At 35.3% G+C, this 72,089-nt stretch overlaps 4 protein-coding genes across 8 annotated transcripts in view; 1 reads left to right on the top strand and 3 right to left on the bottom strand.

Annotated features, from left to right (window-relative positions):
* Positions 1-14,535: 14,535 nt before the first annotated feature.
* LOC112008830 (probable WRKY transcription factor 17) lies at positions 14,536-16,675 on the bottom strand. The gene is made up of 3 exons (XM_024041177.2): positions 15,865-16,675; positions 15,077-15,202; positions 14,536-14,942 (listed from the first exon to the last, which is right to left on the bottom strand). The coding sequence occupies exons 1-3, from the start codon at positions 16,569-16,571 to the stop codon at positions 14,765-14,767; spliced, it is 1,011 nt and encodes a 336-aa protein (XP_023896945.1). The 5' UTR covers positions 16,572-16,675; the 3' UTR covers positions 14,536-14,764.
* Positions 16,676-32,877: 16,202 nt separating this feature from the next.
* LOC112007579 (trans-Golgi network-localized SYP41-interacting protein 1) lies at positions 32,878-47,317 on the top strand. 5 transcript variants are annotated; one of them, XM_065779797.1, is made up of 10 exons: positions 32,878-33,108; positions 33,477-33,593; positions 34,220-34,483; positions 34,636-40,524; positions 43,888-44,773; positions 44,861-45,543; positions 46,158-46,299; positions 46,464-46,545; positions 46,640-46,754; positions 46,956-47,317. In XM_065779797.1, exons 2-9 carry the CDS (start codon positions 33,543-33,545, stop codon positions 46,740-46,742), a joined length of 8,100 nt encoding a protein of 2,699 aa, XP_065635869.1. In that variant the 5' UTR covers positions 32,878-33,108; positions 33,477-33,542; the 3' UTR covers positions 46,743-46,754; positions 46,956-47,317. The 5 variants fall into 5 exon arrangements, with proteins under 5 accessions (XP_065635869.1, XP_065635867.1, XP_065635866.1 ...); XM_065779795.1 differs by having other exon boundaries at positions 34,220-34,492; XM_065779794.1 differs by having other exon boundaries at positions 34,220-34,496; positions 34,625-40,524.
* Positions 47,318-50,120: 2,803 nt separating this feature from the next.
* LOC112007577 (probable sarcosine oxidase) lies at positions 50,121-52,210 on the bottom strand. Its single transcript, XM_024039946.2, has 2 exons — positions 51,988-52,210; positions 50,121-51,567 (listed from the first exon to the last, which is right to left on the bottom strand). Exon 2 carries the CDS (start codon positions 51,389-51,391, stop codon positions 50,174-50,176), a length of 1,218 nt encoding a protein of 405 aa, XP_023895714.1. The 5' UTR covers positions 51,392-51,567; positions 51,988-52,210; the 3' UTR covers positions 50,121-50,173.
* A 19,119-nt stretch (positions 52,211-71,329) lies between these two features.
* The window catches only part of LOC111983198 (protein LAZY 1), a 3,130-nt gene continuing 2,370 nt past the window's right edge, over positions 71,330-72,089 (bottom strand). Inside the window, exon 5 of the mRNA XM_024014858.2 lies at positions 71,330-71,771. Within this exon, the coding sequence (XP_023870626.1) occupies positions 71,752-71,771 (20 nt within the window). The 3' untranslated portion in view covers positions 71,330-71,751. The remainder of the gene's footprint in view (positions 71,772-72,089) is intronic.

Genomic DNA, 72,089 nt, shown 5'->3' with positions numbered 1-72,089 from the left:
GTTAGACAGACAAAAGGATTGGAATTTGAAAGGCCTACTCAGATGCATAAGCCTTCTGGGATTGGTTTCCATTAACACAGGGCAATGATCCGAGTGGCACCTTGTTAAATGAGACACTTTTGCATCTAGATAGAGCAGACACCAACTGGGATTCATGAAGAACCTATCTATTCTCTCTTGGATAAGGCTATTAATCTCCCTTCTGTTAGTCTAGGTGTTTTTTGGTCCATTAAAACCCATATCCACCATGTTACACTTGTCAAGGCATTCCTTGAAGAGCAGCAATCTGTTAATGCTAACTGGCCTACCCCTGGGATGTAGTATAAAGCTTCATGAACCCTTCTCTAATGTGGCTTATACTAATGAGGAGGACAGCTGATTGGCCATAGCCCTTTGCACCCCATCAAGCCGAGCCATGATTCTCTTCTTTTTGTGGAAAATATTCCCGAAGTGATTCTTTTTCCACATGTTGGCTTGAGTGGAAAAGATTTCAGTTGCTTTCCTAAGTTTCCTTGGTTGTCTTCATGCCTAATTCACAACAGTTGAAAAGGAGGGGTCAGACAGACAAAAGGATTGGAATTTGAAAGGCCTACTCAGATGCATAAGCCTTCTGGGATTGGTTTCCATTAACATAGGGCAATGATTCGAGTGGCACCTTGTTAAATGAGACACTTTTGCATCTGGATAGAGCAGATAGTAGCTGGGATTCATGAAGAACCTATCTATTCTCTCTTGGATAAGGCTATTAATCTCCTTTTTGTTAGTCTAGGTGTTTTTTGGTCCATTAAAACCCATATCCACCATGTTACACTTGTCAAGGCATTCCTTGAAAAGCAGCGATCTGTTAATGCTAATCGGCCTACCCCCAAACTTATCTTCTTCAACGAAAGTTTCATTAAAATCCCAAACTATAATCCGGGGTTTATTATGAAGGTCAACGGCTTTAGATAGATTTTCCCACACTGGCTGTCTTTCAGCATATCTAGGACTAGCATATACAGTAGTAAAAATCCAAGATAGGTTAGAAGGGAGTACCTTCACTTCGACGTGTATCTACTGCTCTGTGTTAGCGAGTTGAACCACCTCCACCCTATCTAAATTCCACAAAAGCCAAATACCCCCAGCAAAGCCAATCTTCTTCGTGTGAATAGCACCATCAAAAGGGAGCCGATCAGTTATCTCCTTGGCTCTGTCTCCCCTACTACGGGTTTCCATGACCACCAAAATAGTAGGATTATGGTTCCTAGCTATCTCCTTGACATGACTCTGGAAGTTGGGCTTCAGAGCGCCCTTACAATTCCATACTAAAATATTCATGGTTAGTTGATAAAGCGAGGGTAGGACACGCATCAGAAGTAGGTAATAGCTCCGCTTCCCTCCTCAAATTCCATCCCATCATCACTAGCATTTCCCTGGTCTTCCCCCTCCCTGGGGACAGGTTTAGTATGTGCTCTGACACTCCCATATTCATTTCCTTTGCCATGGCGTGGATGCTGAACTCTAAAGCTGGTTTGAACACTAGTATAATCTTGGTGATATGCTGATTCCCCCTTCAAGAGTTGGATATGTGTTGGACTTCTAACCTCCTTTGTTCCATGAACAGTTGGGGAATCATCCTCCATACACTCTGTTGCTCCTCCTTTGGAGACATGTCATTGGCCAGAAAATGCCATGATGGGTTTCCTTGCACTGGCTGCCGTCAACAAGGGATTCACTCTGCTCTCCGTGATGGTCACTTCCAGGATCTCCACAACCTAGCCGTCGAGGTTGATAGCCCATTTCAATTCGGCTATCAGCTTTGAACTGGAAGAGTTCATTAGATAGACCTCTGTTGCCAATTTTACTTCGAGAAGACCAAGTTTTTGTTGCGTTTAGCAAGTGTTTTCCAGCTCCTCTTGTGTCTGACTTGGTCAATAACTTTAGAGCCCTATTCCTTGCAATATCCTTTTTGCCCTTAATTGATGGGCTGGTTGTATTACTCGGGTATTCGTCTACCTTTTTCTCTGTTTGATGAAGTTGATGTTGTGGCTGTAGTAAGAGTTTTAATTTTCACTGAAACAGTGGGATTTTTTTTTTTCTTCTATTATCCTTGAAGATGATTACGAGAGAATTGTTAATTTTTTAAGGAGTGAGGAACCCTCTTTTGCTTCTTATGGTCATTTGATTGAGAATGTAAAGTTATTAGCATAATACTTTGTTGTTTTTAATGTATCTCATATTAAGAAATATGGTAATTTTGTAGCTCACAATCTTACTAAATATGCTAGACATGTCAGTGATATCGGTGTGGATGAAAAATGTTTCTCCACACCTTAATGTTGTAATCTTAGCCGATATGGCTATTTAGTTTTAGAGCCCATTTGTTTAGGCGTATTGAGAGATAAAAACGTGCGTTTAGCAAATCATGAAAATCTTGATATGTTTGGCTAGGAGAAATTTGTGGGATTGCGTTTTTGAATCTGCAGATTTTCATGTTTTAGGAAAGGCAATTTCCTGTTGTGATTTCGAAATCGTGCGATTTGTAAATCGTGATACCGCTATTTTTTTTTTTTTTTTTTTTGGCTGAAAACTAGAAATACCTTCTGGCTCCATGCTTATCCTCAATCCGCTCCCTTCACCATATATATATCCTTAGTCCTCTGCCCCTAAACTCATCAGTTTCACAAGGATTGACTCTCTTCTTTGTTTTTGCTCTACTCTGTTTATTGTCATTCTTTATCGCAATTCCAGGTAACTATTCTCCATTACCCCTCTTTGAATTTATGATATAGATTTGGGCTTTTGGCATGTTGGTTTACACTATTCGAACTCAAAATATTAGAATTTAGAGATTTTTTGTTGTTGTTGCTGCTGCTGGTAAGAGCTCACTCTGTCTCACAGATAGCCCTGCATGGTTTTATTGTTGTACACTGTGAAATAATGTCTCTATTAAGTAACTTTGATGCCATGGAATTTCTGCCATAACTTTTCATCCTTTTTGAAATGCATGGGATAATGGCCTTGGATTTTGTTTGTCCTTCCTTAATTATATGGCCGTAGTGATATAAGGTATCAAGATTGTGCTAGTCTCTCTTAAAGAACATCTATTTTGTGGAACAAAATATTGTCCTTAAAACTTGACGTGATTTCTAATATTGAGCTTGAGCATTGTAAGTGACTATACAACCAAAATTTCTTTTATGAAGTGCTTGTTTGTCTAATAAGCGTGATTCTTACCGTTGTAGATTTTTCTTTGCTTAAGATTGTGCATCTGTGAGATATATAATTGTCTGCATAATGGAGTATATCCATTAGGAATAACTAGTAGAGTTTGTTCAATATATTTGGCACTTATGTTGCACCACAAGTAATATCTCCAAGAATAGTTTTTCTTTTCTTCCACTACATGATTACATTCAAATCTAGGAATTCTTGTTTGATTCTTTGGTTGAAACTGTTTGATTCTTTGTGGCTGTAGAACTTACCTAGGAAACTTACTCCTACTATGCAATTTTCTCATGGGTTTGGTTGTAGAACTTGCTGTATTTGGCTGAACATTAATATTAACAAACTTATGTTTTTTTTAGATGGGTAAACCATCCCAAAATAGCTCAAATGTTAGAGCTCAATGGCCATCAAGAGTAACAACTATCTTTTGTGAAGCTTGTGTTGATGAGGTATTTAAAGGTAATCGACCTAATACCCACTTTAGTAAAAATGGTTGGACAAATATTATAGCAACTTTTGAAAAGAAAACTGGAAAGGAATATCCTAGGGCGAAGTATAAGCATAAATGGGGATAGTTTGAAGAAAAATTAGGTACTTTGGAACATTGTTATTGATTCCGTTACATTCTGGCTGGAACGGCCGGAATATTTTGTACTGGCAAGAAAACCTGTACCATAATACCCCTCATTCCACTTCAAATTAAATTTCGGCCTATTTCGAAGTGTTTCGGCCATTCTGGCCAATTTCGGCCGAAATACATATTTCGGCTGGTACCAGATTTTGGCTTAAAAAAATAAAAATAAAAATAAAAATAAAAATCTTACCTCCTCCTTCTTCTTCTTCTGGGTTTTAGACCTTTCTTCTTCTTGTTTTTTTTTTCTTTTTTTTTTTCTTCTTGTTATTTTCTTCTTCTTCTGGTGGGTTTTGAACCCATCTTCTTCTTTCTTTTCTTCTGGTGGGTTTTGGTCCTGCCAATCTCCCTTTTGTTTTGTATTTGTGTGCTGTACAGGTAAATGGTGATGTATTTGACTGTTTGTCAGCCTTCTTACTCTTCCTTAAATGTTATGTCCTTTGTTTTAAATTTTTTGTTTGTTTTGCCAGCCCACGTGATACTCTTCTCTCTTGTCACTTGTGTTTTAAAATTTGAATTTTTTCTTTGTTATGTTTTTGTGAGCCCCACAGGACTAACAATAAAAATAGAATGCTTCAGCCTTAACCTTCTTCCACTGTTCCACCTTTGCGTGTAGTCTGCCTTCAGGCCCTTCACTGCCTTGTATTGATTTACTATTGTTTAATAGTTAATACTTTAATTTCTTTTAGTTTTGTGAGGCCTTCACACATGAGTCACTTATTGGGAATGTTGAAAGTTTTAGCCTTTAGCCACTTGTGTTGACTTCTAAGCCATCCCACTCCATGTGGCTAACTTATGTCTCACCATTTTTAATTTTTTTTTCCTCTTTTAATTTTAATTTTATCGTTACTCTTGTTGTAATCTAAAAAATAATTATTAATTTTATTATTATTATTATTATTGAGTGATATTTGGAATTTGGGCTTAATAAGTTTGACATATTAGTTGAAATATGAACTTTATAATTATAAAATTCTTAAAAATTTATATGGGTTTTGATGAATAACCTACAATATATAAAAAATAGCTATAACCCGAAATGGCATACCGAAATAGACCGATATTAGACCGGTACCAAAATATTCTGTTCCAATTGACAAACCGAAATGGGCTCCAAAACGATATTCATAACATTGCTTTAGAATAAGTTGAAGGGAAGTGAAACTGGATTGGGATGGGATGCAGCCAAAGGAACAATAGCTACAACTGATAAGTGGTGGGAGAGGAAACTAATAGTATGTTTTGTATAACCCATTGTACATATTTTGTATTAGTACATAAACCATGCTATTTGAGTTATTAATGAAAATATTCAAAATTGTAGGAGGTTCCTGAAGCTACAAAATTTCGAGAGAAAGGTTTGCAGAATATTGACTTATTAGACGTTATGTTTAAGGACATTGTGGCCACAGGAGATTTAGCATGGGCCCCCACTTCAAGTGTGTTACCTGATGATCTTGAGACACCTAAGGAGGGTTAGTGATACTTCTGCTGACTCATCTTCTCCAAATGATGATGATGACATTCATGAAGATGAGACTCCTAACCTCACACAACCACCTAACCCAACACAAAAGAAAGGAAAAAAAACGAGTTTTACCATCATCCACACAGAACAAAGGGAAGAAAGGAGGAACAGCATTACAGTTGACACAACAACTTAGTCGTATTTGTGATATTGTGGAGTTAAGGAACATAGCTTTTTCAGTGGAGCCAAGTAGTACTATTCGTAATGTCATGGAACGCGTATGCGCCATAAATGGCATTGAGAAGGGTTCCGAACTCTACCTCATGGCAGCACGTATTTTTCAGAAATGAGAGAAGAGAGAGATGTTTGTTGTGATGGAAGAATCATATTTACAACTTCAGTTTCTTCAAGAGGAGGCAAGATTGTTAGGAGGGCACTACTTTGGCATTGAGGGTGTTTTATGTTTTGTCTTATGAATAATGTTTTATGGAAGAGAGATGTTTAATGTTTTATTGTTTTATCCTTTGAATAATGTGGCTATTAGGGAGGTCACTACTTTGGCACTTAGGGTGTTTTATGTTTAATCCTTTGAATAATGTTTTATGGAAGAGAGAGATGTGGTGGCTTTTTCTTTTTTTGGTGATAAGTTGGTCTAGTGCAGAATTTCATGATGTAGGAATTGGTGAACCTCACTGCTAGTTCCAAACAATAAGCATATACTAAAAACTTTTTCAAAAGATAATGTCACCATATAATAATCAGTTACTTCAAAGTTCTAATGACTGTTCAATAACTTTATAGTAGGCCACTTCTATTTTTTATATCTTTCTGCAAAAGTTGTGATCTTCTACTATCTTTTGTTTCTTCACTTCTAATGAATTATTCTAGCCATTTCTGTTCAAAACCAAGCTTTGGTAAGTTGCTTCTCTGTATCCCAACTACTTATATAACTATTTAGAAATCCTAGTTTAGAATAATCTTTTAGAAAAGATAAAATGAACTAAAATTCTTGTGCTATCTTTTGCTCATGGATCTTAACTCTGCTTGGACACTAAAATTTTAGTAGCACAAAGTTTTTAGGTTGTTATAAGTCCATATGGTTTGCAATCCTCGTGACCTGATGTTAACTAGTATTTTTACTACTGTACTCTATCAGGGATCATACAAAATTTTTCCTAGGTAATAAAAACAGTGATCCTTTAACTGACAAATGCTAGCTTTTCTGTTGTTTCTTTGCTTGACATACAAAATTGCTTTGCACTTTAAAAAGTCTGTTAGTATGTTCTTTTTAATTGGCTCTTGCTGATGATTTATTTATGTTTAGTAATTTAGTGGAGAAATTGGATTGAGAGGCTCAAATAGAGGCCCATACAACAAATTCCTACTTTCTTGCATTGATGATGATACTTGCAATTTGTTGTTTGGTTGTGAAATTAGTTGTAATTAGCATGAGTTGACAGGCTGCTTGATGGATGAAAATTAGAAAATGGTCAAAAAATTCCAATTTGAAAAAAGTCATATCAATGTGTGGGCCTTTGGGTACATAAAAATGTGATTAATTTCATCACAAATGGTGTAACCTGTTTCTCCTTTTTGGTCAATGTGCAACCTCTTTTTTTCTAGTGTATCTAGTTAACATATTAATAATTGCAACTTTGTAATATATATATATATATAATAATCCATTCTCCTATTTAGGTTTGCTGGTTGTATCATCCATTCTGCTGTAATTAGTTAACATATTAATAATTGCAACTTTGCAATAATCCATTCTCCTGTCAAATTAGTGTGGATGGACAGTTAACATATTAATGATTATATATATATATATATATAATAATACATTCTTTGGATCCAGTAGGGGTTGTGTTAGGCATTTGTGCTTAAGTTATCTGATTCAAAATAAGTTTCAATAGCAATACAATCCATTTGGTAGTACAATCTAGTCACTGCACACTCAGATGCACCCTTATGCAGGCACACATGCACCCCTCTGCAGCAATATTCGCACCACCTGTGCACACACGCGCGCACACTCCCCTGCACACCCTTACACACACAGTTGTCGCACCTACACACACACACACCCTTGCAGCAATATACGCACCACCTATGCACACTCTTACACTTACTTACAAATATCTACAAATATCAAGCCTACAATTGTCACAATGCCTATTTACAAATATCTACAAATATTCACCCATGCATACCTTTACAAATATCTGCAAATATCCACACTGTCACACTACAGTACTTATCATTTAAACGTTTACTCATTTTCTTTATTGTGATTTATCTAATTTATTGCTATAATATTTTAGGTGATATTCCTATGGATTACAATGATCATATTGGTAACAGTGATGAAGATCATTCTTATGATGTGCAAAACGATGAATATGATGATGAGAAATTATGATGTACAATATACACACCAGCTGTCGCACCTACACATGCACACCCTTACAGCAATATACGCACCACCTATGCACACCCTTACACCTACTTACAAATATCTACAAATATCAAGCCTACAATTGTCACAATGCCTATTTACAAATATCTACAAATATCCACCCATGCATACCTATACAAATATCTGCAAATATTCACACTATCACACTACAGTACCTATCATTTAAATGTTTACTCATTTTTTTTATTGTGATTTATCTAATTTATTGCCATAATATTTTAGGTGATATTCCTATGGATTACAATGATCATATTGATAATAGTAATGAAGATCATTCTTATGATGTGCAAAATGATGAATATGATGATGAGGAATTATATGATCTTGTTGTTGCTGGATGTCATGTTGCAGTGACATGTTATATGAAATATATTGATAAACAACCTTGTAGAGATTCTGAACAAACTGGCTATATGTGGTTGATAGATTGTTTGACGAGTAATGAAACGAAATATTACGAAATGTTTAGAATGAAGCCATATGTTTTCCTTCAATTGTGTAATGTTTTACAACATACATATGAGCTTCAACACACAAGGCATATTAGGCTTGAAGAGTTAGTAGGTATATGTTTAATGATACTTGGACAAGGAGCTTATTATAGGATAGTTCAAGAAAGATTCCAACATTCTGGTGAGACTATACATAGACATTTTCATAGAGTTCTGAAACGCCTTAACATAATGTCAATGGATATCTTTAAGCCTTCTGACCCTACATTTAGTATAGTTCCAAGACATATACAGAAGAATCCATTGTACATGCCACACTTTCAAGTATTCATTTCATACATTCTAATTTGTTTCTAATATTTGTTAGGATTATTTCCTAAGTATCTAAACTTTATATTCTATTTTAGGACTGCATTGGTGCCATTGACGGTACACATATCCAAGTTGTTGTTGGAGACGACAAGAAAGCTTCATATTATAATAGAAAGGGCGTGACATCTTTTAATGTGATTGTAGCATGCAATTTTGATTTACTTTTCACATTTGTTATGGGTGGATGGAGGGTGCAGCACATGACACACGTATTTTCTTAGATGCTATCCGTCAACAATCTGTCAACTTTTCAAAACCACCACCAGGTATATAAAAATGTTATATATTAAATATGTATGAAGGATATTATTTATGTACATCTTAGATTTTTTTTTTTCTTTTACTAGGAAAATATTATTTACTTGATGCTAGATACCCCTTAAGGAAAGGATATTTGCCACCTTATAAGGGACAGAGGTATCATCTTTCAGATTTTCGATAAGTTGGTCAAGGGAATCACATAGAAGAGAGGTTTAAGTATGTTTACTCATCACTTAGAAGTGCAATTGAGCGACTTTTGGAGTGTGGAAGAATAAATGGAAAATTTTGAAGCAAATGCCACCTTATGACATTAAGCACCAAAGAAACATTATAGTTGCTACTTATGTTTTGCATAATTTTATTAGAAAACATAATAGGGAAGATGAGGGATTCAATTGGGATGAACATGGCTTGGACAAACCAAGAAACAATAGTAGTGGAGAAGGTAGTAGCCGATAGGCAAACGTTGAAAATATACAAGATGAGGAGATGAAATTTTTTCGTGACAAAATAGCTCAATCCATTTGCAAGTTGTAAACAATATTTTTATTATTTCTGTTTTGGTGTTTTGGTTTTTAATTTTTCGGATAAGAACTTTTTTATTATTATAATGGATTGTCTAGTATTGATATTGTTGGCAATTAACATTTTTAATATAATTATTTTCCTAATCAGTTTAATATCTTTTTCTTGATGAGTTATTTTAATATTTTAATTTTGAAAAACTTCTCTCCATGAATTTCAACAACGAAAAAATTATTATTGTTGTTATTATTAATGTAATTATTAAGCTTAATTACATATTTTCAATAATAATAAAAACATTGATCACAGGAAAAATGATAATATAACATTCAAAAAATAGTTAAGTCATTTTTTGGAATTTACACTCAAAACAACTATTTTTAAAACAGCTTATCCAAACGCTTAATATAGCTTTAAAAATAGAAAACGCATATTTTCACATTTTAACCAAACTCTTATATGTGGTTTTTAAAATGGAGTTTTCAAAACACTAGTTTTTAAAACGCACATTTTGAAACAACTTATCCAAACAGGCCCTTAATAAAGTTACAATCTTCTCAAAAAAAAAAAAAAAAACTCAATATTTGTTCAAAGATAACTTCATTTGCCAATAAAATTTATTGTATTCTTATACTCAATCAAGAAACAGAGAAAATTAAAATTTTGACAGGGACCTTTTCCTTAACTTGATTGAATTATTCTTTCCAAGGTCATAATAAACTAAACTATCCAAGCAAAATTTGAGAGAGATAATGAATGCTCATCATTAACATTTCCAAAATTTGAGTTTTTTTTTTTTTTTGGGGGGGAAATAATGTTCTAAGTTCTAACCAAGCATGGGTAGGATATACGGATTAAAAAGTTCTCATGATTGAACAAAACTAAAGTCCCTCTATACCCTAAAAAAATAAATCCCTCTTTTATTTTGCTAATCATTTTTAGTTGAAAGACAACTCCTTCATGTAGATAACTTTCTTCTGTTACTATGATTGCAAACCCTTTCCATCAGTTGAACAACATAATTACAAATCATTATTTAAATATTCCCAAGTTGCAGGCTTGTAGTTGACTTTGCACAATTTATAAGTAAATGATCCGAGATATTTACAATTGTTTTTTCCCTCTAAAAAGGAAGAGGGTTCAAATGTAACCGCACAGCAATATAAACTCTATTCAAGGTGGAATCAACTCAATCAAAGATTCTGAAACTGGAGTCCAAATTAGAGAAGAAAAAGAAAGAAAGAAAATATTTAATTAAAGCTTTTATGGTTATATGTATATATGATAATTTATCTTGGGCATACATTTATACTAAAAATTAACCTTGAATACAAGAGAAATTCTTATTCACGCACTCCATGGATTGGGCTTCACGATACTCTATTTTAATATTAAAAGGATTGTAGGGCTTGTTGCACATTACCACTCTTTTAGAGCATTCGCATCAGTCCGTGTAAATTTTCTGTCTATTTTACACGAAAAAACCTACTTTTTCTATTTTACACATCCACTTTTACAAAACATACACATCAGTTTATCTATTCTACACATTTATTCAATAAAATATTCATTATTTTACATTTTTTTATTACTCACTCCATTGCCCCTCTCTCTCTCACAGACCCACGGCCACCATCACCACCATCATCACCACCCAGCCACCATCATCACCACCCAACCAGCATCATCAAAAGGAAAACCCACTCAAGCCAAGCCGATCAAGATCAAAACCCATTGACCCACACCCACAATCAACAAAAAACTAGAAAAAATGGATCAAAACCCACCTCCTCGTGATGGTCGCCGGCCTCAACCAAAGTGCTTCGCAACACTGCCACCTCCTCGCAATGGCCGCCGACCTCAAGCTCAACCAAAAATGGATCAAAACCCACACCCACAATCAACCAAAAAACCAGAAAAAATGGATCAAAACCCACCTCCTCTCGACGGCCGCCGGCCTCAACCAAAGTGCCTCGCAGCACCGCCACCTCCTGGCGATGGCCGCCGTCATCGATCATCGAGACCTCGCCACGCTCTTCGACCATCGATCATCGATCATCGATCATCGCCACCATCGATCATCGCTGCCATCGATCATTGCCGCCATGTTGTGACCCACAGCGCCGATCTCGCCACGCAACTCCGGTGACATGCTTTGAACGAGATAGTGAGAGATGTGAGATAGGTAGAGAAAACTGAGGATGAAAGGATTGTGGAGAGAAAGAGAAGGCAGCGTCTGAGATAGAAAGAGAGAGAGCTGAGTGTCAGTGAGAGAGAGAGAGAGAGAGAGAGAGAGAAAAAAAAAAAAACTATTAAAAAAATAAATAAATGAGCTACAGTACCCGTGTAAATTTACACTTATAAATTATAATAAATAAATAAAAAACACTATTCTAGATATCATTGAGTTCTAAATTCTAATTCAAATGGAAACTAATCCTGATTATGCATTTGGGGTGGACCTTTATGTCTAGGCCCAATAAGAACCTTTAAAAAACTGTCTTGAAAAATGATCTCCAGAATCCTTTTATAGTCTGAGGGCTCAATGGCCTTTACCTACAAAAACTATAATTTAGAGTGTGTCTTTTTTGGATAAGTTTTCTTCCAATTTGAATCCTCAAATTTCTTTCAATTTTTAATTAAAAATCTGAGATATATGACATTTTGATTTAATATAATTTGTGTGAGTTTTTTAAAATTATTGGATATTTTAAATGTCACCTATTTTACATTTGATTGAAAATTAGGTTGAATTGGGGTGGACTTTTATGTCTAGGCCCAATACCTCTTTTTTCAAGTTCCAGTTGGTTGGACAGCCAGCCTAATCATTAAAACGTCTGCAGTATATGAATATATGTAGCCTAAAGCTTTGTCAATGAAGCAGATCAGCATAAAATTTATGGAATTCAAACCAACCAATATAGAAAAAGACATCACCTCTTGTCTCTACAGTCAAATAATTTATCAGATTTTGAAGTTCACATTTCATCATAAGTACAGTAGGTGCAACTCAGGACCAACCTTATTTGTCACTAATCAACCTAAGATTTTAGGGAAGGGGTGGGTAGAACACAATATAGGGTTGAATATAGGTGACAATGTGATACCACTTTTAGTTGTTTAGTTACCTAAAAAAGTATCATGCTCAGACATCACTTCAATCAAATAAGATTATGATTTTCCATTATTTTTGGTGGAACAACACAAAATGGAAATTTTCAAATCTTAATCATTCTTTTTCAAATAGATGACTACAATTTTGTCAAAGTTATCAACATATAAAAATAATAATTTACTTAATCCTCTAGACGTCATCTTATAAATAACATAATTAGTAAGGTTTTAAAATAATCTAGATTAAAAAAAAACTTTTGGTTTATGAAATTTGGGGTAAGTTCTAGCTGTCTCGCTCTAATTTTAAAAGGTTCAATTTCTGTCTCTATTTTCTAGAATGATTTAGCTCATCCTTTTTTTTCTTTTTCTTTTTCTTTTTTTGCTTATGTGGCTAGTACTCATATAAGGTAGCTATTAATATGACATTGAAATTCATTTAGCTAATTTACTTAGACATCTTAATCCCAAAGAGGCAGAGTCCCCTTGCTGGATATTAGGCTACGAAGGCTGAACCCAACAACAACATAATCTCAAAGTCTCCTACAATTTCCGTAGCCGCGACTATGTGTGCCCCCTTTGACACTACCATGGACCCTTCACAAGTCACAATCTTTGGAACTAGAGAAAAATTTGAAAATGAAGGGTGCATGTCTAGAATTTGTGTGTGTGTTTTGAAGACGCATTTGTTTAGTTAATGAAAATGAGGAAGAAAAGTGCATTTATTGTTTTTGAGGGACTTCTTCTATTTTGTGTTTTTTATTATTTGAATTAAAAATTTGTTTGTGTTCTTGATTATTCTTATATTCTTTATTTTTATTTTTTATTTTTATGTTGATTAGTGCAATTTTGAGAGATTTCTATTAGGAAAAAATAACACATAACTGTTGAGAACATTGTAAGGAGACTCCTATTAAGTAATTTACATAATATACTCCATATTACCAGAGTTAAAAGTTTGAGTTTAACTATGTTATATTAACCACTTACCTTTTTGTCAATTATTCATAGACTTCACACACCCAACATTCGAGTCATTGTCTTTCTATGAACTTTCAGGCCTTTATTTGGGTTATGAACAAGTTTTGCGAGGTCTCTCTTGCCTACAAGCTATTCATGAACCAGAGAGAGATATGAAATCCCAACAGCCACCTCGAAAACCCAATCAAATAACTTGCTCGATATAAACACATCAAAGTTCTTCCCCCCAAGTGAATCAGGTCTAATGGGCTAACTAACACCAAATTCGATCCAACCAGAATGACCAAGAATTTTAAACATATCATAATGACATATCCACCCAAGTTTCTAAAAGAACCGTAGTGGATTTTAATTTTTTTTTTTTTTAAGACACACGTCTAAATTCTAGAGGGTGTGTTTATCATTTATGAGATAAAATCTAAGGTAGGTAGATATGCATTGCATGTTTGCAACATGCTGAACGGAGATATTGACTTTGGAGCTTTTTAATTAAACCAAGTCAATAGACCACCAAAAGTCATCCATATAAGAAACACATATGGTTGATTTTTAGCTTGAAACATTAATAAGTGGACCATTTATATTTTATATAATTCAACCACCGCTGATTTTTTTTTTCATCCAATCCTTTTTTATATATATAATTTATTATTATCAAGTGGTTCCTCTCCCCTTTCCCATTTCTTTCTCTCTCTCCTTTGTTGTTTTTTTTTTCCCACAGGTTTTTGGTCAAACTACGCTTCCCCTAATAATAATATCATCACTAATTTCCACCCAAAAAAATATCCTCATTAATTTAAAAATAAAAATATCTCCAATTTTCTATTCAACGAGAAATGAATGGACCACCTCATCTTCCATTTTGGAGTTATGATTATTATGCTCTTCCCACCTACAAAGCATCTTATTTCGCACTTCTTTGACTCTTAACACACACGCACCTTTTCCTTTTTGTCAATAAAGAATCCATAGTGGCGAATCAAGATAAACATGAAATTAAATAATTAAAAAAAATTAATCATAAAAATAAATAATATCACCACCAAACGATATAAAAGGTCTAATGAATTAAACACCTGCTTTAGCAGATTGAGATTCCAATTCCACAACTATTTATATATGTTAAAAATTAAAAATTAAAAATCAAATTTACATTCAAACCCCTCCACTACCTCGATATTACAAAAGTCTACGTCGTTTACCAACTTTCCCTCTTCTCTCTCTTTTTTTTTGTTTTTCCTTTATATAAATTTTAAAATATTTCAATTATCTCTCACTCACGTTGACTCGAATACCAAACCCACCCCAGAGGCCACGTTCTCCTGCATCGCGAGTGGACCCGAGTGACGGTGCTCCGCCTCGTACGTTACAATCAGCATCGTTGGATCATCAGGTGCTCTCTCCACGTGTTTCCTCGCTGGACAACCCCTGACTGTACTACATTTGTAATAACCACTGAAGAAACAAACGAAGTCAACATCAAAATCAACAACGTTTATTAAAAAAAAATCAAAAAATCAAAAAATTGACTTCAAAATCATATACAACAATAAATTGAACGGTCAGTGATGAAGGACTATAATAGTTACCGTGGGTATGGTGACCCCTTGATTGGTTTCTGACCATATTTCCTCCATGAATACTCATCTGGTGGAATATCAGCAATTTTTGAACTAATTGCCGGTACTCTAATTGTTCTCTTAACCCGATTTTTCCTGTAATCAAAACGACAATCAATCACTAATTAATAACGATTAACGAATTTAATCCCAAAAAAATTATTTTATTGTGCGCCGCAGTTGCTAACGTGAGCTAGGGGTGCGTAATGAATTGCTTTAAACTAAGTCAGTGGTCAGAATTAGAATCCAAGGAGTAGTGGACTACTACCGAGAGATAAAGACAAATCTGTTTTGTTTACGAGGTTTGAATTTTTGGACCTAGTCTTTTACTTTTGTTTCCTTTTTCCTAAAATACCCCTGTTAAAAGACAAGACACCCCTACCATGTCAGTGTCGCGCGTGCTGTACCCAATAATAGATTAACTGTTTCCGAACCAACTCGTTGACTCCCAAATCGGAAATTTCTTCACGTCAATTCAGTGAGTCAACTCGTCCGATTCATTCCAATCATCTATAAAATTAATAATGAAAAATCTTCGATTTTTTTTTTATATGTTCAAAATTTTGATTCATTCACAAACCTAAGGAAACACAGTTTTCGAATTAAAGGTTTTTTTTTAATATAGGTGTTAGTTTGTTCTGAGTTAACTCAGGTCTCACTCGGTGAACTAAAATGTTTAACCAGAGAGAGAGAGAGAGGAGAGAGAGAGAGAGAGAGGTTGTGCTAAAATTTGCAGATGGTGAATAAACACTCCGTACCTTCTTTTAGAGCAATGGCACTTGGAGCCGGAGCCAGAGAACTTGCCGGAGACGTCGCCGGAGTGCTCGTGCTCGTGTTCGTGGCACCTCTTCTTGTAGGGAGCAGACGAGAGCGGTGGCTTTCCGCCGGAGACGGCAGGCGCCGGAGAAACAAAGATCGAAGTTCCCAGCTTCCCGTTGGAGACGCTTCCGTCTCCGGTGATCGCCGACGACATGAACGACGAGCTCGACGACACGCTGAAGCTATCCTTGGCGTAATCGAGCTCCGAAGCCTTAGAGTTCGGAGCAAAAGCATTAGGCTTTGTGAAGTCAAGAGTCAAGCTCTGTGGATGAGAAACGTAGCTCGCCGGAGCAGTGATGGGGATCTGGGACACGGCGGTCGGAGCAACAACCGGCGCCGGAGGAGTAGGAGCTAGGCTAAGAGTTTGTGAGTGAGGGACAAAGATGGAGTCATCAGAAGAAGAAGGAGAATCAGAGGGACGAACCGGTCCGCGCCTGAACCGGGCGTGTCCGGTCCGGTTCAGAAGAGAAATGACTTTCTTGAACTTAGCGACAGTGTGGTCTGTGAGGTCGGAACAGTCCATGTGGTTTGGCCGATTAGACATGAAGCGAATCAGATGCTCCATGCTCCTCAAACCTTGTGACGTGGCTTCTTGGATAGCCGTCTGATCATCCATCTTCGGAAAACCCAGGAGATCCACCGCCATTCGTAGGCTTAGAAAGGTTTTGTTTTTGTTTTTTTGTGTTCTGCGTTATTTTTTTGCTTTTGAAATGAACGTGTATTTTTTGTGAAGGAAGATAGAAAAACCGAAAGAGTATGGATTTGAAGGAAGAGTAGGGTTAATATAGGGGGATGAGGTGACCGGATGACCGGGTAAAGATCCAGCTAGAAGATCTGAAAAGTCAAAGTGGGTTTTTTGGATCAAACGGCTGAGATGAGTTTGACGATTTCTAAGGAAGGTAGTGATTAGTGAATATTATTAAATAAATAAATAAATCATGAGGTTAGTCTGTTGAGTTGAAGAGTTGTGTTGAGTGTGTGTGGGAGGTGGAATAAAATTTTAATATTATATTTCTCATTTTCTCTTCAAATTCTCGTAGAGAGAAAATATCAAAATTTGAAGAGAAAATATCAATATTTGATTATTTGAAGCTTGAAAATTACTACGGGTAGTTCCTTTGTTGTGCCGTGTGGGTCAGTTTAAGTAGTGGACTGGGTAATATGGTTCTGTATAAAATATATCAAAGTTTTTTAACTTTTTATTGTTATTATTATAATTGAAATTTGAACACATTTGGATTTGACTTTTGTTGTGGATTATTAGTTTTTACCCTTTCGATTGATAATGTAACTATTCCTTATATGGAAAATTATTAGTTGTCCTCTCTTATGCGAACCTTCACTCACGGACACACGGCAAGTCCATTGAATAAAAAACAAGCTTTGACAAATTCAAATTTTGTTCAAATTGACTTTTATTTATTATTGAATTTGATGTATCAAACTTTTATGAGTCATGATGTTGTGTGGAGAGAGAGAGAGAGAGAGAGAGAGAGAGGGGGGGGGGGGGGGAGTTGATAAAAAAACTGAATTCTAAAACAATATACATAGTAAAAGCATGGGTTAGTAACTTTAAACCACGTTACCTCATCTAATACAATTTTCACTTAATTATTTTTTAAAAAATTATAGTTTTTTTTTTTTAATGTTCTTACTATATATGTCAAATTTTATAATAAGAACATTCACACACAAGGGTGTCAAACCTACTCAAAAGCTATTTTTAACATCTTAAACCACAAAATCATGCTCCATCAAGTATGTCATATCTAAAAAAATTTAGTACCTTACTACAGTGAACTCTCATAAATGAGAGCTCACTGTAGCAACTTGTTATTATTTTTTCATGATTTTGTGATGGTTGGTTATGGTGATTGTTTTTTATTATTTTAATGAGTTGTTTATATTATTATAAATGAAATGGTAAAAAAATTGAAACTTTGATGTGGGATGAATTGTAAAGTGAGTTGTTAAAATTGATAAATTAGGTTTTTGAGTTGCTAAATGTTATATTTTTTTAGATCCTTGATGTGAATGCTCCAATCATGTCTTATTTGCTATTTGAACCATATTAATATTTTAAGCATAATTCTAAAATACAAAAATTTGAAATCTAAACATTTGTTTGGTGACATATTTATTGAAAATTTTAAACATAAAAAATATAAAAAGAAAGTGTAATTGGACTACAAATTTGTCAAAATTCGAATCCAATAAAAATATATTTGATGGGGTAACAAAAATTACATCTATGGTTCGTCTAGAAAAGTCGTCCATGATCACCAGTTAGCTAGACGGCCAGAACATCTCTGATTTGTCAGCCATCTCATCCCTGAGTATGAATCGATGAAATCCTCAATCAAAATTGAAAGAGTCGTCCATGTGCAAAGCGCATGGACGACCCTAACAGTCGGACAAAGAGTCGTCCATGGGCATTGCACATGGACGACCACACAACACTTGGCAGATTCTGGAGTGGTTAATCAGCCCGTATTCATTGCCACCAATTCCTCCCAAGTATGTAACTTCTAGTAGCGGTTATAATTTCTATAGCCGTTAAGGAAGTTATGTCCGTATTCCACAAATCTGGGGAAGGTTATTGAGCCAATAACCGCCCCAAAGTTCTCTATATAAGGGCCGGTTAGAAATACACAAAGGTATGAGAGACTGAAATTTTTACTCCTAATACAGTTAGAACTCCATTGGTGAGAAGATACTAACTTAGCCATCGGAGGGTATTAGGCCGGTTCACCCCGATCTCCTTTGACAGGGTGTTCGTTTTTCAGGCATTTGCTACCGCTATCAGCCCATCGAAGCCGAGTTGTTCAGCCTATTGATTCTGTTCATCATCAATATTGAATAGTGTAACATGTTTAGAGTTAAACAATACATTAACTGAATCAATAAAAATATATTAAATAGTGTAACATGTGTAGAGTTAAACAATACATTAATTGAATCAATATCATGTATAAATTTATAATTATTAATAGTTATTGGGTTAAGTGTTTTATATAGTAAGTGAACCTAACTCGTGCACAATGAGGGAGGTGTAAAGATAATTAGTAATTTTTTTTTTTTTTTTTTGAGAAGGAAAAGATAATTAGTATTGGTTTGACAATTAGAGCTGTTACACCGATTTCAACTTTTACCTACTAAAATACTTTAAAATTCTTTAATGAAAGTTATATTTTTCAAGACTCAATCCAATCCAATCCAATATGTTTTTCTTTTTCTTTTTTTTTGGTTCAATCCCTTCACGAATTTTTTACTCTTAATCCTCTTTTTTCACACTATATCTTACAATCCCCTCATCAATATACTAGTTGAAAAATTAGAAAGATTAAGAGAGGATATTAAATGTAAGAATAACTCGCACATATAATATAATATATTTTCCTTCTTTATTTTCTCTATTCTCCTGTATTGAATGCGTTAACAATTAAAGAGTGGACAGTGGATACACACTTTATTTTGTCTTTTGTGTGTGTGTGTGTAATTAAGGGTAATATGAAATATAAAGTAACAATTCATTTTTTTAATAAATAAAAAAATAGTTGTGGGTGTCTGGGTGAGAGTATTTGGATCATGGATTTCTTCATTAGAAACACTAGTAAGTGTCAAGCAATTGAGTTATAAGGCTATTATCAATCCATAAATTCTATGCTGATTTTTTTTTTTTTTGAAACAAACACACATACAACGAGGTTAAGGAATGAGGTTCTAATACAACAGACTCCATTCTCATGTATATCATTAATGTTAATTATGAAACATTTTCATAACTTCCCCTAACTTTATTTGACACCAAATATAGTAATTATGAAATAGGCATTGTAAGTTGTAGCCCAACTTATATTTTGAATTATAGATATTTTTGTTAAAAATACTAAAATGTGCTAGGGTTTGGCTTACCTTCGGTACTTTTTTAACTGAAATCTCATTTTGTTTTAATGAGAAATTTCCACATCACACACTAACTAAATAAAAGGTGGAGATTGAAACTCACTACCACTCTTTTTTTTTTAGCAACACACATAAGAGAAAGAAAGTCATGATTACTTTTAAGTAAATGTTTCGATATTAAAATTTTCTTGAAAATGAATCATTTTTCAAAATGCATTTTTTAGAAAACTATTCCATTTTATTATGTTTGGTATCGACCTTAAAATGAGTTGAAAAACCATCTATTGACTTCCCATATTTAGTTTTGCATGACATAGATTTGTTTTCTTTTTTTAGATTTGATTGAGATAAAATTGTTTGTCATTTAATTTTAGTGGAAAACAATTTTATCTCATGTCAAACTAGATAAGGGAAGTTAGAGATAATTTTTCATTGACCTATTTGTTTTATACTACTAAACATAGAAAAAAAACAAAAACTTAGGGTATGTTTGGTAGCTGTTTTTTTCCCTTATTTTCTATTTTCAAAAACAATTCTCTAGTTTTGAGACTAGAAAATTTGTTTAGCAACCCAAAATGGACAGAAAATAAAAACCATTATTAAAACTCAAATTGTAAAGGAAATTGAAAATATGCAAAATGTTATTTTCAGTTTTTAATTCTCAAAAGTCAATGAAAATACACATTTAATTTAATAAATTTGTCTTATTTAATTAGTTAGTATTAGATTTCAAATTCTAGTAACAACATATTTTATTATTTTCTATTTTTTTCTTCAAAAAACTATCTTTTTAATTTCAACTAACCAAACATGTTTTTTATTTCATTTTTTTTATACAAAATAGAAATTTTACTATAATCTAATCTAAATGTATATGTGTGTGGAACTCCTTCCTAGAGACTTGAACCCCGACATTAGCTCTCTACACCCCATAAGCACTTATACTTGTGAAGTGACTACCGCACCAAAGGTGCATGGTGGTAACATATCTTTGATTTCAAAAATATAAGAAAATTGTTTTTTCTTTATATTTCCAAAAACAAGTTTTTAAAAATGAAAAATAAAAATTGTTACCAAATATAACCTTAACTTCATTGTAAGATTTTTTATTAAAACAAACGAAGCAATGTGAAAACAGCAAAATACTAATTACTTTTTTTTTTTTTTTGTTTGGAAAGGAATTTTTTTTTTTTTTTTTGTTGACAGAAGACGATAGAAGACAAAAGGAAGTTAGATATTGAAAGAAGGACTTACTCCTTATTCAACGTTCAAATAACTTTATGGGGCTAAGGCATACCTTTCAGCATATTTAGCGTTAGTGATATACATTGGAAGTCAAATGACTCAGTCCACTAGGGGAAAGATTTTCAAAACTTCCCCAAAACTCTTTTTGACACCAAATGTGGCAATTATGTAATAAATTTGGGAGATAAGTATATCACAATTACGTTTTTAACCTCCGGAGTATAAGAAGTAAGGCTAACCCCAAAAAAAGAAAGATGATACAAATTTTTTTGAGAAAGATCAATTTTACAATTAATTATTTTTCCAACAAAATCATACAAACCGAATTCTTTGTTAATTACTAGTTGTGGCTAATCAATCATAAATAAATAAATCTTTCTAAAAAATAATCATAAATAAATTATGAAAAGGTAGACCCTATACAAAATTCATTTTTTGGATATTCAAATCAAACTTCAACTACCATTTCTTATTTTATTTTATTTTTGTTTTGATGGGATCTTTTTTTTTTTTTTTCTTATTATGGAGTAAGTTGACTTGGATTTCCCATATAATAAAGTCTCTATTTCTAGAACAGACTTTGATTATCTTAATGTTCATTGGGGAGACTTTTACGACTTAACGAAGTCGAAAAATTCATAACTTAGTATCAAAGTTTCAAAAAAAAAAAAAAAATTCAAAATCATGCACCAAATTAATCACGAGATAGTGAAAAAATAGTCCACGATAATTTCCTCCGATAAATATCAAAATATCGAGAACAAAGAAAGCTGACCAAAACCAAGAAAGTGGGGTTCACGTGGAGTCATTTGTTTTCTTAAACCGAAACTGTTGACCAACCTTTTTTTATACGTTGCCGGTACCATTAAATTTGACCGTTTGATTTCTCGGAGTTTGATCTGACGGTTGAGATACGAAGATAGAGTTGACTACGACTTTATTAAGTGTCGAGAACCACGAAGTGGTAGGGTTATTTTGTTGCCGCCAGGTGGCACAAACATCTTTAAATAGTCATGAAAATTAGCTGGTGCCAATTAAAGCGAGAGAAAAAGAGAACAAAGATTAGCTAGAATCTTATAAACAGTATAAAACCAATTAAGTTTCTCCAAAAAAAAAAAGTATAAAACCATTTAAATTTGCAATGTCAAAAATAAATAAATAAGTAGAAGTGAACAAAAGAAAGAGTGCTGTTACACTAATAAAGTTCTTGAATTGGATTATATCATCTCATTGAAATGTGGGAGTAATTATAGAAATATTAATAAATTTTATAGTGGACAAAAATTTACCTGTATTTTAAGTTTTTCAATTAAATCGTTTTATATGGCCAACTTTTTATGTCAACACAAATGAGGGAAAAATATAGATATATATTATTTTTTTATATAGAAAAAGAAACGTTGATGGCAGAATAAATTTCTTTAATAAATATTTTTTTGATTTGATTCAAAGGGGAAAAAAAAAACCCTTAACTGGGCAACACCTAAACCTCATCAGTCATCAGGATGATCCTCTACCAAAATATAAAGCTTGACTTTCCTTCCTCTGTTTGACCTCTTAGCTTCGACTCCAATTGGGTCATGAGCTGCACAACCTAGGCCTTGCTCTAATTAGAGATGGCGATTTTTGCTTCCCCACACCACCCCCCCCTTGTTCTGTCCCACAAAGGTGGTGGGATAAGAAAGGGGCAAGATTTTTCCCTTAGGGTGGGGTGGGGATGAGTTTAGGCTTTTTAGCTCTGCTTCATCCCCACCCTGCTCCTATTTATTAATAATAAATACTTAGTTTGTATTACTAAATATTTAAATGCATGAATATTTAGACTTTTTTTTTTGTTTTTTTGTGATATTATTTTGTTAAACACTTTGGATGATATTATTTAGTCCTTACTAAATATTAGCTTGATTAACAAAATTTTAATTGTAATTTCAAGTAAATTTATATTAATGAAACATGTTTTTTTTTTTTAATTGTAATAAATGTATGATGGGGTGTGACAATTGATATATGGGCTCTCTTTTTTTGGCAATCTGACCAAAAAAAATTATAGTGAAATCTATCCAACCATCGTCATTAATGATGAAGACATTGTTTGTGGTGAAGCAAATAAATTCGTCATGTGGAATAATTTATTTGGAAACCTAATAAACACATATAAGGTATTACATAAGTTCTGAATTTTTACTCTATAATATAAGTTTTACAAACTAATGTGTCACTTATCATAAAAAAAGAAAATATTAAAAGTAATACAAGTTTTATTGAATAACTTTTATAAACTGACGTGACAACTAACAATAAATCAAACTCTATTACAAGTCATTACCAGGCATTTATCACAACAACAAAATTTAAGAAAGCAAATCTCCATTGATAACCACTAAAAAATGACATTGACTTTGTTTGGTTGAGAGAATGAAAAAGTAGGAAGGTGAAAAAATGTTATAAGGATAGAAAAGTTCAACGATATAAAATATTTAAGTAAAATGTTAGTTTCCCATCTACTGTGTTTACTTGAAAGGGTGGAAAATAAATATAAATATTGGAAAATATTCAATATAAATGTTGGAAAATAATATAAATATTTAAATAAATATTCAAGAACGTTGGCATGGAAGCGCCTTAACTACCTACTCCCACCCAAGTTTTAATCCCGATTTGGAAAAGTAAAAATGTGATGGGCATAAATAGAAAACACTTGAATCTTACCATTTTCTATGGTTAACCAAATAATCAAAACTCATGTTTTCTACCCAACTTTCCAATTTCCATAGTTGCATCCTTTGTGTTTTCACCCAACCAATATAGGCTGCAAGAGAAATAATTCGACGAACAAAGTATGCACAAGCAGAACTCCTAAAGTTGCTTGCAAATTAAATTGGTTTAATCAATCACTTAGTCTAGTAAAATTTATTAAAATTAATAGTAAACCTCACATACCAAATTTTTCTTAACAATTTTGTAAACTTTGAACTGACATAGAATAGAAGCTCAGATTTTGTACACTGTTAAGACTACTGAGAATAGTGTTGTTAATTATCTAAACTCTTCCGTACGAAGTAAACAGTTCTTGAAGACATGAAAGTAGCAGGGTAGTAGCTCATGCCCATTTGAGTTTCACTTTCACGTAATTAAGATCCCTATACAGTAAAGCAGATTGATAGCTTTTGCGAGCTCTGCCATTCAATTAGGTCCCCCACTCCACTCCCCACCACCATTGCACCATACCTGCATAAAAAGCATTGTTTGGAAAGAGACAAGACATCCCTGGAAACAAAGTAGGACAAGCTTTGGTAAATTTCCACGCTCTCACTCTTATCATTTTAAACAAATATTATAGCACTTACCCTTGTATAGGTCCAGATAGACTCAATGCATGAAATTTTTAATATTCAAAGTTGAAGGGTTTCGTTTGTTTGTATAAATTGTTGGAAAACAATGTTTCGAGTTTAAAATAAGCAAGTTATAAGGAGTTGTGGTTGTGAAACAGAGTTTTGAGTTTTAAAAATACTCTTTTAGGTTTCTAAAATGCCTAACTAAACCAATCTTAAGTGAATTTTTTTTTTTTTTTGAGAAACCTAAGTGAAATTTAAAGTGGAGAGTCTGGAGACAATATTTGAAATTTCAAACTCATAATTGTTTACTCTAATATCATAAAAAATTAACAATTGTCTCATAAATTTAAGCTTTTAGAAAATTGTAATTTAACAAATATTTTAACCTATAAGGTCAATTTCCGTTTTACTATTTCCAAATGTGTTATATATGTCACTCCCAAAATGAAATCTTTCTAGCTTTGACAAATTATAAAGCAAAATTTTCAAAATCATTGTCCTTTATCTTGTTACTTTTGGATAGGTTTAAATATCTAATTAACAACGACACATTGTTTAAGAATCTTATCTTATGAGCACCAGGGTTTGAGAAGGTTTGCAAGTGTACTAATGCCTTAGAATACAGTGACTAGAAAGTAAATCAACTAGAAATGAAAAATTAGAAATGCATAATGCTTGACTTTTCTTCTGATAATGGAACATGGTAGTGGAAAGAACATTATAAGAACCCTATAATTTTAATTAAAATACTGTGCTAAGCAACATTTTGAGGATTTGGTGAGGATTTGATTCCTTTTGTTACAAATAAGTTGGCCAAAAAGTGATTACCGAACTTGTCCAGCTTTATATATATCGCTTCACATTGTGAATTGTGATGCAAGGGCCTCTCTTGTACTTGTGGTTTTTTTATTCTATCCCATAACATTATTAAAGAGTATTTTCTTTTGTCCGGAACATTATAAATTAAGATTTGAGATCACAAAAATTGTGTTCCCTTCGCAAAAGTCAACAGAACTGGATGGTTATTATTCTAGAAATTAAAAACAAACAGTAGACTTTTAAATTTTAAAAACTCACGGATTTCACAAGTTATGATCCAAGTATATCTTAATTATCAAATACAGTACAACTGTATGTTAATTTTTTTTATCATTTTTATTTATTTATAGAGTTTTAAATTTCAACTTAGGAGTTTGTTTTTTATTAAAAGCAAACAGTAGAATTTAAAATTTTAAAAACTCACGGATTTCACAAGTTATGATCCCAAGTATATCTTAATTATCAAATACAGTACAACTGTGTGTTAATTTTTTTATCATTTTTATTTATTTATAGAGTTTTAAATTTCAACTTATGGAGTTTGTTTTTTATTATTGTGATAAGAAATTCTTATCATTAGACGAAGTCACTAGTTGGTTTTTGGTGTCGGTAGAGATTGAATCCAGATCTATTATTCAACTATTATAAACTTTATCGGTTAAACTTATTGAAATCTTTTTAATTTTTTATTTATTTATTTTGGTTGTTGTAGACCACATGATTTTGCTGTTCCTCCACCATTACACATTGGAAACTTGTAATTCTCTCTTTAAAATATACAGATGTGATAGACTTTGACTCATAGGAATCTTTTAATTGAGTGACATTCACGTGCTACATAATAGTAAAATAGCATATAGTAGAGGTTGATTCTAGGAAGAAACCTAAGCTATAATGGCTGGACTTTGTGCAAGTGGCACGAAGATGTCCACATTTTCTTTATTCTAGGGAACCAGAATTGTTAAAGATAATATAACCTTTTGTTTTTTTGTTGGGTAGTAAAAGAGCGTGAAGGAAATTCAACGACAAAGTCTATATTTATGGGCGCATCACACAGATTATCATTGACTCTCAAAAGAAAACGAGTACAATGACCTACTTTACTTATAATACGGTTTGAACTTTGGACTATAAGAGATAAAAAGTTTGGTGTAAGAAGCCTAGAAGGTAACATGCATTGATATTCTTCAATTATAAGCTGACATGAAACGAAAGTTGTTGAATTTACCACAAGAATTTCATTTTATTTCATGGTTGTGTCAATAGGTGCCTTGAATCTTGAAATTTCAACTTATAGGTCTGCTTTAACTTAGGCGTGTTGCATACGAGTCATCTTTGTTTTTCTTTTTTCTTCATTCTCTTTTCTCTTCTTTTAGTATTATTATTTTATTTTTTTTCTCAGTTTAGGCATACAGATTCTTCAAAGTTAAAACCCTGTTTTTCATTTTCACAAAGCATCAGAAAATTTCTGGGAACAATATTTGGTGAGGCTTTTGCATAGCAAACTAAAGAAACATTCAACCTTTTTTTTTTTAATGAACAAGAACCATTCAACCTATGTTACTTACTATATAGAAATTTTATTTTAATTAATGTTGAATTTTTTTTCCTTGAGAAGAATTAGGGTCCGTTTGGATGCAATTTTTTGTTACTGAAAACTGATTATTGCTAAAAACACTGTAACAAAATAATTTTTAAATGTATGAATAGTATCGTGGAACCCATTTTTAATATTTTTTAATGCATAAACAGTATGTGAACAGTATTATACTGTTCATGCACAGTACTTTTTGTCCCTCAAAGTCAAACAATGCGGCAAAAAATAAAAAATAAAAAAAAGGAGAAAACACGTGAACAAAAATGCATACGCAGGAAACCATTGTATCCAAACCCTCACTTAATGTTGAATTTTGAAGTTTATGTAATAAAATAGAATAGTAAGTTTAGGTGGTGAGTTTTAATTAGCTCAACTGGTAAAATCTCTAATGGTTGAATAAGAGATCTAAGGTTTAATTCTCACACTAAAAACCGATTTATATCTTGGTCTATTAATAAAAAGTTATTATTAGGAGCGGACACTATTGGTTGAAAGTATCTATATAAAAAAAAAAAAAAAAAAAAGTGGTAGGTGCATGACATATATTATGAATGAGAAAATTAAGATAAAGTTTCCATTTCATAACGTACAAAATCTGATATTAGAATTTAGAAGAAGTATGCCATACAATATAAAGTTTCCATTTTTTGATCTTTTTATCACTAAATTTAAGCTAATCTCTTTTTGTTTAAGGCCCAAAAAAAATGTAATTCTTAATTCCCGTTCATATATAATTTCATTCAAGATAGTAATATAACTACAATATATTAAGCTAATCCCATGATTTGTTAAATAAAATCTTATTTGATCTCACTAATATTATCAAGAATTATAATGGGTTATTATTAATCATTTTTGTGATTTATAACTTAGTTGTGTCCAATTTCAGGACTATTGATACATTCTTTAAGAGGAAAGATGTTGACAACTTATAAATAAAATAATACACATTTAGATTCTACTGCTGAAACTTCAATTCTCAAAGAGTGTCATGAGAAAAAGTTCAAGCACATGTTTTTGCAAATAATTTGGTTGTCTGTACTCGGTAGTGAAATAGAAATTGTTGAGAACTTTATTAAAAGGTGATACCTAGCTAGCACCTCTAATCCTCCATGATAATATATTGGTCAAAGATATAAAAAGTGTAATATTTTTTGTAATATTAACACATATATATTGAGTTTGTTAAACACCTTTTGTTATACACATCTATTGATCTAGAAAAGAAACTTTATTTTTTTTATTTTTTATAGAAGAGATCTAGAAAAACTTCATTTGCATCTTGAACTACGTTTATAATTTTTTTTTTCCTTTCTATACTACTATTTAAAACATAATACGTAGTGGGTTCTAATTAATATAAGTCCAACACACATATAGGTCCTTCATGCTTGTTTATCAACATTTTCCTTTCTGGTGTTTAGCCCAAGAAAAAGATTTTCCTTTCTGGTTGGCATATTTTGGGTTGTGTATCTGGGGCTTGGGTTGGTCCGGGCCCATTTTTACCACCCACACTACTGGATTGATGAAATCTACTAATCTGCATCACATTCACAAGTTGTTTCAATCATTCGGGGTACAAATCGATTTACTCTCAAAGGCCCATCCCCAGTGAGCCCTACAAAAGCCCATTAGATATGAATGATGGTCCAGCAGTCCTGGACTCACCTCAAACCAATATGTCCACAACGGTATATTTAAGCCCATCCTCAATGAATTTGATGAGAGCCCCATTAAATATCAATGAGGGACCAGCAGTCCGGGACTTACCCCAACCTCCATGAGAGAGAGAGAGAGAGAGAGAGAGAGAGGGGCAAAACTTAAATAGAATACCTTAAGTTCTTTAATTGAATTCAAATAACTTGTTACATTGACCAGTAGAAGACAAACAATGTTATCAATCTCAAAGACAATTAAGTTCAATGTGACCAAGTGATTGAATTTAGTTGAAAAATCTAATATATTGCATTTTATGTGAAATAAAAATAGAAAGTCCAACATATGATCATAGACAGACTACACTAAGAGCATTCACATCGCTCATTAGTACGTGTATAATAGAAAAATGTGTAAAATTTATACAATTTTGCCTAAAAATAAAAATAAATTACACTTTACCACCCTAAACTATACATTAGATTACACTTTGCACCATAAACTAATGTATAGTTTATGGCTTGTTTGGAAGTTTAGAGAGGGAGGAGAGTAGAGGGGAGTAGAGGGAAGGGGAGTAGTGGGGAGGAGAGTAGAGGAGAATGATTCACCTCCACCTTATTTGGATGTTTTTAAAATTAGTAAGGGGGAAGGGAGTAATTAGCCATTCTCCTTGTGTAATTTTGTTAATATAATAAGGGTAAATTAGGTAATTTACTTGGTTAATAGTTTATGTACTCTACTCCCCCTCCAAATCTCTCCAATTTGGGGGAATTAAAATTGGGGGGCTAGAGGGAGTCCAAACCCCTCCAAACTCCTCCAAATTAAATTAGGTAATTTACTTGGTTAATAGTTTATGTACTCTACTCCCCCTCCAAATCTCTCCAATTTGGGGGAATTAAAATTGGGGGGCTAGAGGGAGTCCAAACCCCTCCAAACTCCTCCAAATCCCTCCCCCTCATTCTTTAAAAAACTTCCAAATAAGGTAATTGCATTACTCTCCCTCCCTCTACTCTACTCTCCCTCCTTTTTTAAACATCCAAACATGCCATTAGAGTGGTAAAGCGTAATTTTCTCTAAAAATAATCAACATTAGTTTGTGTATAATTGTGCAAATTTACAAGTTTGCTATAGTAACCGTGTCAATTTATGCAGAGACTATTTATTTTGTATTTAGTTGTTTATTCATTCTTCTTGTATCTTGAGGATGAAAGAAGCTAGAGAGAGCGGATGGTGGTGGTTGTGTGTAAAGAAAGAGAAGCAATTAAAAAAAATCAAGAAAATTTGATATTTTAATAAAATGTAGTGTACAATAGATAATCTAATGTGGAATGTTTTGAAAAGTATGTAAAATATAAAAATTAGGTTTTTATGCTAAAATAGATAGAAATTTTTTCGTGGATTGATGTGAATGCTCTAAGCAGCAAGAAGCATGCCTTTGAGCTGAATGCTTTACAACCAGTATAACACAATTATGTCACAAAGATTTTCATGTTTGCTTGTTTACTATGTGCTCTGCATACAGTATCTAAAACAAATTAAATTGAAGAGAGATGCCCAAAAGGAAAAGAAAAACAATCAGAAGCAAAAAACAACTGCTAAAACAACTTACTGCTATACCAAGAGCAGTATTGGTGAAGGAGGATTAAAGAAAGGTCCACAAGACCACAACAATTTCAATGCTATATAAGAAGACCTATGTTGCTGAAGTCAAGTGATTTGGACTGCATTGAATCAGCAACTGATTCAGTATTATCAGTATTATAGTTATAGGGTGACTATCAATGATTCAACAATAGTTATTAGTCACCTAGGTAATCTTGAATATCCAGGCTTGTTACACCAATTCTTTTAAGGCGAAAAGCACATTTTAGTCCCTACATTTTAACATGATTTCCGTTTTGGTCCCTAAGTTTTATTTTTACCGCTTTTAGTCCCTATCCTGAAAAACGGTTCCATTTTTGTCCCTCCCGTTACATCGTAAACGGTTTTTGCTGACGTAGCAAACGGAATTGATACAAAATGATAAAATAATAGCTACAGTAAATATTGATGAGCACTGTTAGTTATTCCCGCCTTAGTAGTCACGTGTCCCTCACGTGACCATCCCTTTTTTTTGTTTTTTTTTTTTTTTTTTTAAGGCCAAAATAAAATTATAGACTTATAGTACCCAACTACCCCAAACAACAATATTGTGGTGAAATTCTTGATAAAATTGCTTTTACTTAAGCTGAAAACTGGAACCAAATGAAGAAGTGTATGATGCAAGATTCAGTACATACTTTCAGTTAGAGCCCATAGGACATTACATTTTCATAGAAATAGCACAGAACTAAGAAGCATCGAAATTAAGCAGGTAATGAATGTCACAAATACAAGACTGATAAATCTAAATCTATTCACAGCAAATATGTATTTTAATACTTCTTTACTTATATATATATATATAGAGAGAGAGAGAGAGAGAGAGAGAGAGAGAGAGAGAGATATAGAATTGGTTAAAAAAACATGTTAATGAAATGTAGTGCAAAATATATAATCTTGATTTTGAAATTTGGTTAGGTAAAAAAAAAAAAAAAAAGTTGGCTCTCATGTTAAAATAGACATGAAAATTTTTTGCAAGGCTCTTACGGTATCTCACATCTTAATTTTTTTTTTTTTTAATAAATTTACATAGATTGATATGGGTGATTTTTGGAGTTACATGTGCAAAATTTATCCTTTGTTATTATACAATATACATCAATTGATACTAGATTATAACTCCATGCATATGTATAAATATACTTAAAAGATATACATTAAGATGTATTATATAATTTTTACATATATAATTTAAATATTATTGATAGTCATTCTTATGTTTTTTCTAACTCTTTAAAAAGTTTTGTAAGAATATTATTAGGTAGAAAATATAAATTGACCATTTAATTTTATTTATTTATTTTTATGTTTATTAATTATAGACTCTTTGGATTTTGTAAGCAATAACTCATTTGAATAAATATTTATAATGTGATTCCATATTTGACTATTATGGGAGGGAGATTTGTCTCAGACCCAACAAAGGAATTGTTCGCTTTGGGAATAAGCCAAGGAGAGCAATGCCACCTTCACGAATTTGCTCAATCCCACATTGGGAAGTGATGCCTCCTACACATGCTTTATAAACTTGAGCCTAATACATGAGTGTACCACTACTACACACTATAAAATTAAAAAATAAAATTCTCTTTCTAAAAATAAATAATTTATGACACATGTAGTAAAATTGGACTTCATTCGTAGAATTTAATTGGATTTTCTTAATTTTGTTGGAAGAGTAATACTACAGTCACATATTATTTTACGATATTTTTACAAAATGTTAATGTGGCCAATATTTTAATTGATTTTCAATTAGACCTATCATTAATATCACTTTTTTATTTATTAATAACTATTTACCAATTATAAAATATTTTGTAAAATAATTTTTATCTCTAAAATTATTTTGGAAATAAAGAAGAGAAAATAAAAAGAGAAAATTTAGGTAGGAAGTAAGATTTGGGTTGAGTACCAAAGGGGAATCCAGGTAACTAAGCATAAATATCAAACTTTATAGTTAGTTGGCCCGGTTTAGAAAGAATATAAGATAATAGCATCTCGAGCCTAAGAGGGTCGATTTTGGGCCTATAAATCGAATTTTTGAGACTCGATTTTTATGGGTTAATGTGTCATTTTTTTCACGTGGCAGATTACGTGGAAATCGAGCCACAAAGACTCGATTTCTAAACCAAAAATATTTCAAAAAATTTTAAGTCTCAGACGCGCCTCACCTCAGCAGATCAGAGAAGAGAGAGAGAGAAAGACCAGATCTGAGGGAGAGAAAGAGGCCGTGCGAGCTCACCAGATCAGAGAAGAGAGAGAGAGAGAGAGAAAGACCAGATCTGAGAGAGAGAAAGATGAGTTCAGAGAGAAAGAGGCCGCGCGGCCTGGGCTAGCGCCGGCCTGGGCTCGCGCCTCGCGCCGGCCTGGCCTTCACGCGCCGGCCTGGGCTCGCGCGCGGCCTGGCCCTGGGTCGCCGCTGCCTGGGGCTTTCTTTTCTTCTTCAGCTTTTTTTTTTTTGGCTTTCATTTCTGATTTCTGATTTGCTGCGTTGCAGAGATATTATATATAGGCTTGTAAATCGAGTCTGAAAGACTCGATTTCTATGTGGACGCCACATAGAAAAAATGCCAACTCAGACCGGATCTAAACATAAAAATCGACCTTCAAAAACTTGATTTATAGCTCCTAAATCAAGTCTCTTAAACTCGAAATGTTAATAAAAAATATAGTTTGAAACTAATGACTATTACCTACATAGTTGGGATTTTATGGTTAAATCCCAATTTCGTTCAGTACCAAACGTAACCGGCTCAGCCCCTCAGTACCGAACAAACAGTGTGCCATATCGACGTTTTACCTATAGAGGTGAGAGCCTACAGAGAAAAGGAAGCTTGCGTTAGATCTAAGAAAAAACGCATAAAACAAAAACTCACACACACTCCAACAAGTCTTTGTTGTTTTTTCGAAGCAAAAGCAAAATCAAATTTGCATTTGCACTAATCGAATAGATCGGGCCAAGCTATAAGCCAAATATTGAGGTACGTTTTTCATTTCATTTCATTTCGCAAAATCAATTTCTGTTTTCGATGTTTCACGAATCAAACTGTTTTCGTTTTCAAACAATTTACCGTTTGATTGATAGTTAGGGTTTAATTTGGTACGAAAATTCGAATCAGTTCCTTTTAGAATTTCCTTTTTAACGTTCTGTTTGGTCGGTGGGAAAAATGCACGAAACTGAGATTTTGAATTTTCAGGTTCATAATGATTAGCTAGTTATTTGAGTTAATAGGCACTTGAAAGTTGAGTCTAATAAGAATTTTCTCTTTTATTTTCTCTGCTACCAAACAGCAAACATGGACATTTGATTATTTATGTTGAATATTCGTTTTTTTTGTTGTTGTTCTAGGCATTGTAAAAAGGTGGAGTCTCTAATGGTGATCGAGACTTGTGTGTGGTTGTGATTTTTGTGGAGATGGACAAGAACAAGAGCCGTACCGATCTGCTCGCTGCTGGCCGCAAAAAGGTCCTTGTTCATTTACTTTGTCTATTCATTCTATGTAGTTTGGGATTTTTTGTGTTTGAAACTGTTGTTATTTCGTGTTTGGTTGCTTAGAAATTGTAGGAAAAGAAAGGATATAGGTTTTGTTTCTTTGGTTTTATGATATTATCGAGTTCATAATTAAGTTAATTTTGTATTATAGTTAAGTTTTTGTTCGATAACTGTTTGGGGGCAACTGAGCTGGTTACTTTGTTTGAAGGAGTGGAAATAAAAAAAGTAGAAACGAGGTTTTTGCTTTGTGTTTTCTATTATTTATTTTGGTATCTCATCGAGCAAATGTAGCAGCAGGGTTTTTGAATATTTTTTGTTGGGTGTGATTAAAACATGGGTTCCTGTATCATTGTTTGGTTGTTAGGATATTAAAGCTGAAGATCTGTAAAAAAAGAAAAAAGATAAAGTTTTAATGTCAATGTATTTTGTTTACTGTTCTTAAAACTGGGAAATTCGAGCTGAGTTATATTTTTCAATTGGGTTCCCTAAGATTTGGAAATTATGCTAGTTTCCTTTTCCCTGACATCTTATCAACCAAACAGATAGTGAATGTGAGTGATTGGGGATATTAATTTTGGGTTTTAATTTTCTATCAATAGCTTCAGCAATATCGTCAGAAGAAGGAAGGTAAAGGCAGTGCTAGCCATGGAAAATCCTCAAAAAAATCTGGTAAATCTGACCAGCATGAAGCTGATGCTGATGAATCATCCACTACCCCAGTACCAACTGTGTCATCCCAGGATACTGAAAGGGAAATTGCACCTCATGATGGTTCAGATTTGGAAACTATTGAATCATCATTATCGCATTCGACGGGGATTAGTGAGCCTGATACATCCTCGATGCAGTCAAGGGAAGATCAGGTAACAGATGTAGGTTGTCCTCTCCTTCACTTGATACTTAATTCTTAGTCATTTAGGAATATCCGAGAAATATGTTGGGCTGGTTAGGGAAGATAATTTGTGGATTTGATGTATAATTATATCTCATTTGTTGCTGGGTAGGGGCAATGCAGGAAGCTGATGGTTTGGACTCAAAGCAATCTGATCGCAGCAGTGAAATTGAGCTTGAAGGAGACAGGCAGCTTCCTTTGTATGAGCATGGTGAAAGTGCTGAAACTCTTTCAAGGATAGCTTCAGTAGAGACTAGTATGAAGGAGACACACTGTGAAGCAGAGCAAACTGGTGAGCCAGGTGAAGTATCTGCATCTGATGGTACACTCTTGTCAGATGGGTTTTCAGCTTCTGTTTCGACTTTACAAGAAGCTGACAGGATTTCAGCTGTTAATCCTTCCATGACAAATTGGCAGAGACAAGAAATAGCACCAGATTCATCTTACGGAAAAAACTCAAACATGACTTTTCAGTCTGGTGACTATGGAAAAGGCAGGGAAGAAAAGGTTCAGACTGATTTGGACAGTAGGACAGCTGCAGAGGGGTACAATCAGCAGTATATGCCTGATGAATCTTTTATGCCTGAGGGTGAAAGCCTTGAAAGACCTGAAAAGAAAATGGCAAGTTTGGCTGGAGGATGGACTGTTTCTCCTATTGCAGACATGAGTGCAACCAGTCTCTTGCAGCTTGCGGAGCTGATAAGGGGGCTTAATGAAGAAGAATTTAGGTTTCTGCTCAAGTCAAGAGAATCAATTACTAAAGCAGAATTGGGGACTGGGAGTTTTACTTTTGCAGAGTATGGCTTTACAGATTTATTGGAGAGACTCAAAGAAGAATTATATCTCACATATTTTACTAAAGATATCTTTCATTTGCAACTTGCTGAACAGTCTGAACTACAGATGGGGTTAGATCACCAGCAGTGTCAGTTGGTTGATGAAATATCTCTACTCAATGCTTCACTCAATGAAGTTCGTGAGAAGAATCAATTCCTTGTTGAAGAGCTTGCACAATGCAGATCTGAACTCCAGTTTGTAACTACCATGAGGGAGGAGCTCCAAGACCAACTTTGTGCAGCAAAGGCGGAGGTTGAGGAATTTTCTGCTAGAGCATGTGAGTTGCAGAATAGTCTGGAAAGGTCAGAAGGGGACTTGCTGAGCCGGTTAACAGAGTTGGCTGACTGCAAGAGTTTGGTAGCAGCTTTACAGGTGGAAAATAATAATTTAGAGGGGACCATTTCTTCTGTGAATGAAGAGAGAAACAAACTTGTGGATGAAAAGGAGTTTCTATTCCGTGAGAATGGGAAGATGTTAATTGAATTAGCTGATAGCAAGAGTTTGATGGCAGCTTTACAGGTTGAAAGTTCTAGCTTAAATGAGAGTCTTGCTTCAGTGATGGAGGAGAGAAAGAAGCTTGAAGAGGATAAGGAGCATCTGTCCCATGAGAAGGAGAAACAATCGGTAGAATTGGCTGACTGTAAGGTTCTGGTGGCAGCTTTACAGGAAGAAAATGGAAATTTAAGTGGGAGTCTTGCTTTGGAAACACAACAAAGAAGCAAGCTTGAAGAGGAGAAGGAGCATCTTTTTCTTGAGAATGAGAGGCTTAATACTGAGCTTCTTGCTCTTCAGGAACGGTTGTCTACAGACCATGGGGAACGAATGAAGGTTGAAGTTGACCTGAAGGAAGTGAATATGCGCCTTGAACAAGTCACTGGGGAAAATATTTATCTTCATAGCGGTCTGGACACTCTTAAAGCTAAAATAGGAGAGATTGATAGCCAGCAAACCCAAATAGCCTGTCAAGTTGGGGAAGCTGGGAATGAAGTCAGCCTGGAAGTACGAAGTAGAGGCCATGAAAGTGGAGCAGATTATGAAGATTCTTACAAGATTCTTGGGAAGCAAGATAGTGAAGTTTATTCTCCTGTATTAGAGACGCCCTTATCTGATGGCGTTGCAGTAGAACCACCACTCGAGCTGCCTGAACAGGTAGTCTTTGATGATTCTTTTGGGTTTGTTGCCTTGAAGGGACACTTAGAGGAGGCAGAGAAAATTTTGCAGAAACTTGAAAAGGCAATTGAAGGGATGCATTCTCATTCAGCATTTTTGAGCAGGTCAGCTGGTAAAGTTGCTGCACCTGGGGTTTCAAAACTGATTCAAGCCTTTGAGTCGAAGGTGCAACTTGATGAACAAGAGGAAGAGGAAAGGGCTTTGACTGAAAATCAATCTCCAGAAGATCTATTCACGGTAACAAAAGAGCAAACCGGAAATTTGAGGGCATTGCTTAAGCAGCTGGGGGTGGGTGCTGAGGATGCCAGTATACTGCTCAAGGGGGAACGCGATGGTAGGAAAATTGCTAATGCCATGTTAGAGGAGCTCAGGGATGAACATGAAGCTTTGAAGGAACACAGTAACAATTTGGAAGCTGCCAACATAGAGCTTGGGGTTATATGTGAAGCTTTAAAGGAACATGTTGGTGAAGTTGAGGCAAAGAATGGTGAGCTTGAGGTTCTCTATGAATCCTTGAAGCAACATGATGTTAATCTCAGAGCAGAAAACAGCAAGCTTGGTGGAAAACTACGAGGGTACCAATCAAGAATTAGTGAATTGCAGAGTCAATTGTATGATTTTCAGCATAGTTCAAATGAGATGGCTTCTGTAATTGGCAGTCAATTAGAAAATTTGCAGAAGGAAGCGGATGAGAGGGTATTGATTCTTGAGCAAGATTGGAATTCTACTGTTACTCAGATTCTTGATGCTGTTGGGAAGCTTGATAAATCAATTGGGGAAGATTTGACCTCAACCATCTCAACTGGTACTCACAATGGCTTGGATATAAGCAGCCGTGTTGCTGCTTCTGTTAATGTTGCCAATGAAGTGATTGAGGCTCTGCAGGGGGAACTCCAAGTTGCTCAAACTGACCATGAAGCAATCTGTACTTTATACAAAGAGGCGAATGAGAAAAGTGGTGATTTGCATGGAAAAAATGAATTGGCTATTGGTATATTGAGTAGGATGCATGGTAAACTTTGGGAACTTGTGATAAGTTCATGTGGATCTGTGGAAGAAAGTGAGAAAAATGTACAAATTGAGAAACTGCTTGATCCCTTAGATTATAGTGAATACAAGACCCTCTTGGACCAGCTGGAGAATTCTTTGGATGAGAAGCTGCAACTCAAGTCTGTTAACAGTAAACTCACCGCAGAGTTGATTAATCGAGCAGAAGAATTTGAGGAAATGAACAGGAGATGCCTGAATTCAAATGCTATTCATAAGTTAATTGAAGATGTTGAAGATGTGTTAAAATTGGATGAAGCTGAGATTAACTTGGATGCAACACCTGCTGTGCGTTTGGAGTTTTTATTGTCTGTTCTTGTTCAGAAATTTAAGGAGGCTGATGTGCAAGTTGGCTTGTCTAGAGAGCAGTTTGGATATAAGATGATGGAGTTGACAGAATTGCAGGATAAGATACATCAGTTAGAAGCCTTGACCTTTGAGCATGAAAATGAAATCCCTATTCTCAGGGACAGTTTACGCCTGGCAGAGGAAGCTTTTATTGCTGCACGTTCTGAATTACAAGAGAAAATAAGTGAACTTGAACAGTCAGATCAGCGAGTATCTTCTATTAGAGAGAAACTTGGCATAGCTGTTGCCAAGGGGAAAGGCTTGGTTGTGCAGCGAGATGGTCTCAAGCAGTCTCTGGCAGAGACTTCTAGCGAACTGGAGAGATGTTTGCAAGAGCTGCAGTTGAAAGACACTAGGCTTCAAGAAGTTGAAACAAAACTTAAGACCTACTCGGAGGCAGGTGAGCGTGTGGAAGCTCTGGAATCTGAGCTTTCATACATTCGCAACTCAGCCACTAGTTTAAGGGAATCATTCCTTCTTAAAGATTCTGTCCTTCAAAGAATAGAAGAAATTTTGGAAGACCTTGATCTGCCAGAGCATTTTCATTCAAGAGATATAATTGAAAAGATTGATTGGTTGGCGAGGTCAGCTACTGGAAACTCTGTGCCTGTGACTGATTGGGATCAGAAGAGTTCTGCAGGAGGAGGTTCATATTCTGATGCTGGTTTTGTTGGTATAGATGCTTGGAGAGACGATGTACAGCCAAGCTCAAATTCAGGGGACGATTTGAGAAGAAAGTTGGAGGAACTTCAAAATAGGTTTTATGGGTTGGCTGAACAAAATGAAATGCTCGAACAATCGTTAATGGAAAGGAACAACTTGGTACAGAGATTTGAAGAACTTTTGGACAGGATTGATATGCCTTTGCAGTTCCGGTCTGCGGAACCAGAGGATAGGATCGAATGGTTAGGAAAAGCGCTTTTGGAGGCTCAGCATGAGAGAAATTCTTTCCGGGAGAAGATTGATAATTTTGAAAATTATTGTGGATCACTAAGTGCTGATCTGGAAGAGTCACAAAGGAGAGCATCTGGCCTTGAGGCAGACCTCCAGGCAGTTACCCAAGAGAGAGAGCACCTTTCTGAAAGATTCAAGATACTGGCTCATGAACATGAAAAACTCTCAGCAAAGACAATTGAGGCAGAACTCCAGGAAGTTACTCAAGAGAGAGAGCACCTTTCTGAAAGATTTGAGATACTGGCTCATGAGCATGAAAAACTTTCAGCAGAGACAGTTGAGTTCAAACTTGAGAATGAAAAGCTGCAGCATGAAGTTACGGGTTTGAAGGATAAATTGGTTGATCAGCTTGGGAATGAGGAACGAATTGTCAGCATTGAAGGCGAAATCAGAAGATTGCAGGATTTGGTTAGCGATGCATTGCAAGAATCTGGAACAAAAGATCTGGTTTCTGGAACTGGTAGTATCCATTGCCTGGAGGAATTACTGAGGAAGCTTATAGAAAATTACGCAATTCTTTCTTCAATGAATCCTGTGCTTGGGGATGTGGCCGATACAGACCATGCTAAAAATTCTAAGATTACTCTTGATGAAGCAAGAAGCATAAATTCACATGATTCCAGGGAGCTGGATATAGCTGTTTCGAATAAAGAACTGGAGGAGGCTATGCGTGAGCTGATGCATGTGACGGAGGAAAGAGATAGATATATGGAGAAGCAGCAAAGTTTGATTTGTGAAGTAGAAGCTCTTGGTAGAAGAAAAGAGGAGTTGCAAGAGCTACTTAGTGAGGAGGAGCAGAAGTCTGCTTCTGTGAGAGAGAAGTTAAATGTTGCAGTTAGAAAAGGGAAGTCACTGGTGCAACAGCGGGACAGTCTGAAGCAAACCATTGAAGAGAAGAATACTGAGGTGGAACTTTTGAAATCTCAGATTACCCACTGGGAAAATGCTCTTGCAGAGTATGAACAGAAGTTCAGGGACTTTTCTGCTTATCCAGAAAGGGTAGAAGCCCTAGAGTCTGAGCGTTTGTTATTGAGGAATCATTTAACAGAAACTGAGCACTATTTACAAGAGAAAGAACATATGCTGAGCATGATTTTGAATACTTTAAATGGCATTGATGTTGGTGGTGAAGTCAACAGTGGTGATCCAGTGGAGAGGTTGGAACAACTTGGAAAACTAGTCTCTGATTTAGACGCAGCTGTTGCTTCTTCAGAGCAGCAGTCGAGGAAATCTAAAAGGGCAGCAGAGCTGCTCCTTGCTGAGCTGAATGAGGTTCAAGACAGAAATGATGTTCTTCAAGAGGAGCTAGCAAAAGCTGCAAATGAAGTTGCTGAGCTTACTAAGGAAAGGGATTTGGCTGAGGCTGCCAAACTTGAAGCTATTTCACGGCTTGAAAAGTTATCTGATGTTCGTTCTGAGGAAAGAAAGAACCAATTATCTGAATTTATGCGGATAAAGTCTATTCTGAACCAACTCAGAAAGGGCTTTCATGATGTTAAGAATTTACAAGGTGATGTTTTCTCCAAGGACTTGGAATTTTTGCACAATCTGGAGGTTGGTGTTGAGTCATTTCTGAAAGCAGACAAAGCAAAGCGAGTTGTTGCACCTCTTTTCACTCTATCTGATGCTGTTATATCCAGAATTTCAGATAAAAAGGTATCATTCGGGCTTATATATTTGTCTTAGTATATTTTGTGTACACTTATCTATTTATGATCTTGTCTTTTCCATGTTAATTATCTTGTCTTTGGTTAATCTCACACTGATTCTAAAGTAAAACATGCTATGGATGCAGCACATTTAGGGTTATTTTTCTTCTTTTTGGGCATTGAAAAATTCTTTTAAAATTACCCTTTTTTTTTTTTTATAAATTTTTTGGGAGGGGGAATTTTTTGCGGCCTTTGTACATGCATATGCAGTATATTTGCTAAGTGCTTGTATACATTTATGCATGCATGACTCATTGATATTTAAATGTTGTGGTTGAGCCTAAGGCCATTTGCAAGTTTATGCTAAGATCTTTGGATTGGGATTTGGGAATAAAAAAAAGTTTATAGTCATTATCCTATTTACACTTAATTTTTTCTGAAGTAGTGTAATGACACTTATGTTAAAAAGAGTACCAAACCTCAATATATGTGCAGATTAGTACAGTCAAACCGATATAAATGTACTGCATGCTCATTGCTTTGATGTATCCTATGGCTATGAATGGCAGTATCACCTCAAGATATGTATTTTGTCTTGGATAAGCTTGTTTTGGAAAAGTTATCTTTCTAGTGGCATCCCTAAACAGCTTGAGTTTCTGGTGGCCTTTTCTCCTTGTTGGTCATTTGCAAAAGATACATAGAATGGAGTTCTGGATTTCTTTCTCAAATAATTTGAGAGGAAGTGTCTAACAGCAGTAAATATTATATAAAGTTAATTCGTGTTGATTCTGAATTTTTTTGGTGCAGTATAGAGTGATATTTGCGTCTTATATTCTATATTGTTATGTACCCACAAAAGGATGTGCTATACTGTCTTTGTTAAAATTGAGAAACTCAACATAAGTGCATCTTGTGGTGAATCAGGTGTGCCTAGGTCCTGACCCACCCCCACTCACCCATGAAAAACATTACGTAAAATACTAAGTTGGCCTTATTTATTTATTTTTTTTTATAAGTTAACAGTAAACAGTTGCTCCCTCAGAACCAAAGACTAGTTTTTCATCAACTAAGTTGGCCTTTATTTTATAATATCAGTACTTTGAATCTGATGTTCTATGTTGTTTTGTTATAAAATAACTGAGAAACTCAGCTCATTAGCTGTCCCTCTTTAACTAATGGAAAAAAAAAGAAAAAAAACCCCCTTAAAAACAGAAATTTGTTCTTATTTGGTAGTCTTATTAGCACTCAAAAGCTGCTTATAGGGGGCAGAAAAGAAAATTATCATTTTTTTGACATTATTGTGCTGGCCCTTTGACTGTTGTTGGTTGTTTCTTGCAAAATCTGGAATCTACTCACTTTTTATTGAGAGGAAGAACTCCTCAAACTCCTTATAGTTGGAGAAGATTTGTTTAATTTGAGCCACTTCCCATATGTCAAAATTTGAGGCCTTATGTGGATTTGTACAAAATACAAATAGGTTTTGAAACTTACGGATAAAAAATACCTATAAATTGGATTTTGTATGGAATCTATCCATTTGTACAAAAAGTAATGACCATCCTATTTGTAATGATAGTTATCTATTGTAGTGTTTAATCTCTCTCCCCCCTCACCCCACCCCCTTTTTTGAATAAGTAATATAACTTTATTGAATAAAGAAAACAATACAAGAAACCAAAGCACCTAGGCGGCGTACTAAGGAATCAGACAAAACAGCAAAAACTATAAAGCAAAGAAAGTACAACTATCTAACAAATTTGTCAAAGAATTAAAAGTAAAAACACCCGAAGCATTTGTCCACTAGCAAAGTTTAGAGAAAAACCAACTTCATATCATGAGTTGATCTCTTACATCCTTCAAAAGTATGACATTCCTCTCCCACCAAATACCCCACATAATACAATGAGGAATCATACTCCAAATCACCAAGGACTTACGTCTGCTACATTTATACAACCAGTTTGCTAGAAGATCCACAACATGGCATGGCGTAACCCAGTGAACCCCAAATAAAGAAAATACTGTATTCCACAACTCTCTAGCTACATGGCAATGTGCCAATAAATGATCAATGGACTCCCCTATTATGTCAATTTGTAGAGTACTTAAGTGAAATTGATATCTTCATGCTACTTTAATTGTAGAAAGAAAATCTATTTGATATGTTTGGAATGGAGGGAGATGGGGTAGGATAATTAGAGAATTTGTTTGCGAGTGCTTGTGGTGGGCTTAGGGTTAGGAGAATTTGTGGATCTAGGTTTAGAATTTTTGAATAAAGGTTTTTGTTGTTGTGTAATGAATTAAAAGGTGGTTTGATGAGTTATTTGATGGATATTTGGTAGAATAAAGTATGTGGGGTTAAGGGTTTTGATAGGTAAAAGAAAGGTCTTGATTTGGGATTGGAAGGAAGAAGAAATAGATAATTTAATGGTGTTTAGGGGCTGCATGAACAATTGAACAGTATTCGTGAATAACACAGCAAGAAAGAGAAGAAAAGGGAAAAAAGAAAGGGAGAAAGAACTCGCAAAGGCTAACATGCCTCAATGCTCAAAACACTTAAAATTTTTTATTAATCAACTCAATCTCTCCTTTGAGTATTTTGAGCACATATTCTTTCTTGTACCTGTTGTATGAAGACTCCTAGTTTGGCTAGAAAACTAAAATTTAATAAAAGACTATCATGGACTCAAAGAAATAAAACCTAAGATATGTAGCCTAGAAAAATTCTTCTTAATTAAACTACCAAATTACCCTTAATGCATAGCAATTATTCACAGCAATTACGGAAATTACAGTTTTGCACAAAATTCACCGTAACTTATTAAAAAAATCCTTTTTAATGTGAGGACTGAGGACACGTATAGCTAGACCTTCAATTGGACTTCACATGTGGGCCCCATAAAATAAGTCTAAAATAGGAAAATTTGCAAGGTATTAACAAATCAGTCTGCCATGGCTGCTTCAGGAGAGGGAAAGGTGCCTAGAATATTCTAAAAATGAGTATATTTTAACCTTCCCCTCTCCTCTCCTCTCCCCCCATTCAAACATAGGGCTAGGCTTTTGAGTCTTGTCTTAATATCAATAGATGTGTCACTTACAAGATCTGCACTAATGTTATATGTACTGATCTACGGTTGTCAGTCTTTGCTTCATGTCATATTTGCATTGACTTTTGTTTTTCTGTAGATCTTTCTATAAAAATGAATAAAATAGTGGGCACGAGCAAAATTTCTACTCATCTAATTATAAGACTTTTATGACTAAAATAGTATGCATTATTCTCCTTGACTAGCTTGTTGGTTTCTGAATTTAACTGGTCATTGAATGTGTAATTCATTTTTTATCTTGCACCCCGTGTTATCTTGTTCAGGGGAACTTTCCGTCTATGGATTCTTGGTTGGACTCCAAAACTGATGGTCATTTTGACGAAAATGTTGTATTTGAAACATGTAATTTTGTTGTGGATCATCTGCAAGAATTCATGACAGAAATTGGAGATCTTAAAGAAAAAATCTCCAAACACTCAGTGTCATTACATGAACAAGGTAGCAGTCTATCTAAATTGATGGACATTGTTCAGGGAGAGATGAATTCCCAAAAAGAGTCGTTTGAGGCAATGAAGAGAGACATGGTTCATATAGATTCAGTGGAAAAAGAAAAAGGCATGGAACTTATACTGTTGCGTAAAAACATTGCTGTGCTTTATGAAGCATGTGCTAGTTCAGTTGTGGAAATTGAAAACAGAAGAGTTGACCTGGTTGGAAATAATATGGCTGCTGGAGATCTGGGTTTGAACTTGAGATCAACATCTGTTGATGGAGAATTTCCTTTCAGTGGACCAGCTCAATTGTCCTCTGAGGAATCTATCAGGACAATGGCAGATAAACTTGTATTGGCTGTGAGGGATTTTGCTAGCTTGAAAGCTGAAACTGTAGTGGGTAGCCAAAAGGAATTGAAGATTACCATAGCAAATTTGCGGAAGGAGCTTCAGGAGAAGGACATTCAGAAAGAAAGGATTTGCATGGAGCTGGTAGGTCAAATAAAGGAAGCTGAAGCTGCTGCAACAAGTTACTCACTAGATCTTCAATCTTCCATAGTGCGGGTGCATGATTTGGAAAAACAGTTTGAAGTGATAGAGAGAGAACGGAACTTACTAGAGCAGAGAGTGAAGGAGCTGCAAGATGCACAAGCCACCTCAACTGAGTTACAGGAGAAGGTTCAATCTCTTACTGATGTGCTTGCTGCCAAAGACCAAGGTCAGTTAGATTTATCTTAAATTTACTTCATTTTTGTATGGCTCATAATGCTTTATTTGGATAATAGATACTACTTGTTGATCACAGAAATTGAGGCACTGATGCAAGCACTTGACGAGGAAGAGGTGCAGATGGAAGATCTGACAAACAAGATGGAGGAAATGGAAAAAGTTGTACAACAAAAGAATTTAGATTTGAAGAACCTTGATGCTTCTCGTGGAAAAGCTTTGAAAAAGCTTTCCATCACTGTGACCAAGTTTGATGAGCTTCATCATCTTTCTGAGAGTCTCCTAGCTGAGGTTGAAAAGCTTCAAGCACAACTGCAAGATCGGGATGCAGAGATCTCTTTCTTAAGGCAAGAGGTCACTAGATGCACCAATGATGTTCTTGTTGCATCACAAATGAGTAGCAAAAGGACCTCAGATGAGATTCATGAGTTCTTGACATGGTTTGAACTGATCGTTGCTCAGGCTGAGGTGCATGATGTGCATCTTGCTGACAAGAACAGCAATGATGTTCATGAACACAAGGAAATACTCCAGAAGAAGGTTTTTTCTATCATATCGGAATTGGAAAATTTACGGGCAGCAGCTCAAAGTAAGGACACATTGTTACAAGTCGAAAGAAGCAAGGTGGAAGAGTTAACACGCAAAGAAGAATTTCTTGAGAAGTCTTTACATGAGAAGGAATCACGATTAAATTTGCTGGAGGGTGTTGGGGGATCTGAAAGGGCTAGCATGACCTCTGAAATTTTGGAAGTTGAACCTGTGGTGAGAATATTTTAGATTCTTAGTTCTTATTATTTTGATATAGCTTTATTTGTGTCCTTTTTAAAATTCATTTTCTGGAAAAAAAAAAGATGCTAGGAACATCTTTGAAACACCCCCCCCAACAAAAAAAAAACAAAAAAAAAACCACGACCACCACCAAAAAAGAAAAGAAAATGTTATAGTGGCAACCACTGGTACATCTAATTGATGAATTAAGATGTGCCTTTTAGCACTGGTTTCCCTTTCAAAATTGTTAGATGTGATATTTGCTTTATGCTTCCAGTTGATCTTTATTGACCACAACTATACACTTTTTATTTTGTTCTGTACTATTAGTACTTATTAGGGGAAAATGTTTTGAACTATTTGATAGATTGATTAAATTCAGATTATGTGAATGCCCCTTTGTGAGTTTGGTTCATTAGTGATTAGTTTAAACATTATTATATTACTGGTGATTTTTGGTAGTTAATAATGTTTATATCCTCTATCAAAATTCATCTTCATTACTTTCAATGCTCTATCCTATATAGAGTATTCTATGATTTTGACCTCTTATCTTTGTTAGATTACCCTTGACATTACGTAATCGGTTATGGTGAACTTCCTTGCAGATAAACAAACGGACAGTGCCTGGGACTTCAATTGCACCTCAAGTGCGCAGTTTGCGGAAAGGCAACAATGACCAGGTTGCCATTGCTATAGATATGGATCCTGGCAGTAGTGGTAGGTTAGAAGACGAAGATGATGAGAAAGGTAAACCAGGAAAAATACAACCATTGGCTTGTTATTCTCTTTTATACACACGTGCATGCACGTGCATACACACACATATTAACATAATTATAATATAATGAATGCATTTCTTATATATTTATGTTTTTTTTTTTCCTTTTGCTTTCATTCTTTTGCCACTGTAGTTCATGGTTTCAAGTCACTCACTACATCAAGAATTGTGCCAAGATTTACAAGACCTGTGACTGACATGATTGATGGCCTTTGGTAGGACACCCAATTATTTTTTATTTTTATCATTTTGTTTTGAAACTTATTTAAGCAAATAGGCTGAAACCATATTTTATTCTTAACCTGCCAGGGTTTCTTGTGATCGGGCTCTGATGCGACAACCTGCATTACGTATGGGTATTATAATCTATTGGGCCATATTGCATGCACTTCTTGCTACTGTTATGATTTGAGAAGCCAAACTGGTTAGTGAGCCTTTCTTCTTCATATTAGTTGGCTTTGTTGCAAATCTGCTGGATTTACTGGGTGTGGGGTTTTGTGTTTGTTATCATGCAATATTTTTGCCTTGTCTATTTGTTCTACTGGTGTGATATGCATTCTGTTTCACAGTTAAATGGCATGATTATGGTGTAAATTAAACTTAATTGCATTTTCCTGATCTGCAGGTTGATACTTACTTGAATGCAAGAGGGCCCAACCATGATCTTGTTGTTTCTGGCATCAAATTTGTCTATGTAATCATTGATTTTTTATTTTATAAAGTATAATCATTTAATTTTTTTTTTCTTCCTAGATATATTTAGATTGATCATTATTTAGCTCAACCAGGCAACTGTGATTTTCCATTTTTATTTTTGTTAATCCCAGATTGCTTGGTTGCATCCAATAAGACAAAATGCCTTGTTACCATGATACTAGAAATAGGTTGAGAATTTGTTTACTCAAAACCAACCAAAGGTTGTACTTCACTACTTTTGTATTTACACATATCCTTATAATTCTAAAGAATATCTTTAGTTATCCCTAATCGGAGGCACGCTTTGTCTTGATTTGTGGCTTGTACAAATTGGGTGGGTCTTCCATGTAAGAGCAAGTTTTGTGATCAATTGTGTATGTCTACATGTTTCTTAATATTGCTAACCGTCTAGTGTCCATATCTTTGTTGATTTATAATTTTTAAATTCATATAGTTTTCTTAAATCTCAATATATATATATATATTATATATATTTTTTTTTTTCGTTTTTTGCTCAATACAACAATATGGTTGAAACTTTTCTTTTCCAAGTATTTTTGTTTTACTTTTGGCACATAAGAAGATAGTGCAGCAGAAAATAATGAAAACTTTAACTCCCGGTGCTTTATTTGCATGGTATCATGACTTTAAGATACTTCGAGTCTTGGACTGAATGCTGGATTTTGACAGAATAACCAAAAACATGCAGAATTGGCCAAAGTAGAGGTGGACTTGTGTTCTATTTTGAAAGAACAATGTTTAAGCATTGTGGCATGTAAATCTTAAGAGCCATGCTACTTTATCAAAAAACCTTACCAGCAATGCTGGAGGGATTATATATTCAGTGTGCAGCTGTACATGTTTGCCCCATGAGATTCCCAGTCAATTTCAGAGCTATCTATCATCATTAGATTAGCCAAAGATCAAAGACTATAAAGTGATCAATATCTTCCTACTGCCTGGTAGGACGCTTCCTGTATCTAAGTTTTCAATAATTTGTTGTAGAAGGCCACACTAAACCAACAAATGGGTCCTCTAGCTATATGTCAAGAATTGGAAAGATTTCAAAGATTTTTTACATCATGTGATGTACTCTGCTATCAGCCCTCAATGATTGAGTAAAAGTCCATTTTCATTTCTCTGTAATAATAATTGTGTACAATTGTTATCTTATATATATATATATATATATAATATAGCCATCACTCTCTCTTAACGTACTAGTACCTTAGCAATGTTGCCCTCAACTAAGGCACCTTTTTATTCTTGCCTTGCCACCCAAAATGGTTTCAAATAGATGATATTGACTTCAGATTTCCAACTTTGAAATTAGTAATCATGACTTCGAGTCACGATTTCAATCGCTTTTTAGCGCGTGTAAAAGAGTTAGTGTACAACAAGTTTAACTCTTTTTTATTCTTGACATATTGCTATAGGACGTATTTGTTTCTTTATTTGGCCTTCTACAACAAATTATTGAAAACATAGATACTTCAGATTTCCAACTTGGAAGTTAGTAATCATAACTTCAAGTCATGATTTCAGTAACTTTTTAGACTGTGTAAACTAGTTTGTGCGCAACAATTGTAAAAGTCATGTGATGTAATTTGCTATCATCCCTCAATGATTAAGTAAAAACCATTTCTATTTCTCTGTAATTATAATTGAGGGGTTTTTACTCAATCATTGAGGGATGATAGCAAATTACATCACATGACTTTTACAATTGTTGCACACAAACTATTTTACACATTCTAAAAAGTTATTGAAATCATGACTTGGAGTCAATCTAAATTATCTAAGTTTTCAATAATTTGTTGTGGAAGGCCAACTAAACAAACAAATGGGTCCTGTAGCTATATGTCAAGAATCAAAAAGAGTTGAACTTGTTGCACAAAAACTCTTTTACACACTTTAAAAAGCAATTGAAATCGTGACTTGAAGTCATGATTACTACCTTCCAAGTAGGAAATCTGAAGTCAAGATCATCGATTGAAACCATTTTGGGTGGTAAGAGCATTACCAACGAATAGGCCAAATCCCAAATGTAGGCTTATTTTACAATTCAGGCCCAAAATGCCTCTCCATTAGATGTTGTAAAATGTAACTACTGCCAAAAAAAAAAAAAAAAAAAAAAAAAAAAAAAATTCAATTGTGCTATAGCTGAATGGGATAATTTTTTTAATACTCTCTCTCCCCCTTTTAACCCGGAAATTTCTCTCTCCTTTACATTATTTCTCTTCTTTTCTCTTCTTCCTTCTTTCTTTCTCATCTGCTCTCTGCTCTCTTCAGACCCAAGACCTCGTAAGTTTTGACAAAGTGGAATCATATGGCTTTGATGGGTCGGCATGAGGGCTCTAATGGCTCCGATGGTGATTCTGCGAGGCATCAGTGGTAGGTTTCTTTGGAGGTGTGGGTTTTGACAACAGTGGAGATCGTGGGTTTTGACGACGGTGGGTCAATGGGCTGGGTTTGGATCGGCGTGAAGATGAAAGAAAATAAGAGAAGGTTCTGTGTTTTGTTGTTATTTTAGTTTGCCTTTTTATGGATGAGAGCGAAGTCAATTTAGTTTTTTGTGTTTTCTATATAAATTTTCTTTTGGGTATTGTTTGTTGGTTAGAAAATTGGGATGAAAAAGAAAGTTTTGATGAACTGTGCATTTTGTTTTGTGTGGTTAGTCATGGGTTTGTGTGTGAGGTTTGTGTGTTGAAACCGGTGCTAAAGGTTGAGGGAGAAAGAGAGGAAAAAGAATAGAAAAAGAGAAATAGTAAAAAAAAGAAAAAATAAAAGAATATTTAAATAAATGGAAAAAAATAAAATTTTAAGATGTTGAGTGTGTTGTAAAATAATATAGTATAATTAATAAAGTAACTTTTTGAGTTAATAAAATAAAATAAGATTGAAAATACCGAATGCTTAAGACAAAAATAAAAAGGTGACATAGTGGGGCAGCATTAACAAGGTACTAGTACGTTAAGAGAGAGTTGCTAATACAACTTATATTATATATATATATATATATATATAAAAAAACAGCAATTTTGCAGCATAATCAAACATAAGACACTACTGGCACCAATGTACACAGTTACTATTACAGAGAAATAAAAATAGACTTTTATTCAATCATTGAGGAATGATAGCAGATTACATCACATGATGTAAAAATTCTTTGAAATTCCCTTTAGGATTTTCCTCAAACCTTCCAATCCTAAAGTGCTTTAGCTCAACGCCTTTTGCCTCCCCAGTGAGCACAAGATCAGTGAGTATTCTCCCTACCACCGGACTCATCTTGAACCCATGCCCCGAAAAACCACCTCCGACCACAACATCCTTCCCAAACTCCCCACCCAAGAAATCAATCACAAAATCCTCATCTGGGGTCATTGAATACATGCACAACTGTGTAGCCACAGGCCCTCCAGAATCAACCAAGCTTGACAGCCTCTCTTCCACCCATTGTTTCAAAGTCCCTAATGCCATTCCAGGCCCCCATGGCCTCTTATCCGGATCACATGGATACCCACCATGCACTGCAACCTTAATCAACCCCGGAAACTCCAAAGACGGCGTGCCATATATATAAGGCTCACCGTAGGATGCAAAAGTTGGAAAATCACCACCAATTGCATACTTATCCTCATGCCCCTCCTTAATCCTCCAGTAACACACCATAGTCTCCAAAGGTTGTATGGGCAAATCAATCCCACTAACCGTTTTAACTAACTTTGTAGTCCAAGCCCCAACTGTTACCACACATTTTTTACCCCAGAACTTTTCGCCATTGCTAGTGTAAACCCACACACCCCCTTTCACACCATCTTTTCTTATATCTTTCACTTCCATGTAGTCCCTAAGAACAGTACCGTTTTGAATCGCCAGAGTTTGAAACATAGAAACTGCTTTAGTGGGCTTTATCACACCACCATCACTAGTACACACTCCAACCCAATTGTCAGGAATATCGAACCTGCCTGAAAACTTGTCGGAAACTTGTTGGCGGTCGAGAATTTCATGTGGGACAGAGTGTTTCCGACAAGTGGCTATGACTTCACGGAGACACTTGTCATCCGACGAACCCATGTCGAATTGTTGAGCCTTGAAGTAAACCTTGTAGCCGATGTGGGACTCAGCTTCTTCCCAGAGTTTGTAGGACTCCATCACCATGGGATAGTAGTATTCCTCCGGGTAAGTTGAGCGTATAGTACGAGACTCGCCGTGAGATGAGCCACGCTGGTGTAAGAAATCGAACTGCTCGAGGAGGAGGACTTTGTGACCTCTTTTCGAAACTTGATACGCGGTGGAGCTGCCCATGACGCCAGCTCCCACCACTATTACATCGAATTCTTCGCCGGAAACTGCCATCTCAATTTTCTCTTCTTGCTTCTCTCTCTCTCTCTTCTTGTGTGCTCCTTTCTCTTTGCGCGGTCGGCGGTTAACGTAGATCAGATAATTCCTTCTTTGCCGTACACTAGACAGGTACTTTTGGTATTTACGGAAGGGCAGCTAGGCCCTCGCAGATGAGGTGGATAGGCTAGGATCTGAGGAGAAAAAGAGCAACAAGTTATGAGCTTGCACTACTAGTCTAACAATAGCAATGATAGGGATAGCTATTAGCCTCTAATACCTTAATATAGTTCTACACTTCTACTTCTACCTTAGCGGGTTTGAAATCCGGACCGGACCGGACGGTCCGAACCGGTTAACCGAAAACCGATGGTTCTTTAAATTTCAAAACCCGCTCTACACAAAAAAGAAAAAACACAGTGGACCGTGCGAACCGCTCTCACGGGTTAGGCCGAATCTTCAAAAATAAAGAAAAAGAAAAAGAAGGGGCGTTGACATATGCCATTTCTCCGTTGAACTCTGGCTTTTTATCTCTCGTCCTCACCACAAATCCGAAAATGTAGTCCCAAAACACACCAAATACACAAAATAAAATAGATATGAAAAGCACAAACCTTATCTTTACCCTGCCTCTTCTGCGTTTTCCAGTATTCCTTCTTCTCCATTCTTTTGTGTTTTCTTTCTACGTTTATTGTTCTTGCTTCTTTGGGGTCCATTCTTCTTCTGTCACTGGTACCCAAAACCAAAAGAAACCAAAAGTCTATGATTTTTTTTCGTTTTCAAAAAACTTGTCTGCCAATATAGCAGACACTACCCCTTCCCCATGAAAAAGTTGTACATGTGGCCAAGTTTTCACCCTTCATTTGCTTTTAAATTTTTTAAGGCTTTGTTTTGAAAGGCTTTTTGTTTAAGTCTGCTTGCTTTTTCGAAGAGCAATGCTAGCAAGTATCACAATATTTTAGACAATATTCATCATAATTTGTCGTGAGTCGTTAGTGGAGAAAAAAAATTATGGATTCATGTGCATCGATATCTCCGCTGATAAAAATTGTGTAAAATATTGTGAAACTAACATTGCTATTTACTGAAATAGTCTAACGGGAAATCAACGAAAACATCAATACTTGGTGATGTGTGTCAGGCGGCACAGGAAACGGTGATGTGTGTCAGGCGGCACAGAAAACAACAAATATTGCATCCTTTTACCATTTTCTCTATTTTGATCTCTTTTCCATCCTATGGCTTCCTCGTAACTTCCCTTTATCTTTCGGTTGATTTCCTTTTTCCCCATTCTCCTTCACGGCTACAGAATCGTGGGACTACAGGTTATAAAAATATTTTTTAATAAATATAGTTTAAATAATTTTTTTTTATGCTTTCAAAAAAAAAAAAAAATTTTTTATGCTTTAGCCTCCAAAAAAAAAGCTTCTTTATATATATATATATATATAGGATACTTGAATTCAAATATTCATGAGATTGAAACATCAAAAGAAAATTTTATCTTAAAAATATTAATATATTACATAGATAAATTAGTGGCATAGTCAAAAATGTTTTTTAAATAAACTTATATATGGTTCTCATTTTTCTCAAAAATATTTTTAAATAAACTTTTAATCTCTTTTAAAAGTTTGGACTTTCATCAATTAGTTAAGGTATTTTTTTTTCCAATATATTATATTATTATAATTCACATAATATGGCTAATTATATTCCAAATTTCAAAATACACAAATAAATCAAACTTTAAAACTAAATTAAGGGAATAAAATAAACTTATATATATATATATATATATATGGTAAATTGCTTTAGGTGAGACAAATTGAAACAATTTCAATTCGAACTTGGTCCAACTTGATACCGGATTAGGTTCTTCTTATATATTTATTTTACTTTCTCTTTAATGACTCTTTCCAAAAATTAAATAATCTTTCCTACATTAACCAATTATTTTGCTAATTGGGAAGAGGGAAGCAGCTCCTATCCACATCATCGCTGGGTTTGCGTCAACTGAAACCAGTTGCTGGGGCCGAATGGTTTGATTTTGGATAGTGAGATTGGGATTGTTTTTGGTCCTTTTTGTGAGAAGTGGGCAGGAGTTTTTCTGAAAAATCAGGTGGAGGAAACGTAAGAAACGTAGGAGTTTATTTATCATGCAGAGTTTGTGTTTGTGATAAANTTTAATTATACCTTGTTTACGTGGTTTTTATGTAAATGATTGGCATTTTTATTCAAAACTCTCACTGTGAATTACTATTAGCCCATAATACAAATTAGTTGTGACCTTAACCTTGTTCCTAACTTGAGTTTTGGCCCGTACAATTATTATATAAAATTTTAGACTATACGATATACAAAATTTTAATATTACAATATTTATATCAATCTTAAGGTGAAGGAAAGAAAATTAAATTATAGTAAAATTTATTTGATAATGAGATACAAATTATTGGGAAAATGAAACATCTAAAAAAATGTTTTCCTTTAAATGTAGTGTTGATTTTTACCATGTATTTCAGTAGTAAGTTTCAATGATTATATATAAAACAATATGTAACCATTTTTTAGGAAGTTGCACTTGTATAAAACGGAGATAAAACTTTTTATTTGAAACATGAAAGGAAAATGTTGTATAATTTAAGGATGAACATAAAAAATTATAGCCCAAATATTGGATACAAAATTTTTGACACAACTATTAAAAACTTTCATATACATAGTGAATTCCACAATCATGCAAATATGAATAAACATTTGGATCACAATTGGACAAAAGTTATATGAAATAATAAATAAATAAATATCACCCACTAATTGATTGTCCAAAAAAAAAATCACCCACTAATCAAAATACTAAAATAAAATATATTTGCATTAACATCAAAATAATAACAACAATTTTTAAACAAATATTTTTCCAAAAATATAGTTCAATCTTGAATTTCATATTAAAAAAATTATTTCTAATGTCCACTGTTTATAATCCCAACCTACAACTATAAAGGTTAGACATTTTTGTAGTTGTACTCTAATTATGTAATATATTATAGATCCAATTTAAAACACTATTATTATTTTCGTATGTATTCTAATAAGTATTATTGTTTACTAAAAAAAATTGCAATACGTAACGTGAAAAATATTAAAACAAATCAAAGATAAGGTTAGAGTATTAGTAATAGTAAAATGTGTGTGTGTGTGTGTGTGTGTGTGGAGAGAGAGAGAGAGAGAGAGAGAGAGAGAGAGAGAGAGAGAGAGAGAGAGAGAGAGAGAGAGAGAGAGAGAGAGAGAGAGCTCTAATAGGGGAAAAAATGCAATTGTAAAGCAAATTTCTCTTTGAAATTCCTAAGCTTAGTGGTTATAACAGGGATAAAGAGAGAACATATTTATATCTAAAAATATAGAGGGGAAGAGGGAAATAAAACTTATTCTCTAAAAAAGAGGGGATGGGGAGGATGAAAGGTTGGGAAAGAGGATGAAACATTATATATGTAGATAATTGAAATAAATGTATTTGGAATTGCTAAAATAATGATGTGATATAAAAGCAAAACTCTTCCTATAAATACCCAAAACAAATATATATAATTATATATACCACACACACACATACATACACCATTGTGTCAAAAAAGAAACATAAAAAATTAAAAGTTAAGAGAATACTGTATACATTTTTATTATATTTATACAATTTTAATTTCATGTGTTGAAAAAGAGAAAAAAAATCAAATGACTTCTAGGCTTCTTTTCTAATTGTGATGTATTTACTTATGGTTCCAAAATAAGTTTAAAAAGAAATCTCAATAGATAATATCTAATAGATGATTAGATTACACATATATTACTCAATTAAAGTATTTTTTTAGAACAAAATACTTGAATAGCTTTTGGAAGGGAAATAAATAGGCAAATGACAAATTAAGAATTAGTGGTCATAAATAAGAACAAAATGTGAACTTAAATACCATACTAAAAAAGACATTTATTTCATTCAAAATTTTAATTATATGCCATGTGTTTAGTATTATGGCAAACATATTGACATGTACAAATGATTTTGGACATGTAGCATCGATTGTCCATATTATACCAATTAAATATAGGAAGTTGCCATGTATCATTGTAATATGCTTTGAAAATGAATAAGTGTCATCATAGTATGCATCCATTAGTTTTGGGATTCAACTTTTATATTATATTAGATAATGAATTTAAAATGTGAAACATTCATCATGAAGGATTATTTTCATAAATAAAACTCTTCATTGTAAAGCTTCAGTACAATCAACAATTGGAAATTACTAATGCTCAAAACTTACATAAAATTATATAAAACAGTTTGCATAGAGTAGTAGAACTAGAAAAAGGTAAATAATAAACTTACGTAAGAATCAAAGAACAAAACCTGTATCGGAAGATTCGGAACTGCTATGGCAAGTTCTGCAACTATGTCTTTCACACTAGAAGAAGCACTCAATTGGTTGATATAATAACCAATAACAAACCTTGCAAAACCATCAACAAAAAAGACATTTTAGATTGTGAAGTACAAGACTTTGCAGCGTGCATTTATTTGCCTCCAAATACGAGAAATATACCCCTTTAATCTTGAAAATAGCATCATAGTTGGTGGAACGGCATATAGAGCTAAATTCAAACTTGGACTTGGAAGGTAACCTGTTACCAGTTGGCTCATATATTTCCTGCATCAAGGCACATAATAAATTTATTTGCAAATTAGCACTATTTGCAAATTAGTACTATGCCCATGCGATGCATAAGTTAATCAAATCATTTATAAACTAAACAATGATAAAAGAAGATACATTTATTTAAATTACACAGAAAACATATTGTGTAAGCCTGAGTTTATTATTTGATACTTTAATTTGGTAAATTAAGTTGTAAATGGAATTAAGCTACTCTAGACTGTTAAAATTTTGATACTTAAGTTGTAATTGGAATTAAACTTTTTCATACATTGCTACAATCTAGATAGTTTAAGCTAGAAAACTATTTAAAATTCAAAATTTAAGCTTGAGGCTAGTAAGTAAATGGGATGGATGATTAATAACTTCATCTAATTAATATCTATGCAGTTTAAACAAAAGCATTTATATCTTTTACAAGCAAATGTGAACCACATGAGGGAATTAAGTAAGACTACCTATTTGGTAATAACATGTATACGTATATTTACCAGAATGATAAATTGTCAGGTTATCTCTTAAATTCAATTCCCAAAGAAAATCATAGTTGGTCTTATATTCTCAAACAACTAGGTTATCCCATACTGATGCACTAGAAGAAAAAAATAACATTTTTATTCGGATATAAGAATCTGTTTATTTTATTAAGAATTTATATCCAACTGTATTCTTCCAATAAAGAATGCATTGACTTGTCAAAAAAAAAAAAAAAATACAATATCCTTAGATTCTCACATATAAAATTCATGAATCAAATGTGTTATTCAACACTTGTCCATGTAACACCATGCAGATGAAATGAGCCGCAGTGTGTTATTCCAGCTGTGGTAGGTCTTAGTTTGATATTTTTTTTTTTTTTTTTTTTACATTCACAACATTTTTATAACAAATTTTAAAAGAAAAATTATTACTGGTTTTCAAATTATGCATTAAAGAAAACAAACAAAAAGACAACACAAGAAAATTGTGTGTGAAACTGTGAATTTTGGCTCACCCAATTTGATTATACTAAAAAAGAAGTTTAAGAATACAACAAAATATCACAACATTTTCACAATACCTTCATTTTTAGGATCCGAATAGATATTTTTTTTATTTTATTTGAGAGAAATACTACATCTATAACATTTTTAGAACAATTTCTAAATGACAAGTTGTTATTGGTTTTAAACTAAGTCCACTACTGATATCACTTTTTTAACCATAAAAAATTCATTGCCAAATAAAATTTGTTGTGAAATTATTGTGAAAATGTTGTGGATATAGCATTACTCCTTAAACTTTAAAATCAACCAATCTTTTCCTTAATATTTGGAAAACAGCAAATATGTCATGTTATTATTCTCTTAGTTTAACTGTAATGAAAACTTATGATTCTTAAAGTATTTATTGTGTAATATCTAAAATTCTCCTACTAAATTTAACATTCCAAAAATTTTCTTCACGTATTTTGAGTTTTAGATTGTAGTAATTCTCAGTCTCTTATTTTATTATTTTATTTTGACCGTTAAAAAATTGACACTTCAATAATTGTGAAAATATTGTAAAAATGTGTTGTCTTAGTGTAACTGTGTATGCACATATAAATATTTAAAAAAAAAAAAAAAAAAGACAAAAAGAGCACAAGCAAAATTGGACGTATTGTGAAAAAAAGAAAAAGAAAAAAGAGGCCAATGAACAATATAGATTGTCAAATAATTGTGAAAATATTGTAAGAATTTAATAAGTCAGTGTAGTTATATATGCACATTTAAATAATAAATATTTAAAAGAAATAAAAGAAAAGAAAAAAAGCAAAAAAAAAAAAAAAAAAAAAAAAAAAAACCGACGAAAAAAAAAACAAAGAAAGGCCGATGAATAGAGCGGGTTGAACAAACCAAACGCACTGTAGCAAATTACTGTTTGCGCATTCGCGCTTTTTATATATAGGAAAAAAAAATCGTTTATTTTATATAACGTGCTTAAACTTATTCATACCTATAGTTTTGGAGGGAATTTTGAAGCCCATTGGGCCTAGCCTCCACGTTTTCTTTGCTTTTATAATTATTTAAAAAAAAAAAAAAACTGTGTTGGAAATTCAATACTTTTTTTGAAAAGAAAACCTTTTCCAGTAGGTTGTTTGCACAAGTATTTACAAAGGAAAATCTTTTATTTAAAAGTTGAAGCACACTACAATATTTTTTTTGATAATTTGACAATTGGATTGGAAGAGAGAGGATTTGAATTTTGGCCTTCCTAGTTGAGCTCCGAGGCTTGCGAAGAGATAGTAGAAATTCTTGAAGTGAAGATAACGAGCTTGAATAGTTGACGACTTTGCTTGCATACCTGAGAAACTGACAATCCATCTCAAAGACTGACGAGCTCACTTGACGGTTGTCAATGAAAGGAAAAGAAACGATTAGAAGGCATTGACGGACAGCAAGGTTGACGGGGTCAGCACGACTTGTTCTACACGCATAAGTGTATAAGGAAATATCTTGCGCCCCACGCTTAACTCAAATCAGGAAGACTCCTACAAGGAAAGGATTCCACAAGATATGCGAAATAGTCTTTCTCCTACAAAGAAACATCTTCTTAACCAAGGCATGGATGTCAACCCTACACTACTATAAAAACCCTGAGATCCTCACAAACAAAGGTACGCATAATTCATCCCAGCTTTGATACTCTAGAGTTGTGAAAAAGTTCTCTAACTTAACCTTCAAAGGGCCTTTTGCTGGTACCACATTGGTACTCTCCTCAGGTTTTCTCTGTTGTTGTCTTGCAGGCATTATTTCGAGCACGTGAGTATTGTGTAGTTTATTGATGATTTTCGGCATCATCAGTTGGCGCAGTTTGTGGGAAATTGCGATCTGTAAGCCATACTGTCACCTCTCGGATAAAGAGTTGCATGGTGCTTACTCGCTCGATGGCAACCATCAACGACGTTCAAGGAGACGAACCACACACGACCGCCCTCGAGAGACAGGTTCAAACTCTTGCCGCCGCCGTGAAGTGCCTTACTAAATAGAGCCACGACTTGGAAGAACAGTTGCACTAAAAGAATGTAGACCTTAATACTCAGGAGGAAGATTAAGAAGGCACCAGAGCTAAGAGAAGGAACCAGGAAGGGCCGGAAGGAAACAATGCCCTAAGTAGGCTAGAACAACAAGACACGAGCTGACCATTCGTCATTGATACAATTCCACCCCACATAGTCGCCGAGATGCAGATGATAAAGGAGCGGATGGACTTCATGATGAACGCCCTTAGAGGACAGGTGTTTAGCGACCTCAATGACTTGGTCCATCGAACTGATTCGCCATTCACAGCGTCCGTCACTTCATTCCCCCTTCCACCAAAGTTTCGTATGCCATAGGTGGAAAATTATGATGGATCCAAGAACCCCTTAGACCACATGAAGTCTTTCAAGACCCTGATGCACCTACAAGGGGACTAGACAAGATCATGTGCAAGACCTTCCTCACCATACTGAAGGGATTTAGGAATTGGTTCAGCAAGCTGATGCCCAACTCCATCGAGGGACACGAAGTCTACTACATGTCTGATGAACATTAAGTAGCGGGAGGACGAGATGCTGAGATCCTACATTACTCGCTTTAACAAAGAGGCTTTCTCGATCGATGAAGCTGACGACAAGTTACTCATGGCTACCTTCACTAACGGATTGCAGAAGGGTAAGTTCCTGTTTTACCTATATAAGAACGACCCAAAGACTATATTAGATGTACTTTACAGGGCAACCAAGTATATGAACGCAGAAGACGCATTATTGGCCCAAGAAGAGAAGCCCAAGAAAAGGGAAAGACATGAAAATGTACGGTCGGATAAGGGGGTGAAAGATGGCTAGGATTGGAGAATGGCGGGAGGACAGACGCTCCAAGCCCCCCGTAGGAAAGTTCACGAACTTCACCCCACTGACTACCCTAATCGACCAAGTTTTGATGCAGATCAAGGACAAAGGAGCCTTGACTTTTCCCGGTAAGTTAAAGGGAAATCCTAACAAGAGGTTTAGAAACAAGTATTGCCGCTTCCACCGTGATCATGGCCATGACACAACTGACAGTTACGACTTAAAACAGCAAATTAAAGCCTTCAACAAAAAAAGGGTAGACCCACCTCTAGAGCAGACTCCCAGACGGGAGAATGAGCGTCCTAGGCCGCCCATAGGAGATATAAGAATGATTGTAGGGGGCACGATGGCTACTAGGTTGTCCAAAAAGGCCCGTAAGACTTACCTCAAGATGGTTCAGAATGTCCAGTTGATGGGTTTCGTACCAAAGATGGTGTGGATGGACAACCCCATCATCGAATTCTCGGAAGAAGATGACTAACGTCTTCACCACCCACATGATGATGCACTTGTCTTCAACATACGAGTAAGGGATTACAACACGCACCGAGTTCTGGTCGACAATGGCAACTTGACTGACATCTTTTACTACCCGGCATCCTAACAGATGAGAATTGATAGAGAGCGACTAGTTCCAACGAACTCTCCGCTCGTTGGTTTTGGAGGAACAAGAGTGTTCCTTTTTGGTGTAGTCACCTTATTCGTGACGGTGGGTGACTATCCCCAGCAGATCACTAAAGACGTAACATTCCTCGTGGTCAATTGCTCGTCCGCTTACAATGCCATCCTGGGACGACCTACCCTCAATTCATGGAAAGCCGTAACCTCGACCTACCACTTAATGATCAAGTTCCCTACAGATTATGGAGTAGGAAAGCTGTGCGGAAATCAAGTGACTATGCGCGAATGCTACATAGTTATGATGGAGATGGATGACCACCTTCAGGCCATGAACATAGAAGAACACTGGACGGTGACAGAGCCCGTTGAAAGGCTTGAAGAAATACTTCTCGATGACTCCCAAAATGATCGGACAACAAGGATTGTTACCCTCGCCAGCCTGAAGGTCCGTCAAGCACTAATAACTTTTCCCAAAGATAATCGAGATGTATTTGCTTGGAGCCATGAAGACATGTCAGGAATAGACCCTTCGGTCATGGTGCACAGACTGAATGTGTCGCCTTCCTTTTCACCTATCCGTTAGAAGAAGCGAGTATTCGCCCTAGAATGAGACTAAGCTATAGCAGAAGTTCATTAGGGAAGTCTATTACCCCGACTGGCTGGCAAACGTGGTAATGGTCAAGAAAGCTAGCGGGAAATGAAGGATATGCGTAGACTTTACCGACCTGAACAAGGCATGCCCCAAAGATAGTTACCCCCTCCCGTGGGTCGATGTTCTAGTTGACTCTACGGCTCAACACCAATTGTTAAGTTTCATGGATACTTTTTCAGGTTACAACCAGATCAAAATGGATGAAGCAGATTAAGAGAAGACTTCATTCGTCACTAGCCAAGGCCTCTTCTACTATAAAGTGATGCCATTGAACTCAAAAATGCGGGTGTGACGTATCAGAGACTCATGAATAAGATGTTTGCATAGCAAATTAGAAGAAATGTCTAGGTCTATGTTAATGAGATGCTCGTGAAAAGCCGAAGGGAGGAAGATCACTTGGAAGATCTTAGAGAAACATTTGACACCCTTCGTTCCTATAACATGAAGCTCAATCTGGGCAAATGCACCTTTGGAGTTATGGTAGGAAAGTTCTTAGGATTCATGGTATCTCAAAGGGGTATCGAGGCCAACCCAGACAAGATCTGGGCCATAATAGAAATGGCACCCCCGAGGAACGTGAAAGAGGTACAAAGTCTTAACGGCAAAATAGCAGCGCTGAACAGGTTTGTGTTAGGGGCAATGGACAAATGTCTGCCTTTCTTTTGCACAATGAAGAAATCTTTTGAATGGACGACTAAGTGTCAGCAAGCATTCGAGGACTTGAAGACCTACCTCTCATCTCTTCCGTTGCTGAGTCCTTCCCAGTTGGGGGAAGAATTGTTCCTCTACTTTGCGGTATCCTTGGCGACCGTCAGCATAGCCTTAGTCAGGGAAGAGGACAGGATACAGAAACCTACGTACTACACAAGTCGAGCACCCTGAGGCGCAGAAGAAAGATACCCACCAATGGAAAAGCTTGCCTTTGCTTTAATTACAACAGCCCATAATCTCAAGCCATACTTCCAAGCTCACATGGTGATCGTCTTGACTAACAAACCTCTACAGTGAGCGATGAGCAATCCCGAAGTTGTCGGACGAATGGCATTATTGGCAATAAAGTTGAGTGAATTCGACATACAGTACTACTCACGTACTACCATCAAGGGTCAAGCGGTCGCTAACTTCATCGCGTAATTCGCTAACATAGAATGCCAAGGGGCAGGAGAGTATCCTCAATGGAGCATACATATGGACGGATCATCCAACAAACGAGCTAGTGGAGCAGGCATTATACTTCACTCTCCAGAAGGTGACGAGATTGAATGCATGATTCGTCTCGACTTCCCTACGACCAACAATGAAGCCGAATACGAAGCACTAGTAGCGAGACTAGATCACGCCAAGGCAGCAGGAGCCGCGAGTGTGATTATCCATTGCGATTGCTAAGTCGACACAAACTAAGTAAATGGCAATTATGAGTGTAAGAGCGAGAGGATGAAAAAGTACTAGGAGCAAGCAAAGAAAAGGGTAGACAACCTACAGTCTAAGGTTGTTCAAATCCTTAGAGAAGAGAACGAGCAAGCCGACTATCTTGCCAAGGCCACATCAGCAGAACACGTGGTCATTTCCGACAAAGTACTCTCCTTTATTTAGCTTATGCCATTGATTGATGTCATCAATGTGCAGGAAATAGGTTCTGAGAGCAATTGAACCACCCTTGTAGTCTCTTACTTGGAAGACGGCGCATTACCCGATGGTCAGGAAGCCATAAGGAAGTTGAAGGTCCAAGCAACATGATTCATTCTAATAAAAGACGTCTTGTACAAAAGAGGCTTCTCCCACCCATACCTAAGATGCTTGAGCCCTGACGAAGCAGATTATTTCATGAGAGAAGTCCATGAAGGAGTCTGTGAGAACCATTCAGGATCATGGTCGTTAGTACACAAACTGATTTGGGTTGAATACTACTGGCCCACCATGTAAAAGGTTGCCCCAACTTATGTCAAAGCCTGCGACAAGTGCCAGAGGTTCAGTAACGCCATCAGACAGTTGTCGGAAGAATTAACTCCAATGACGACCCCGTGGTTATTTGCTCAGTGGGGATTAGACGTCATAGGTCCATTCCCACTAGCAGCATGGCAGCTGAAGTTCATTATAGTAGGTATAGACTACTTCACGAAGTGGGTAGAAGTTGAAGCCTTGGCTACCATCACAAAGAAGAATGTGTGGAGCTTCGTCAGGAGGTACATCATTTATAGATACGGGATCTCTAGAGTCCTAGTCTCAGATAACGGGAAGCAATTTGACAATGACTCCTTCAAGGACTTTTGCTCACAGTTGGGAATCAAGAACCACTACTTCTCCCCCATCCACCCTCAAGCTAACGGACAGGTTAAAGTCACAAATCGATTCTTGCTTAAATTTATCAAGACTCGACTCAAGGGGGCAAAGGGTATATGGCCTAGGGAGCTGCCAAGCGTATTATGAGCATACAGGACAACAGCCAGAACACCTATAGGGGAAACACCGTTCCGACTAGCATACAGAAGCGAGGTGGTTATTCCAGTTGAAGTTAGGCTCACAAGTTACAGGGTAGCAACCACGATGAAGAAAAGAACAATGAAGCTATACATCTACAGCTCGATCTACTAGATGAGGTTAGGGTAACAGCCGAACAAAACTCGCCTGATACCAAGACCTCATGGCCAAGCACTACAACTCTTGGGTCAGACACAAAGACTTTCAAGTTGGAGATCTCGTTTTGAGGAAGGTAATGGGCGCCGTTAAAGACAGTATCCCAGGAAAGCTCAGCCCCAACTAGGAAGGACCTTATAGAATTACGTCATGGCAGAGGAAATGCACCTACCACCTAGAGATGCTAGACGGACGAAAATTGCACCATCCGTGGAATACCGAGCACCTACGGAAGTACTACCAATAGAGATGATAATTTAGTTAATTTTTGCTACACTCCTCAGTTTTTCAGTTTACCTTAATTTTTGCTACATTACTTTTTAAGCTCAAAGGGCAGGTCTTTTCCAACTTTTTTTTTTACGAATGCATGGTTTATTATAATAAGAGGAGTTTTCAGATATGACTAATGTATTTTTCTACAAATATTAGCAAGTCCATAAAATGGAGAAGTTCATTCCAGGAGGATGAATCATTGTTAAGTCCATACAATGGACAAGCTTATTAGCGGGTTCGTAAAAGAGGACGAGTTTAAATAATTAGTCCACAAAGTAGACGAGTTCACTATTAAAACCATAAAAATAGGCGAGTTTATTAGCAAGTCCATAGAATGGACAAAGTGGACAAGTTTATTAGTCCATAAAATGTATGAGTTCTTTTTAGGAGAATGAATTACAATTATAAGGTCCACAAGTGAATAAAGTTATTGTTAAATCCATAGAATGGGCAAGGTTCATCACCGAGTCCACTTATGGACGAATGCTTTGATGTTACCAGGTTCACAAGTGGACGGATCCATGGTGGATGGATTTGTAAAGTCCTTAAAAAGGACGAGTTCATCCCACAAGGATGACTTAATATGATTCACAAGGATGAATATGACTTAATATAATCCATAATTAAGGTGGACGGATCCACAAGAAGACGGGTTCACAACTTAATAAAGATGACATAGGGATGAGTTAATGCTACCAAGTCCACAAGTGGACGGATTCATGATTTAGCCCATAAGTGGACGGATCCACAGTTAAGCCCATAAGTAGACAAGTTTGTATCATGAGGGTAAAAGTCCACAAATAAACAAGTTCTTCACATGAAGAGATTAAAATCCACGAAGGAACAAGTTCTTAGCCCACAAAGTGGACGAGTCCATTATGAAGTTTATTTGCCCATAAATGAATTAAATCGAAACGGATGAATCAAAATTATTGATTCAAAAAATAGACTGATTCATAAGGGCAAGGGATGAATGTACACAAGCAACACACATATTGAGAGCGATGAATATAAAATGCCCAAAAAACAAAAAGGCATAAAACATTGTCTAGAAATTAGATTAAATTTACAAGAAAGAGGAAAGAAAAAGGAAAAGTTCTGGAGGCCGGAGGGTTTTGTTGGATCTTGTCACCCTTGGGAGGAAGATGCTGGACATTGTGAGTCGAAGGATCTTCAGCATTTGGAGGGTTGGCAGACGGGGTCAAAGGAATGACGGGTTGGTCCATAGCAGGCTGGGCAAGAACGACACTATAATCCTTTGGATCCGCCTCGGACTCAGTGGAGTCATCACCTTCTCCAAGAGTAGTGTCGCCTACAGGTGTCAACGACAAGGGGTCATCTATGGAAACCTTAGACAAATCCAAGTGAGGGTAGGCGAATTCGACCTGTTTAATGCAATCCTTAAACCCATCACCATAGTATTCAGCATAGGAATCAATGAATGCCTGTGACACCCTGAATTCCTTCATGGCGTCATCCTTGGCCGTCTCCACTTGACCTAAAAAGGCTGTCAACTCCTTTTCCGCCACCTCCTTGGCTTTTTGCTCTTTTTCCTTCTGACAACCCTTCTCCTCTAATTTCTCTTTCAACTCCTTCACCTCCTAATTAAGGGTACGAAGGGCGCTCTTATACTATTCTTGCTCATCGGTCAAATTCTTAATATGCTTATGTAGACGGGTAATCACTCCTTCCTTGGCAACGCCCCTGTCTTGCAAAGCTTTCATACGAACCAGCGCCTGCAAAACGGGATAATCGTCAGCTATTAAGTATAAGAATGAAATAAATAGAGAAACAAAGGGAGAAACATACTCGAGCAAGGTCAAAAAGACCTGACGCCCCTAGCTCCTCCGTGCCTTGCTCAGCACAAGGGTCCACGTCCTTGTCCCTAATAATGGACTCCATCATCTCCAAGGCATAATCCTTGTGAGTGAGAAAACGATGCTTAGGATCATGAATGACAGGACCGAACCGGACCATCATTAGCCTCTTGCCTGCCCCATTCTTCGGCTTAGGAGGAGATGGCTTCTTAGGAAGCTTATCTCTAGGAGTGATGGACACCTTTTTGGACGAATGATCATCCTTCCCGTCACCCTTCCTCTTAGCCGCCCCCTTACCGACGACGTTGGGAGCTGACAAGGACGCCCCCTTCTTTCCCTTGGTCTTCTCCTCATCTTTCTTGCGCGCAGTAGCAGCCCTTACCTGTGCCCCCAACCTAGCTGTCTCCATTTCTGCAAAAGGGAAAATGACAGCCTTAGACAAGCCGACGGAGAAAGAAAAAAGGGGTTAAGGTGGATAAACTTACGATGATGGGAGTAAGCTTTAAGACGACAAGCTGTTGGTGTTGGCTCCGGACCCCCACAATAAGCGTGTAAAGTGTCGAGTGTAATGAGATCCCGACACTTCTTCTCGTTTAATGGGATTTTTGTTACTCGTTGAATAAAAGCTTCTTGCTCGTCTGTGATATGTGGACGAACATTAGCTGAAAGAAAACAAGAAAAGTAGACGGTGTTAGAAATTTGAAATAAATAAACTGAAAGAAGCAGATAGGATTAACCTGAATTTTTGACATAAGCCCAAGTGTTGTCAAAACCATGGGGCATCGTCTCCCACTTTTCCTGACAACATACCCAGTTCGTCCCTTTGACGAAGAAATACCTGCCCTTCCAATTCTTATTGGAATCAGGCATATCGAATACCAGCCTTAGATCTTTCTTCCTTGCAGAGAAGTACTATTCCCTAGGATAAGACAATGTGTTAAGGACGATAGCACCAGAAGAACTCGTCAAGAGTTAGTTGACGATTCCCTCCACTTAGACGACCCCACAAAATTTCAGCCCCAATGAATATCCTCCAAGCGTTGGGGGCAATTTGGCTGACGAACAACCCCAAAAAATTGGCCAACTGATGGTGAAGTGTCGTCAGAGGCAGTCTCAATCCTACCACAAACATGGCATCTTACATGTCGATGTTCGCGGTCTTCCTTGAATAGCACTTCTCAAACTTCCTAGGGAGACGGATTGGGATGTTGTTCGGAATTTGGTAACGGTTACGTAAAGTTTTGAAAACCTTGTCTGACATTGTCGGCAGAAAGTCATTAACTGTCTATTTTTTAGGGAGAATAAAAGGACGGTTATCTCCTGGGCTTCCAGAATTACTTTCTAAGACATCCTTATTGCCATCATTTTCATCCCTGTCACTCTCTCTCCTTTCCTCCTCATCATCCTTGTCTTCACCCTCACTTACTACCTCATCTTCTCCTTCATAACTTTCTATTTCCTTATCAGAAGATTGGGCTGATGTTTCCCTCTCTGACGACCAAGTGAAGCTCTCCTCGAGCTCATAACTTGATGGGAAGACCTCATCGTAGCTCGCATCCTTGCAGACTGACGACTGTTCACTCGTCGCCTCTTTAGACATCTGACTACCTACAAGTGACGAAGGTATTCTAAGAACCTAAGTTGACGGCCTCTCTAAAAAATTTCACAATCAACTAGGATAAAAGTAAAAGATAGGAGGCAGTGAGAGCAAAGGTGACTTACCAAGTAAAGTAGACAGTTTCGTGAAAGGAGACGGTCTCACAAAATGACGATGACAAAAGCACGATGATGTGGGTGAAATCCTTCAAGTGACGGGTTCTCTCTGATGACCAACAAGAATGAAATAGGAGAAAATAAGGGAGGAAGTAAGGTATATATAGGATAAAAATGCACGGAAGACGAAGCGACACCGTCGTCCAGAAGCAAGGCCAATTGACTCAAGCCACGTGTTCTGACATGTATAGCTGCTCAAGGAGTTAGGTAATAAATGCCCCATCTACCAAATATATATATATATATATATATATAAATACTCCACAACCCGATAGCTAGAATTGACAAGATTATGGAGTAAGGGGCAGCTAATAGGTAGAAATTCTTGAAGTGAAGTTGACAAGCTTGAATAGCTGACGACTTTGCTTGCATACCTGAGAAACTGACGATCCATCTCAAAGACTGACGGGCTCACCTGACAGTCATTAATGAAAGGAAAAGAAATGATTAAAAGGCGTTGACGGACAGCAAGGCTGACGGGATGAGGCTGACGGGGTCAGCATGACTTGTTCTACACGCATAAGTATATAAGGAAATATGTTGCGCCCCACGCTTAACCCAAATCAAGAAGACTCCTACAAGGAAAGGATTCCGCAAGATACGCAAAATAAAGAGTCTCTCTCCTTCAAGGAAACATCTTCTTAGCCAAGGCATGGATGTCAACCCTACATTACTGTAAAAACCCTGAGACCCTCACAAACAAAGGTACGCATAATTCATCCTAGCTCTAGCACTCTAGGGTTGTGAAGAAGTTCTCTAACTTAACCTTCAGAGGGTCTTTGGTCGGTACTACACCGGTACTCTCCTAGGGTTTTCTCTGTTGTTGTCTTACAGGCATTATTTCGGGCACGTGAGTATTGTGTAGCTTACTGACGATTTTCAGCATCATCACGAAGCATACTACATTTGTTTGAGAGTCTGAGACATTATGACATGAGTTTGTAAATTCAGCAAGGTTCTTCATTTTAGTTCTTCTTTTACTCTATGGATTCTATTCTTTTGGGTATTCTTCATGTTATTCTGTATTTATTTTCTGTTTTGCTAGCTGTAGGAATATTGAAAATAATTGTTAGGGTCATTCTTTTTTAATTTTTAATGACTTTGCTTTGTTAGGGACAAGGAAGCTTGATTCCACCAATTTGTATTTATCTGTGATGCATGTTTCCCTTGCATGTGTGCGTAGGTGGGTGGGAAAATTATTGTGTACTCCCAGAGTACCTTAAATGCATATTCCCTCCTCTTACATGAATAGTGGGTCCCACTAATTAAATTCATAACATGACTCACCATTTATTTGAGATTTAGTGAGACCCACCATTCATGTGAGATGGAGGATTACACATTTATAGTACTCTGGAAATAACTAATAATTTTTTAGGTGGGTGTGTTTAAATTCAATCTCTTTTTAATGTGTGGTGCTTACTGCTTAGTGCTACTATCATAATATTTTAATTATCTATAGTTGGGTATTTATTAGATCATGAATTTTCCATCTTTAGTGGGTTCATCTTGGAGGACGTTGGTCAGCTGAGTTTGCTCTTTCTGTATTAGCTATAATGTACAAAATTGACATATAAAAATTGATAAAAGAATTATAGCACTTGTTCAGTATAGCACATCATTTCCACCTGTTTTTCAGAACGGTTAATTATCATCCATGCAAGAGAGAGGGGTGGAGCTAGAAATTTTAGTTTGGGGGCCAAAACTAAATTATCATATTGATTCACAATATCTATGTATCTATGCATGTATATTTAACCCACTCATCACTACACTAATGAATATTCAAACATCAATTTCAAGATTTGTTTCTCCAAATGTCAAATACAAAAACAAATTTGTTAGGTTTGGCACGTGTATGAGATTTTTCAAAGAAGATTTGTGGTATCATAAATTGGACTATGTAGCTTTATGTTGTAATCTTGTACTAGTTGGGTTTGTCATACCCAATCTGACTTGTATTTCATTTCTTTGACTAGAAACTGATATAAAATTTTAGATAAAAATAATGAATAAAGTCTATCAATTGGTTTAATAAATTAAAGGAAAAAAATCATAAACCATAAGATAAATAAATAAAAATTGAAGTAAAAAAAATAGTTGAAGAAGGATAATAAGAATTTTTTACCTCTTAAGATTTTAAAACCATATCCTCTTAGTTTCAAATAAGAAAGCTCTCTATTAAAAAAGAAAAAAAAATAAAGAGGAGCTGGATGTGGATGAGAATGTAAGAACAAAGTTTCTCTCTAAACTAGTTAGGAGAGAAATCCTTCAAACTTATCATATATCTATTTTTTCGGGTGTGAATTTTGAAAATTTAACCATTAAATTTTATGTTCCTTATGTTCTTAACATGCATATCAAATTTCATTCAAATATGATATTATATACTATTCGATCAATAAACTTATTTTTTATACATACTTTTAAAACACAAAAACTTAAAATTTTAATATTTGTTTGATGACATAATAATTAATTTTTGATCTTTTTAAAATTTTGTAAGTATAAAGAATATAATAAAATATAAAATTTAATAGTTAAATTTTAAAAATTCATATTTAATATAAAAATATATGATATATTTAAAGAAATTTAGTAAAAAACTTTGGTCAGAAGGTAACACGTGAGACTCAAAACATAGGATGAGGGAGAGGATTATAGAGATTGAATAGAATGTACAGTGAGACAGTAAGAGCAACTGATTGGACGTTGAATTGGCTGGCCAGTAAGTAGCATGTGGAAAATGCAAATTGAAAAGGTAAAAGGAAACCAGCAGTAAAAGTTTCTCAATAAAAGTTTGGCCTTTGTTAATGACTGGCTAGTAAGTAGCATGTGGAAAATGCAAATTGAAAAGGTAAAAGGAAACTAGCAGTAAAAGTTTCTCAATAAAAGTTTGGCCTTTGTTAATGAATAAAAGTTTTCAGTTCATTCTTTTTATGTATGGCTTTTTAAAGCAAGCCAGCAATAAAAGAGGTAGGCTATATAGGGAAAGTTGATAGACAGACTAAAAAAAGATGCAAGTAATAAAGAAGTCAATTGCCTTGGTGGGGCCAACTTTTCCAAAAATGCATGGGAATCTTTAATTTTTACTTACTACAGTAAATTTTTACTTTTTTTTTTTTTTTGGTATGGGGGGCATGGCGTCCCTACTGTATATGTGGCTCCGCCCCTAGAAGGGAGATTATGCATAAGTTATACTACATAAGGCAGATTTGACAAATGTGTTTCAATTGCCTTTCTTTGATGGGATTAAGTTTTTCTAAAGTTATTAGGTAACTTCAGCGTAGAGTTCTTAAAATCTTATCCATTGATGGTGAAACAAATGGATTCAATTTTGCCACGTTATCAATAATTTAAATAGATAACAAAATAATACTAATTAATATTTGTTTAAATGTTGAGTATGTGGCTAAATTCAATCTACTAATTTCACGGTGGATGGACAAGATTTTTATAACTTAATGGTATAATTATCCTAGGAACTCTAGAAGATCCTAATCCTCTTCGATGATTCATTTGCCTAGGAAAAAATTTTCCTGCAACTCAAGAAGAATTTAGAATAAGTCTTGTGACACGTAAAATGGCACAACAAATGCCACAACTCGCCCATGTGGCGAATTGTAGTTGGTGGAAAGGTAGTGGTGGGTCCATGTGAGAACACCCTTCTATCAATTACAATTCGCCACATGGACAAGTTGTGACATTTGTTATACCACTTGATGTGGCATAAGACTTATTTAAGAATTTAGGCGTTTCTAAGATACATTTCAAATTTATAGTTACAATGCCATTATGGCCAAATTATGATTACTTACTAAAGCAGATGTACCTTACATTTAAAATTGATCACTCATAGATAGGCTTATAAGAGGAGTGCCTCTTTTATTTAATTGTTTAACTCAAGCTAATTAACACACAATGCCATTGGCAACCATCATCAACAAGGTGATTCTTATAAAGATGATATCACTGCTCACCGCTCACTGCTCACTGCTCAGGGGTGATAAACTACACTGAACTGCTACTTCTGCCTTTTAGAGCTCCAGCACTAGGTCTACAATACACACAAAGAACTAAATGAGGATAGTTACTGAAAAAATAAGTGCCAGAACAGGCATACTACTAGGCTTTGTTAGATTTTTGTTAATGAAATCATTTTTATCTATCATTTATTTATCTATAAAAATAAAATTATTTTTATCATAATGCAGTTCTTTGAGTCAAACCAGTACTACTACATGTAGTCAATGTGCAGCAAGGTCACAAATTGAAGAGAATGGGTTAATTTCCAGTTGTCCTTTTGTATCATTTGAATTCTACAATCATGTAATCTACAGTAGGACCTCAATTTGGAAGATTTACGTTTGTAAAA

Source organism: Quercus suber, unplaced genomic scaffold (genome assembly GCF_002906115.3).
Source record: "Quercus suber isolate HL8 unplaced genomic scaffold, Cork oak 2.0 scaffold_13, whole genome shotgun sequence".
Lineage (NCBI taxonomy): Eukaryota > Viridiplantae > Streptophyta > Magnoliopsida > Fagales > Fagaceae > Quercus > Quercus suber.
Note: the sequence above shows the minus strand (reverse complement) of the source record. Positions and strands in the feature narration are given on the sequence as shown.

Bases quoted from the DNA above. Each gene is read 5' to 3' on its own strand.
- LOC112007577 (XM_024039946.2), bottom strand. From the start codon at position 51,391: ATGGCAGTTTCCGGCGAAGAATTCGATGTAATAGTGGTGGGAGCTGGC.
- LOC112007579 (XM_065779794.1), top strand. From the start codon at position 33,543: ATGGACAAGAACAAGAGCCGTACCGATCTGCTCGCTGCTGGCCGCAAA. The intron at 45,544-46,157 runs GTGAGAATATTT...ACTTCCTTGCAG, and splicing joins TTTTGGAAGTTGAACCTGTG to ATAAACAAACGGACAGTGCC. The intron at 46,300-46,463 runs GTAAACCAGGAA...TTGCCACTGTAG, and splicing joins AGACGAAGATGATGAGAAAG to TTCATGGTTTCAAGTCACTC.
- LOC112008830 (XM_024041177.2), bottom strand. From the start codon at position 16,571: ATGGCGGTGGATCTCCTGGGTTTTCCGAAGATGGATGATCAGACGGCT. The intron at 15,203-15,864 runs GTACGGAGTGTT...TTTTGATTACAG, and splicing joins TGCCATTGCTCTAAAAGAAG to GAAAAATCGGGTTAAGAGAA. The intron at 14,943-15,076 runs GTAACTATTATA...TTGTTTCTTCAG, and splicing joins AAGGGGTCACCATACCCACG to TGGTTATTACAAATGTAGTA.